General features: G+C 37.0%; 1 protein-coding gene across 1 annotated transcript; it reads left to right on the top strand.

The window, feature by feature from the left end:
- Nucleotides 1–6,879: 6,879 nt before the first annotated feature.
- On the top strand, nt 6,880–36,316 carry LOC112051025 (protein limb expression 1 homolog). The gene is made up of 4 exons (XM_052882545.1): nt 6,880–7,123; nt 34,272–34,465; nt 35,098–35,288; nt 35,896–36,316. The coding sequence occupies exons 1-4, from the start codon at nt 6,895–6,897 to the stop codon at nt 36,260–36,262; spliced, it is 981 nt and encodes a 326-aa protein (XP_052738505.1). The 5' UTR covers nt 6,880–6,894; the 3' UTR covers nt 36,263–36,316.
- The last annotated feature ends 35,773 nt before the right edge of the window (nt 36,317–72,089 follow it).

A 72,089-nucleotide genomic window follows, 5' to 3' on the forward strand; every position in this document is an offset into this window, starting at 1 on the left:
ATAAAACATAATATTTTATGTCATTACGTAAAATAATTAATTCTACTTCCTCTGTGAAGATGTAAATACGATCCAATTCATATATTTCTTAGGTACATACTTACCTATGTATCCAATAACATTTTCCCACACAGTTCTATTAAATTCTAAAATAGAACGGTAAGCAGATTCAAATTGAAGTCCAGTTAACAGAGATGCAAATACGACTGGTTATTAGTAAGATATCAGTCTGTCCGATGGTCGGAGCGAATGCAAAAACATTTCCGATGCGATTCAGGCTGAACTAGTTGGTGTAACGGTGCAGGCTTGTATCGCGGACCGTTTTGCCGGTTTATTGGGAAAAAGTGGATTGAATAACGATGTCAACGCGAACTAGGGAGTCGCCTAGTAAATGCTGATTGAAATGCTTATACAAGATACTTATTTTGTGCGCTTTATTGCACAAACTGGGAAATGAATTGCACTAAGTGTAACTAGCTACAATATTTAGTTACCAATAAAACAAAACACGATGTAAGTATATTTTTTAAATGTGAACTTAATCTGTTCGTAAGTTTATTCTACACATACCTCTGACGGTGTCTACACGCCATCGTGCTAGGACGATAAATCGCTTGGCGGTATGTCTTTGTCAGTAGGGTGGTAACTGAAGTACTTGTACCGAATCGTAAATCTATGCTGAAGACAATATAATAAAGGGTTGTGAAGTCAATGGTGTTACACCCGTTTCCCGCTGTCAATCTTCGTACACTATCATTAAATTCAGATATGAAAGAACTATTTTTCAATTATTACCAGCAGACGTCACGTGGTTTCACGCAAGATAAAATATAGCCGGGGATAGTGTGACTTCCCAATAGTGAAAAAAAATTTTAAATCGGTTTTTTAGTTTCAGAGCCTATTCAATGCAAACAAACAAACAATCAAATCTTTCCTCTTAAGTATATATAGACATTACAGTTGCCCAATTCCTCTCCAACCCAAATTTATCACCCTAACCTACCACCAACAATAGAATTTTGTATTGGGTGTGAACTTCAAACCCCCGTCTCCCTTTACAGAGAGGAGTCCTATGTTTTCATCGGGTATAGTGTAAATATTAATATTTGTATTGCAATGTAAAAATAACAGGTATTGAAACGGGATGTTGTTTTTATAAGCCTTAGTTCAGGTTGAACCGCTAGTATTTTTAAGCGAAACTATCTTTCTCGGCTAGTAAAGTAAAATAGAAGTCCATACCTTCAATGTTAGCATAGCTGAAAATACAACTAGAATAATGTGCGGTTTTGTGCTTTTACGTGAAAGCTTCTCTTGAAAGCTAAAGCTGATTTTACACAAATAGGGATTGGTCCTATTTTTTATGACATAATTCTAAATTTATTTAATTATAGTAGGTTTACTTTTAAGACTTCTACTTTGAGTCCGAGTTTTGAAGTTTATAAACGAATGCTATTAAAACGTCTGGTTTATTTGTAGTTGCTCTAATTGACTGGCCTATAAAATATACTCGACATCTATGTTCGACCGTGTGTTCTTTCTTACACTTTTGGTGTAAAAATACAAAGGTTAAAACAAATAAATAGGTGCCTTTCAGAGTACATTTAAATTTTCCATATTTACGGAATTTGAAAACTGTAATATTTGGCAACAAGAGAACTTTTTGAAACATATCTCATCCAAAGTAATACTATTTAACTTCTAGTTTTCACCAAAGATTTGCTGCTCTTTTTTTCAAAATCACTTTTTTTATTGAGAAATCCTAACAACTACAATAACTTCACTTACAAATTAAAATCAAATCAAGCGTAGTAAATCAAGTAAAACAGAAGACGTTCTTTTTAAAACATAATTTCTTTACATTATTTTAATGTCATGGTGAACTATCATGTTTCTAAACCACCATATCAAGCTTTTTGTTTGTTACGATTTAACGATTGGTTGCGTTGTCACTTGTCTATGGATTGCTGCCTTTACTGGGTCCGTCCATCTAGTAGGAGTTCTCCCTCTAGACCATTTTCCTTCCATCTAGCCGTGTACCACCAACTGCTCACTCGACCATTAATTTCTAGAGAAATATCTTTAAAGTAAACGTTGACGAAAATTTTTTCATGCAGGACGGAATTATTGGTTTCAGAGGCCGTCTAAAATAATAAAGCCTTAACTATTGTGTCCTGCAGTTTACTTAAGGCTCTACAGGTCGAACGGGTCACTTGACAAGTGCCCTGTGGGTGCGGGCTCTATGATTTATGTATGTTTCCTTACTGTGGGGCACGCGGAAGACTGCGCATTTACTGCCTATTGGCTGTGTTGCGGCAGACGAATACATATCTATTGTTATTTACGAATTGTGTTCCGTGCCTCAAAGAGTACGTCAAGCCAACGGTTTTGCGAATGATCTTTGTTCGGTCTTGGTTTTCCTCATTAGACTATGAGTTAGGAAGTACAGAGAATACCTACCTTTAATAATTATGGGCAAGTCTTTCAAACAGCTAAAGTTTTTTATAGAAAAATCCTATTATAGTACACAGGAACAAAATTGCAAAATTTTGGAAGTGGATTAGTAATTCACTTCCAATGATGATTTTTTTTTTGACAATTATACAACGGCATTTATTATGTATTCTGTGCTTGTGGTCCAAACTTCATAGTTGTCTTCTAGCATACTAGCTCATGGTAAGAGCTGACAAACTTAAAATGATGAAGCTCTTGGTGTCACCAGCTCTTAGACAATAATGTATCGTCAAGTCGCCTCGCCGTTGTTACGCGTTGATGTCTTTTGTATGCGCCTGCAGTGCCGTCTAACAATAAGGGCACTAGAAGCATGCCCAGCAGGCCAATACATTAACTTTGACGTATGTTAGTGGATTTACACAAAATTCACCAAAGATTGTTAGTAATTCTCAAGTTACGTGATTTCGTGTGCACTAATTTTTAAATGCTAACTGATAAAAATTGAGATTAGAGTTAAAACATTTCATTCGGTGCCTACTGACAGTCTTTCGTGTATATCATAAAGTAGGTAGATGACATTGCCCAATTGACATTGTGATTTTTGTTAATAATGGAAATACGAAAAATGCGGGAGTTATTTGATTTGTTTAAATAGTTGTTAATATTTGAGTTTTTAATAAAGACCAAATTAGTGAAGACCAGCAGGGCCCTTTTGATAATAATAATAATAATAATAATAAAAACATTTATTCAGCCAAAACAACATAACATAAATAAGAAAAAAATACATGAGAATTAATACTAACTTAATACTAAGGCTTCGGCTGAATGGGGCGCTGCCTCAGCTCTATGCTACGGCTAAGACGCTAACTGTAGCGCTGATTTTCAGGCATGACCCCAGGGTGAGCTCACGGACTGATCGGGAGAGCGTTGCGTCATTTATTGATTCCAAATTTAAAATAGATAAAATAATATACTTCTATGTATCCACATATCTATAGTAAGTAAAAAACATAAGTACATACAGACGAACGTAGAACCTCCTCCTTTTTGGAAGTCAGTTAAAAATTAGATTGGAGCGAAGGACAAACATTAATATTATATGCAAAAAATAAATAAAAAATAAAATAAGATTACTAAACAACTACAATAAAGACAAAAAAAAGAAAAAAAAAAGAAAAACAACTGTCCTGCAAAATATTTGGTTATTGTTTCTGTAGAACTAAGAGATGTTCTTTAATTAGTTTTTTTTGCCTTATGGGATACTGAAATGACGTTACATAAGTTACTCGGTATATAGAAACACTTTTTAAATAGTAATATTTCCATATTGAAGTATCGTGCCTTTAAAAGCACGGTAAGGTTCGGGCCATAATGGCAATAACATTTGATAATATATAATAAGAGTCGAACGTCTCCTAATGGCTGCCAATTTTAGAGAAGCATGGCAGGTCTAAGCTCCATATCAGAATTATGTGTTACATTTATAGCTCAGAAGTGCGTAGGGTAGCGTGTACGAACTTATTTTTTTTAAAGGCTCGTACTTGACTACAATTAAGCCTTATGAAAAGCATTAATGCCGTCTAAGTATATGCCTATACATAGCACATCTACCTTTTAAGGTGATGTTCTGTATAACAGGACAATATTGTAATAATGTAATCAGGGGCGTAGCTACCGCCGTATCAGCCGTATCAAAGATACGGGGTCGCCGGACTACAGGGGCCCCTTACGCGTGTATGCAAAAATTAGTAAAGTGTAGGTAATCCACAATTTTTTTTCTTAGGTTAAGCGTGTGCCCAAAAGTTGGAATCATACTACATAGATTAAGTCACTGTCATATTTATTTTAAGCGAGCATTTTGTTTCTTTTATGAGAAATTTTTACCCTTCATTTGGGCCCCCAACTAATTTTGATACAGGGCCCTTCCAAGGCACGCTACGCCATTGAATGTAATGTAATGTTCTGTTATACAGAACATCACCTTAAAAGGTAGATGTGCTAGCCAATGTTTTTCCACATAACATCAGGTAGAGCATCTGCTTGGTCCGTCATTAGTATATAAATATATTGCATCTGCATAACTTGAGACGCACCTTTATGCTTCCAATTATATTCTTGAATCGATAATAAGGATCATTTTGTTAATTAAAAAAATAATGGAACTTGAATTAAATATGAAACTTCAATGGAATACATTAAAGTCAAACTTTATTTATTTAGAAAAAAAAAACAAATTAGTTATTATTAACCATTAAATAATATTACAGTTAAAACGTAAGGTTCCTATGTTGACATTTATCCTCGACTGCGTAAAATACAATTTTGCCAACACTCAAACAAATTCATCCACACCCAACGATTCAATTCGAGCCCATGGGAGTCATGAAATAAATTTCCTCTCAACCCTTGAAACCGTATCATCCACTTAGGTTGGTAATTTCCAGAGCCTTTTAGTACGTTATAAAAGCACTCTGGTCATATTGAGTTTGATACTGTACGAATGTACAGCGCTTTAATATGCAATATCCATTTTTGGTCTTGTTTGCAGAACTGCATTTAAAGGCCTGAATAACGTACTCGAATATATGCGAACATTTTACATCTTGGATACCATCCGATATCTCTTCATCGTCATTATTATCTGCCTATTTTAACAGCCCATTACAGAGGCATGCCTCCGTTTTGTATGGACCCACCACGCTGGTCCAATGCGGATTGGCGGGCTTAAATAATGATAAATTTGTAATCACTCTCAGATATGAATGTAACAACAGCGACCACTTATCGTGTTTTCTTTACCTACATGTATGTATCACAATACCAAGTTTCGTAGATCAATTTCATGGTAGAAGAGAAAAGCTCAATATTACATGTCCCGACCCAAGACTCGAACCTAGATCCACGTAATTCGAAGCCACATAGCCTATTCTGGGCAAATAATCATTTTAGTGTCAATTCTAGGGTAGAAAGAAAACACTCCTTATTCACCTCTCAATTAATTGTTTTATGTCGTTGCGTGGCTATGTATATCCGTGGTCTCAGCTGGATCAGGGTAACAGTGCTATGTGGTCCAGCATTTGCTTGGTTCTTACAGCGAAACGCCGAGCTGGTAACTTTCTCAAGGTTGTACCAAGCACGACAGTGTGGTGTTTGATGCCTCTGCTACTTCAGTTTTGGTCATGCTTTGCTCAGGTAGTTGACGCATCGGGTGCTAAAATAGTACTTAGGCGTTGTAGTGTGTGATGGCACTATTTTAGAATAAACGTTTTTTCCTAATTTCTAATATTCCTTATTATCTGAATCGGAGGCAGATACCTCTGCCTCCAATTCCGGGTGGCATAGGTTCGAATCCGGTACGGGGCATGCACTTTCAACTTTTCAGTTGTGTGCATTTTAAGAAATTAAATACCACTTGTCTTAAACGGTGATGGAAAACCATCGTGAAGAAACCTGCATACCTGATAATTTTCTTAATTATCTAAGTGTGAGAAGTCTGCCAATCCGCATTGGGCTAGCATGCTAGACTATTGGCCTAACCGCTCTCATTCTAAGAGTAGACTCGTGTTCAGCAGTGAACCGAATATGGGTTCATAATGATGATAGCTTAAACCCAAAGCCGTCTCGACCAGTTCCGAAAAGCCCAGTCCATTTACACCCCACTTAACCGTCCGTCTGCGACATGACAGGAGGTGATATCGACGGGAGACAATAAATCCGGTTCTGCAGCGCTGCAATTAAACTAGTGTCGCGACGAGTTCGCGACCGTGCGAAAGTGAAGCGGGGAGCGGGGGCGGGGCAGGCGGGGGACGCGGGCTAAGACGGAGATCACACTGCAGACCGGAGGCTGCAGACACATCACACCATGCATGCACACTTAGCCATGCTATTTATCACATGATCATGTGAAGACGATCTCTAGATCATGATCACGTTAAGCCATGTTTTATTTAGGTCATTATCACGATCGAGACTATGTCTAAATCATGATCACTTGTTATGTTTTCTCACGTTATGCCATTATCATGTTAAAGAATGATTTCCTTAAATCAAGAACTCATACATGTCCATCGTTATATCCTTTTTACCGTCCCCGAGCAGCATTGAGGTATTTTGCAATGAAGGACATGGTTTTCACTGTCTACAGGCACATGAGGCTCAACACCTAAGTTGAAAGGGCAGCGCAATATGTATGATGTTCTTAGAATGTTCTGCTATGTTTTGCTCTTATGTAGGCGATAATTTTAAACTTTCAGTCCGCCTTTTTTAGTTCCGTCAACTATAATTATTAAAATAACTGTAAATCATAGCACTGCATGCTTATGTACTTTTATATTCCAAAAGTGCCCAACTTGCTAAACGTTTTCACTTCAAGAACATGCATTTTGGCAAGATTGCAGTTGCAAAAGCAGCGAAAAAGTTCCGAAACAAAAAGTCCTCAGTATGTCGGAGCTTATAAGCTCAACTCGTCGCGTATTGGTGCTTGCGCAGTTCCATACTCGTTCACAAGTTGCCGGTTTGCGCGGTGTCAGCAGTCAGTACGCGCGCAGCCGTCGGCGCGGACGCATGCGCCTCGCGAGCGTGCGATGCGTTAGCTCCATGGTGTACCCCGAGGCGGCCCGCTGGGGAGCGCCCGACACGCTCGCGCCCCTCTACGATGACGTCTACCGAGGTCAGCACTGCAAGTAGCGCGAATTGCATCCTTTGTTCTAAGCCTGTATAACTTGTCAATGTATTATATTTTATTTCGATGTTTATTGGTGTTTCTGGTTTTAATCTCAATACTCGTTTCATCGCTAACAATGGCTTCTGCAGTGATAATGACCAAATGTAAGGCAAATGGACACAATGTTTTGTCGTTTATGCAATCAGTATTACCTACTTATACCGGTTAGTAAATTGTAACGCAAAGTGTAATACTTCGTACGTTTTTAAAAGCTGTTGTTTATCGAACGCTTTTACAAAGTCTATCAAACCAAAATCGGTTCTAAAACAAAGATATCTTTGTTCGCATTATACCTTCATACTTTATCAAAATAATAGCACAACTTTCACAGTTTTGTATATTTACACACAATTTTATTAGATAGAGAACGTAATGGACTATTAGAATCTGTTTCATATAAATCCAATAAGAACTTGTTATATTTATGACTTCCGTTAGTATAATTAATGCTAAAAACACGTGAACAATTAGAGTAACAATAAAATTGGTTAACTGTTAGTGGATTCGCGCAAATTGACCGATTAGACGGGTTAAGTTACGTTAACTGAGGTCAGTTACTTGTGTGGTGACCGTTAGCACGGCCGATGGTTATTGATCGCGTCATATGTTCCGCCAGTTAGAAAGCTGTAATGTGAACCAGATTTAACTGGATTTACTTTTTTTTGTTTGTATGTGTGGGAAACTTGGTTATTTGATTTTGTAAGTTATCATCAAGAGATACTAGCATTTTTTAAATTAAAACTGGAGTGCGAGTTTAACTCGTTGAAAGGGTTCCGTATATTTTGTTTGTCATTCATATTACATAATATAATATTATGATATATACACATGATGATATAAAAGAAAGAGTACCTACAAATTTGTTGAATTATTGTTGCTAAAACAATCCCACAAACTGTATTTTATCTTTCTAGATCTAAATATTTTTGTCATTCCTTATTACGTTGTAAAACACAGCATCATAAAAAAAAGTATAAACAAAAGTGTACCAACAAGGGATGCATTATTACTAAAGCATCTCAAAAATTGTTCTTAATCTTTCTAGATTTAAAGTTTGATATTAATGAAGTTGGATAGAAGCAGGCGTTACTTTGCGGAAGTTCATCATGATTATATAATGATTTATTTATTTTGCTATCATCCGCGAAAAGTCGACGAACCCATGCGACAACGTCACCCAGGTCCGACAAAATACTCTCTACGTACGTTTCACCCCGAAACCGGAGCATCCTCAGGAGATGTTGACTCTACATCGTGCAATTGCACGTTGTAGAGTCAACATCTGACCTGGGTGACGTTGTCGCATGGGTTCGTCGGCTTTTCGCGGATGATAGCAAAATAAATAAATCATTATATAATAAATGAAGTTTGTTTTTCAACTTTATCATCATCATCAATCATCTTAAAGTAGTAACATTGATAGCTTTTTTTTCCTAGCCACCCAGTCTTGGACCTGGGATCTTCCCAGGTCTACAAATAAACCAATACCGAAAGCCTTCATCATTGTCAACCCATATTCGGCTCTCTGCTGAGCATGCGTCTCCTCTTAGGGTAAAGCCAATAGTCCACCACGCTGGCCCAATGCGGGTTGGCAGAGTTCACTCGTAGAGAACTAGGAAAATTCTCAGGTATGCAGGTGAGGTGATGTTTTTCCTTCACCGTTTGAGACACATATTTAATTTCTTAAAAATGCACATATCTGAAAAGTTGGAGGTGCATATGACCTGGGCCGGATTTGAACCTCAGCCCTCCAGAATCGGAAGCAGAGGTCATATCCACTGGGCTATCACGGCTCTAAACCTTTCTACCTTGTTAATTCAGTCAATGTAGCTTAGTATTAGGGTCTTGGATTTGACTATGATGTTTTCTTTCTTATAAGAAATTTTCAGTAAAATGTTTAGCCCGGAGTTATAAATTTGGTGGTATTGCCACTCCTGTTCATTCATTAAGATTAAAATCTGATAAAGATGGTTGAAGATTCCGACAATACACGCACACACCAACCCGCATGCATGGTATTATCTATCTTCGTTTTAAATTTCAGCCAAATCGGTTAAGTAGTTGCAGTGATATAGAGTAACAAACCACAGAGATTGTGGGATGAAACCACAGAGATTAATTATATCTCTTGAAATTAAATCACATAATGCATGAGGTTGATAAGTAATAAAAAGAAACAGCAATTAAAATAAATGTAGTTCTCACAATGAGTGAAATGAGCGCTAAACATTTCATTGGCGAATTCACCAGCCAATAGAATGCATTCACGTATTCTTTTAATAAATTCCATTTGTGAATAAATTTTGCACAGTTTTTAACTTCGCTTTTATACAAGTAGTTCAATTCATAAAAATTCTAATTATATTTACACGAAGTAAATCAAAATATTGTTCGTTTGAACCTTCATAACATATTTTATTTATTTAAAGTGTCAAATACCTACTGTTTCTATCTGAAAGCGACAAATTCAAAACTATTTTTGCTTCTAACACTGACTTAACGACTAATTTGAGAGGTTATTATGAGGTTATAGCCATTTTTAAAAAAATCTATTAATAAATGACAATTAAAAATAAGATTTCTTTTAACTCAGCAAAATATGACAATTGAAATAAATTCGTTTAGTAAATCTATAGTTTATTCACCTTTGACGTCGATTCTGAACTTTATTTACAGCTTTAATAGTAAAATAAAGACAAATTAAACAATTCAAATAGTAACTTTAAATATCGTATTGTCGCCGTAAATTGTAGTTAAAAGCAATTTATCTTGGGAGTTTCTTGTTTCCAATTTTAAAGTTTGCTGAGTAAGATTTTAATTGGAAATGCAACGGTTTCCTAGAAAAATGTTCTTCTTTTTTCCTATATAAAAGGTTAGTTTTTTCATCGATATAATTTACAGCCTATTACAGGTCTATTATAGGCCTATTACAGGGCCTCTCTCCTTGTAGCAGAGAGGACATGTCGCTAATACCCATTACGCTGCTACAATGCGGGTTGGCGAGTGATAGTATGGAACTCTTTATCAACCACAATCAGATAAAAATGTTAATGACCTACAACGCTCTGCGAAGCATGGGGATTGACACTGCCAATTTTATCAATTTCAGTCTAAGAATTTTTACAGAAAATTTCTCAGAAGAAAAGCTCAGTATTTCATAGCTCGACCCAGGTCTGGAACCCGAGACCAGATATCAGAAGACACATAGCCTAATCTCTGTATCTACTGAATCGATTGTCAAAATTTTTATACCACAAGAAAGCCACGTTATTTGTGAATGTCAAGGCTAAATTTTATCCCTGTAATCTCACGGGAACGGGAACTAATAATAATATTAAAAGTAATCACCCACTGATAGTAATTTTGGAAATATATTTCATGTGCAGATTTGACCTCTCTACAGATTTATTATAGATAAGTTAAAAAGAAAATGCTTATTTTCCACACGTTTAAAATTGTCTTCTTTTCGTAACTGTATAAAAATTAAATGTTGGTGAACTTACAACATTTTAAATTTTTAAAATAATAATATTCATAAAAAATATATGTTTATAATATTCATAAAAAAGCATATCTTTATGTAACCTGACAATACCCACAACCACGCCCGACAATGTCTTATATAGTATTAAAACGTAAAATTACATCTATTAATTTAAAATAATTGGCTAATTGGCAAAATTTATTACCCGTTCCCACGTCGACGCTTCCACAAAAAACCGTAGGTGCCTCTACATACAAATGTTGTATATGCATGTTGTAAAAAAGCTATTATATTCCGAGAGCTGGTCGATATTTTTGGGAAGATATTTGATGCAAGCTGAAAACTTGTTCTGTACCTAACTCTCCTATACTACTCGTAACACAGAACTAGCCTGACTATGGAGTTGCGGGGCTTTCTTTTTTAACCGACTTCAAAAAAAAGGAGGTTCTCAACTCGACGCGTACGGCGGAGCTTATACAGTGATGCACTAACTAAAGTCGATTTTTTTTGCAAAAAATATTCTTGAGGATTTTTTTTTATTAATAATATCCATGATAAGACTATCTGAAATTTATATTCAATTTTAAATATTTTAAAAATTAAGGAAACAACCGAGCCAGTCGAGTTTTTAATTTTTTTTGTAAATTAGTTTTACAAGCATCTGGCAAAGTCAAAAAGAATGACAACATACTCGTAGTAATCTGGCTTATTTATTTAACTTTTAAAATTAAAATTTCTATTGCCTCGAACTCGACACTCCCGGCCAAGTATTCAGGGTCCTTAGCCATGTGGCACGTCGATTCTCTTTCTAAAACGCTATCGCTTCGAAAACTAACAGAATGTATGGGAATGACAGATCCGATCGACAGCTTGATCACATGACCTGTAGATTGTGAATGTCTTGTGTTAGGGTATATAGTAGGGTATATATATATATATATATATATACGATTGTTACAGGAGAAGTTTTCAGCTTGCCTCAAATATCTACACAAAATGTTCGTCAGCTCTCGGACCATAACCTGTATTTCGTATGACAGAATGTCTGCTATAAAATTATTTTGTTTATGTAAATGTATCATTTTAGGGTACTAGCGGACGCCTCACGGTTATACCCGAGTTGTTTCCGTTTCCGTAATAACTAAGCATACGTGTATAAAATATAGCGTATGTAACCTTCTAATAATGTAGCTTTCCATAGGTGAAAGTTTTTTTAAAATTGTTGCAGTGGTTTAGCAGTAAACTTGCCTTCGCCTGCGTATGAGGGGATCATCTACAGCTTCTACCGTCGCTCTCTCTTCAGCCTCTTTGAGGCCCATGACATCCTTACAGAGACATAAGTGCCTCGTTAATCCACTGGCAGATAGTCTGTGCGTCCCCAAATCACGATGTCTTGGGTTCTATTAGGGACAATAAAATATTGAGATTTTTAATTTTTTATTAGAAATTCTGTTAAAAATTTGTTTTCTAATACCCTCAATGCCTTGAAGAGCATGAGCCGTCAATCCCTGTCATTGTCATTAATATCTGAAAGTGATGGTTAAAGAGTCAAAGATTATATATAAATCACGCAAACCCGCATTGGACCACTGTGGTTGTGGAAGATTGGCCATTAACAAGTCTACTTGATTCTGGCTGATTCTGTTTAAATAGACACATTACTCTCTAAGTCAGTATTCCCCACGAAATTGCCTAAAAAAGGAGCGAAACAGACAAGTCAGCCAAGTGCGTAGCGGGCCACGCACATTAGGGTTCCGCTGTTATATAATACCGACTTCCACCACCAAAAACCACCTAACAAAAACTGGTGTTTTTGTTAGGTGGACTTCAAGTCTTTAAATTTTAATTTCGAGTAGCCGTGAGAGTTTCCCTTTTAATTTCATAATATTCTGTGATTTTTTTTTACGTATCCATAAACAACAAGTGGCACTTTGATATTTAACAAACTTTAAAATATATTTTAAAATATATTTAATATATATTTTTTAAATACGAGATCCGGCATAAGAAATATAATAAACATCATCTGTTATTTAATCTACTTTCTTCATTAGTTAGGTTACAAAATGTACACTAGTTAACAGAATATACCCAAAAGAATTCAAAACTTAAAGTTTGCCTGCTTTCACATTGCAACTGAGATTACATTGATTACAGATATAATTGAGTATAATGTTATTTATATATCTTCATCGGTTATTTATTCGTCTAAGACTCGTATGTAAATGAAAGCATTTGTTATGCTTAATCTAACTATATTAAGTTTAATTTGATCCAGTTAATGGTTTTCTAGATTTTTTATGAAAAATGTGTTTGGTAAATATTATCTATCATTTATTTGTTATCACTAATAAATAACAGATGTAGGAATATAGTTCTAATGCCGGATCTTAGACCATATCCAAAGATATCTCTCACTACGGGATAAAGGGATAAAAAAAATTCATGCCCTCTACTTGTAAAATATTTTTTTTGTTACATAGTAAAAAAAATATTTTTTTAATTTAATTAACGATTTTGTCATTATTGAACATAATTATACTAAATTACAGCGTTCTAGTACCTACTAATTTCTAACTTAACCGCGGACGGACGGGCAGACGAACAGACGGCGAAACTACAAAAGTTTACTACGGAACCCTAAAAAGGGAGGGCTAAATTCGGCTATATTTTTTACGTATATTCGGGTAAAACTCGGTAATGTAAGACATCAGCCTTCCATTTCTAAGATTACAAGAAACGGTATAAAAAACTATTTCGTTACCTTCTAGCTAACGTCACTGATATATTTTCCCAATTTTCCGAATACCTTAGTCCTTATGTGTTCCATTAAGTTAAAACAAACTAATGTAGTGTAAGCGATTGAAAAATGTATTAATACATCATCATCATTACTCAAATATCTGAATATTTCTGACTAATAATGATGAAAAAAAAAATAGTGTCTCAAACGTCGAAGGAAAAACATCGTGAGGAAACCTGCGTAACAAGGATTTTTTTAATTCTCTGCGTGTGTGATGTCTGCCAATCCGCATTGGGCCAGCATGGTGGTCTATTGGCCTAACTCCTCTCATTCTGCGAGGAGACTCGAGTTCAACAGTGAGCCGAATATGGATTTGATAAAGATGATGATGGAATATCGGAGCCCGGGCCTGCATAATTTTGCATAGAAATGTAATTGCTTGCTTGCTAGAATTTGCTTTATAGGGTTACGTCATACTGGTATATCTCATAATAAACGGTTCATTCAGACAGTTTTGAGGTACCAGTAAGCGGTTACTGTATAGAATACAATAACAGTAGAGCACCTTAGTGAGAAATAGGAAAATATGGTTTGGCAAATCGTTTAAAAATGTGGAGCAATTACCAGAGCAATCTGGATTAACTTAAAAAAGCCGCTTTTATATGAATGTGAAAATATCCGGATTTTTTGATAAGAAATTTAATCGTCAATACATGTGCTACATGAAGCAACTTAGGTGTTTTCAGATATTGCAGTAATTTTTTCAAGTAGGTACTTAGTTCTGACGTCATGAGTAACCGATATTGGCTAGTTTATTAGATTTATTTTAAATACCCATTCATCTTTAGATAGATAGATTTAATATATTTTTTATTGACGCATCTACTGTTAGATATATTTTTAGACTCCTATAGATCACAGGTCGAGGATGCAGGTACATTCGTTTCAAACAAGCTTGTTTTTTTAGCCCTAAGAGGCGGTGACGCATGCAACACAAAGCGAATTGGCTTTTAGCTTTGAGGTTCTTGGCCTGCGAGTCGAAGGAAAATAAAGTAAGATTTTCAAGCTTAATTACTATTAGTTGTTGCCTCATTGGATCAGTGGTTAGTCATTGATGCATTAGATTATGAAATCCTAGGTTCTCTCCTGTGAACTGCATATATATATTTTTTAATATTAGTAACATCATATAGTTGGGAATTTGGTAGTGTTACGAGTACATCTTTTTTTATTTTTTTTTATTCTTGACAAGCCCTTGACTACAATCTCACCTGATGGAAAGTGATGATGCAGTCTAAGATGGAAGCGGGCTAACTTGTTAGGAGGCGGATGAAACTCGGAAACACTCCTTTTCGGTTTCTACACGAAAAGTCACGGTGAGAATTTTAAACCGATGATCATTATTAACATATTATACAGAGATCGTCTAATAATAAAGCTATCCTAAAGCACGTCAACTAGTATTGGAGAAGCGTGGTGGGTCTAAGCTCCAAGTTCCCAAGTAGAGGCCTGCTTCGGCAGGTAAAAAAGGCTTCGTTGCTAACTAGGATATGTAAACGGGGGATTTAGCAGGTGGTGATAAAATTGAGATATCGACTAAAATTCTTACATCATCATCATCATCATACTGCTCACTGCTGAGCTCGAATCTTTTTTTTTTATTCTTTAGTTAGCCCTTGACTACAATCTCACCTGAGTGATGATGCAGTCTAAGATGGAAGCGGGCTAACTTGTTAGGAGAAGGATGAAAATCGTGTAGAAACCAAAAAGGGATGTGCCTTTTCGGTTTCTACACGCTTCGTACCGGAACGCTAAATCGCTTGGCGGTACGACTTTGTTGGTAGGGTGGTAACAATCCACGGCCGAAGCCTCTCACCTGTCAGACCTGGACCAATTATGAAAATCTCAGCACAGCCGGGGATCGAACCCAGGACCTCCGTTTTGTAAATCCACCGCGCATACCACTGCGCCACGGAGGCCGTCAAAAATCCGTTTCCTCTCTGAATGAGAGGAAATAGGCCAATTGTCCACCACGCTGGCCCAATGCGGATTGGCAGACTTCACACACGCATAAAATTCGTACATAAAACACACAAATATTGTTAGCAAAATAAAAATAAGTGAAGAGAGAGACAAAACAGTAATTGATTTTTTCAATCACAAGTGCGATCTATTTTTACGGAACAGATGATATCAGTTTTGCGTCGTATGATGAAAATTTAATAACATGAGTCTACACGTGTTTAACTTCGGCGCCTGGCGACACAATATTAAAGGAATTTGTATGCTAATATTAGGCTGACGCAAATATTTTGTTAAATAAAATTCTTGGGTCTTGTTTTGCTATAAATATTGCGTTAAATTTAAAAATATTAAGGTGACGCTGGATTTATCAGGGTTAAGCCTCGATAGCTTAACTGTTGAGCCAGTGGCTGAAAATCCGAAAAGACCTAGATTCAATTAGAATTTTTGAATTCAAAATTCATTTATTTCAAGTAGGCTCAGTTTACAAGCACTTTTGACACGTCATTTGACTATTTCTAAAGATTCTACCACCGGTTCGGAAGGCAGGTTCTGCTGAAATGAAAAAGTCATACAGTATTAGTAGTAGTCATTTACAATTGATAACAATTACAATTTCTTATAGTTTTACTTTCTGTGTCAAGGTGGAAGCTGATCCAATGGCCTCCAAGCACCTGTAGTTACAGAATTATAAACTTACTTCTAGAGCTTTCTTTTCGCTACGACATAAAGTATAAGTTTAATTATATAGATTACTACTAGTATATGAAAGTACTACAGTGAAAACTATCTAGCAAGAGCGTTTATTGTGCCAAAGATTTTCTCGACATAAATATTAATCTTTTTGCCGATGAACGGAGTGATTTATGAGCAAGGTTTAGGTATATCCATTGAGGTTTTGCGTAAATTGACTGACTGATGAGGTTTCTGAAGAAATCATGTAAGCTAGGAGTTTTGCTGGCATTTTACTGTTATAGTATACTAGCCGACGACCTGCGATTTCACCCGCATAGTTCCTGTTCTCGTGAGAATATGGGGATAAAATATAGCTTGTGACACTCACAAATAACGTGGCTTTCCAGTGTTAAAAGAATTATCAAAAACGGTTCTCTACATCCAGAGATTACCCTCAACAACACCAAAAGCTTTACCTCATTATAGTATAGTATAATTAGTGATATATTTCAATTTTGTAAAATCGCAGTATTCCCCTACTATTGGCTTGAAACAGTGTATACTGTTAATGCATTTGACTCTGACTTTTTTTGAGTCTTTTAGAATTTATTTATATCTCGGTAAAATATGCACATGTCCATGTGCGAGGACCTCGTTTATGAGTGTTACCATAAAACACTGTAAAATAGTGTTATTGTTTTAGTGTCTGTAAGATTGACAGTGTTATGTCATAGCACGGAATTGTACTCTACTTTGTTTATAGAGTAGAAGAACTGATGAAAAAAACATCAGTTGTCTGTAAAGTCGGTTTACTGACGACAGTTGAACGTGACAACGTCATAAGAAAATACTGATGAAATGGTTGCATTTTCAAAAGAAAATGTTCGTTTTTCGAAAATACTGTTTAATAATCTTCATAGACCAGAATATACTTTATTTCTTGTAAAAAAAAGTTGGCAACTCTATAGCTAGGGAACGACGGATGACGACATCATTTTTCGACTGTGCAGCCGGCTCCATCGAGTTATAAGGCGTTGTCAAAATGTATGCCCTGCTAAATACGAATTCAGGGGATTGCTACATAAAACTCAATACTAGTCGTCTTCCGCAAAACGAGATATACTTTTACAAAGTTATATTCCAAACAATTCACAAAGACAATTGCGTCGGTCAGCTCCTTTTAGTCTTGTAGGCACAAATCCACAGCGTTGCCCGTTAACACAAATCCTCTAGTTAAGCTTCGGATTGTTAGGACAAGTCCCTGAGAGGGAAACTAACGGCAAAGCTATTGCGGTTTAAGTGTAGTGTGATTCATTTGAATACAACTCTGTAACCCGAGTCTCATAATGAACAACTCAGATCTTGACAACACTAAACCTATCCTAAAGTATTCTGTGGGATACATTGTATATACATTACAAGGATACATTGTAGATACACTGTGTAATATAATCAATATTTATATTACATTAGTTGGAATTTTACATCTTTGCTTGTCGTGAAGTCTTGTAATTTTTATTCACTTAAGGAATTTTTTTGTTACGCTCTAAGTAGATATTAGCTTAGCCTTCTATCCCCCTACTCATGAGCTTGTAACACATTCCATTTTAAAAATTTATTTGCACCATTCAAGCATAAACTACTCCATCAATCGTACCATTGAAAATATACAATAGCTACTCGAGAAAGCTTTATGTGAAAACTTAACATTTTATTCCAAGCTACTGGAGCTAAGCGTTTCAATTCATCCGACTCCCTTAGGGGTGATAAAGAGTCGAATTTATGTTAGTCTTAAAGTCTCCTAGTTCTAGTGTAACAATTTGAGATGAAAAAATGTTCTATTTTTAATATTACTGTTTTTAGGGTTCGTCAGAGTACAAAAACTGAACCCATATCTAAGATCAGTAAAATTTTACAAAATTTTATGTCCAGTAGTTTCGGAAAAAAAAATAGCTTTTTACTTATAGATTACAGAAAACCTTTATGAAGTTTAACTATTACAAAACTAACTGTTCGCTCAGAATACTTTACACTTAGTAGGTTATTTCAGATAACTTTTTAGCTACAATTGATCGCAATAAAAAAAAATTAATGTTCATTCAGGCTTAATTTTATCTACGTATGAGACAATCCAGGCAATAAAATCGAAACATAAAATCTCGGCCGTGAATAAGACGATCACTTTTCTAGAATTTAAACTATCGTTTAACCCCGTTCGCTTTGGCGTTTTCATATAAGTGATACTAGCGGACGCCCGCGACTTCGTCCTCGTGAAATTTGCTTTTTCACGAACCATGGCTTTTTCCGGGATCAAAAGCCTATGTGTTAATTCAGAGTAAAATCTATTTCCATTCCAAATTTCAGCCAAATCGATTAAGTAGTTGCGGTGTTAAAGAGTAACAAAACATCCAAATATACATCCATACAAACTTTGGCATTTATAATATTAGTAGGATTATTTAGGATTATTATGACGATGACGATGACGATGATGATGATGATGATTATTATTATTATGATGATGATGGTTAATCTCTTTATAGTAGGCGTCAGCTTTTTTTATTTTATTATATACAAGTTAGCCCTTGATGGCGAGTGATGATGCAATCTAAGATAGAAGCAGCCTTACAACAAGTAAGTTCGCCTAACAAGGAGTACGATGAAACTCTACACCCCTTTCGTTTTCTACACAACTTCGTACCGGAACGCTAAATTGCTCCGCGGTACGTCTCTGCCGGTAGGGTAGGATAACTAGCCACGGCCGAAGCCGAACCGGCCAGATCTGGATCATTTAAGAAAACCTCATTTGGCCCAAGGACTTCCGTCTTGTAAATCCACCGCGTCACGTAGGCCGTCAAATATAAAATTGCGTTTAAAACTTATATTAAACGTGCTTGCAATTTCAACGCCACTGTAATTACTAAGTATCTTTAATTATAAAGATAGGAATCAGTTCACAAGCGACGGTAGTTTTACAGGAATTAAGAGCGACATTTCCCAAGTTTTAAGACTCAATTAAAACTGAAGTTGATGCGATTGGAATGGTGATTTTATTACGTTAACCGATCTATTCCAGGAGTGTGGCTTGAGTACTAACGCGTTTTATATCTTGGATTACTTTATTAAGAATACCTTCGTTTTATGGGTGACTACGGGGAGGATATGAAGTTTGTAATTATGATTCTTTATATATCTATACTAATATTATAAAGAGTTTGCTTGTTTGTTTGGTTGAACGCGCTAATCTCAGGACTACTAGTCTGATTTTAAACATTCATATAAAATTAATATATATTGTAAACATTTATCAACATGGCGGTAATTTTTTTTTAACTGTTTACCCAAAAAGATATGGCATATAATGAATTCTAAAATTTGTGCAATTGTAAAAATCGACATTCTAAAAAATTCATGTCATAATTTTTAGAATGTCGATTATTTCTTTTTTTTTGTATTATTATTTTGTTTCTCTTTTGAAGCTTTTATAGTTATAATATTATTATTGCTTCTATTGACACAAACTTTTTACAATTTTCAATTTACCATTAAAACTATAATAACTCTCTATAGCTCGTTTAGGGTTGAAGCAGACTCATTTAATTTTGAGGTGAAATATTTTCATGCTCATAATTTCATGAATGTTAGATTCCGTTAGGACCCTTCAGTCGGCAGATGTGCTAAGAGTAACTGTAATTAGGTCAGCTTCCTAATTAATTACCAATTATGTGAAGTGCTGCTATGTAGTTAAATTTTACCCAAGTAGGTACTTATTGTACCTATTGTATGTACATTGCTAATTAATATTATTTATTTTGATTAGCAAACGGCTAGTTAATTTAAATACAGTTACTTCGTTAAAATAGTTGTATAATAAACTAGCCGAGGCTATGAGGCAATTTCTTAGATTTTTATGCGAAGTCTTATTCCTTTTTGCTGTTTTTGTTCTACGAAAAAAAAATCCAAGAGTTTATTTAAAAAAAATGTTCTCAGTTAAATTTGGTACTTCATAAAATTACGACCTATAAAAATAACTTGTCTTGAAAAACCAATAACTACTTTATTGAAACTCGAACTCTGGGCTTTATTTCTGCCACTAACCACCAGGCAAATAAGACGAAAATACATTTCAGAAGCATTTAAAAGTATCACGACTTCCAGATTAATAAATTACAAATGTTTCACAATCTGTGGATAACGCAATAGATTTATGGGACAGATATTCCGCTGGAGCTATAATAGCTAGCCTAGCCACTACCTAGTAACGAAGTAGAAATTAAGAGCTAAGCTGGATTTGCTAGACGGCTTGACTAATAAATAATTACAGAACAGGCCTTAATTGATTTCCTGCAACCATTTATTTTACTAGCGAACGCCCGGGGCTTCGTCTGCGTGAAAACCTATGATAAAAGACAACTTCAAAAGATAGACATCATGCTGTAGTAGACTTTTTTTTAGAAATTTTAAAAAGGGACATTAATTTTTATGCAACTTTAAGCGTTTACGCATACAACGGAAGCACTCAATAGAAATATTTTTTCCCATTTATGCACTTTTTTCATTGATGCTCTCAATCACTCCTACCTTTGACAAAACTTCAAAAGATAGACATTGTTATGCTGTAATAGACATTTTTAGGACTTTTAAAGGGGGACATTAATTTTATGCAACTTTAAGCGTTTACAACATACAACGGAAGCACTCAAAAGAAATCAATTCTATTTTTGCTACATTTTTCATTGATGCTCCACTCCTATTGGTCGTAGCGTGAGGTTTTGTAGCCTTTGTCTATAAATAGACTATTCTACGAAAATAATTTTTCATTTCAGTAGCTCCAGAGATTAGCGTGTTACAACAAACAAACACTATGCAAATTTATATTATAAAAAAAAGAATAAAGTTGCTTGGTTATCTGATCTTGGATATCTCAGGACGCGATACACCTTAATCTATCAGTTCTTATCAATGGACGGGAAGAAGAATTGAATGCTTTTTCCCCATCACCAATAATTATGTCTAATCTGCGTATAGATGTTTTAACTTCATAAAGTGAATTTTGATCATGTAAAATCGTAGGCATAGGTAGTAAATTAATCACTAGTCGTTAGACACAGGTCGCCTGTGGCCCAGCATAGTTAGGGTAATAGCACACTTATGTGAAAGGGATAGTCTACCATTACTTTTCACCGCGCCATCAACTGGCCTTTTTAGTAATTTGGTTTTAATTTACAACTTATTAAAATAAATATCAAATCAACTGAGAAATATCATCTAACAGCTGTATGATATTCACGAAGGGTTGTCAGTAGGCACCGGATGACATTTGTTATCTAAAATCGCAATTTCGTAAATGACAACTAACCTACGTAAAAGTTAGCCTGCAGGTATCAACCTAATCCCGGTCTACGCGGCTACGATAAATATGCGCAAATGGACTGCGCAGTATGTTTGTGGAGATTTTTGGAACGTGTGTCCGACAATTGGACACACTATTGACGTTTGTTGAACTGCACAGATTGTTTGTGCAGTTTTATCGTATCTGTGTGGATCCGGGCACAATATTTAACAGATCACCTTCCGGTACGTCGGATCGGCTACGATAAGGCGACGCTGTGCTTCGCAGACCGATGGCTAGCTTCTCCCGAAGCGAGGCGATTACGTTACGATTCCGCTTAATGAGTGCGTTGCAGTAAGGTTTAGTTAATACGATAAAATATTCCACTCCGAGTTAATATGTGTGTTTACCTGTATCAAGTACTTAGCATAGGATGTCAAGCCTCAATGAGCCATCGTCGCGAACCGTTAATTTCCTACAGGCATATAATTAAATTACGCTTAACCGACGTCGCTAATGGCAGAGTATTTGTTAACAGTCAACTGGTTACTCGCTACATGTTCCTATGTCTCTGAAGGCTATTTTTAGAGCCACTGTCTGACTCACTGTACGTACACCTTGCAGCTTATTTGCAAGCTCGCATAAGGATATCGAGCCTTTTTAACCTGCACACTATTATGGACTTTATTTATCTGTTTTTAAACTTTTAATTCGAATACTCTTGATAGAGCACCCGCGGGACGAGTGTAAACTCCTAATACAGGTACAAAAAATATGACTTATAGACGAGTATTAGGCCCATTATATTCTGTTAAAGGAAGGAGGTTTCAGTTCGATGGGTAAAATTACTTAGTATCTATATAAAGATTTTATATACTAAGCAAACTTTGTTCACGTCAAATAAAGTTCTTCCGCGGGAACTATGGATTTTCGGGATAAAAGTAGTCTATATGGTGTTCCAGTGAAAGTCCTGTTAAAATTGGTTCAGCCAAGAAGTTGTTTCAAGAAGTTGGTCCTGTTAAAATTGGTTCAGTTCCAAAGATTAGCCCCAACAAACAGGCAGACGGACAGACGGACAAACATTTAAAAAAAATCTTGTGTGTGGTTCACCATCGTGCAATCATCTTGAAATCACAGACATACTTCAAATTTATTTATATGTAAGTAGGATGGATAAAAATTGGACAACATTGGAAAATATATTCCACCAATTAAAATTAGTAAGTTATATACCAAAGGCTGAATTCTTTAAAAATAATGCGCTGTTTTATTAATTTCACAACATTTTCAGAGAAAACTACGGAAACTCTCACGATAATCTCATAATAATGAAAGAGTATCCTTTTAAGGAATGAAAACCTTGTCTTTAAAAAATGGTTAATATGTCCCTTTTTATTTCAACGAAATGCTAAGCTGTGTTTTTAATCTTTGAATTTTGTTTGAAATCGATACGACAATTGTCCAACGAGCGGGGATGGATCCCTTGACCTCTGGGATTGAAATCCTTTCGTAAACATTGCGCTATTAATGTTAAGTTTATTGTTTATGCTGTCAAGTATCTTTTACATAAACAAAGTATTTAACAAATATAACGAACAGCATTGAAATGGTTTTTTAATAAGTATGTGATATATTTTCCATTTTTATACTCATTATTATTTATGGGACATCCTGTATATCATAATTAATACGTATATTATCACATACTTCTTCGCTCATTGACTTGTCTCGATGGTTTTTTCTGTACTCTTTTTTTGTCACGCAATTTTTTCCTTGCGCAAAAAGTACAAATGTAAAATAAATAATTAAATCCGCTCGCTGTCATTAAATGATTAAGTACTTGTTTTATTAAAGCAAAAAAACCGTGTTATCGGTCATTCGCTACGTCCAGTCTGGAGGTTTCGAAAATGTGAATTTAAAAATGGAATTTTTGCATAATTAAAGCAGTAAAATCTATTTTCGGCTTTCGTTTGAACGTTTTTTAGCTTACTTAAAAAGTAAATTAAGAAACTTAATTGAATAGAAGTTTTAGAAGCAATTTTTCGGTTCTAATACAATCTCATTAATGATTAATTGATTATTTTAATAACTTTTTGATTATATGCTACATTTTTATTTATTTTATAGTTAATAATTTAATATTATATTCGCACAATAGTTAACATGTTCTACGGAACATGAAGTTTCGGGATCAACTCCTGGGTCAAGTTATGAAAATATAGGAATTTATTTATGGTTTTGCCGAGGGAGCGGTCTTAAAGACCATATAAACAATGAAACTTGTAATCAAATCATCGTTATTAAAGGATCATTTACGGAATCCTTTAATAGTTAACATCTGATAATACGCATTATCGCAACCCGCGTTGAATGAAGGGGGGTTGGTATACACATGAGCTTCGAATCCTATCTATTGTCTATCTGGCCATTAAAACCTGATGATGTATAGATACTTATTCACCCTGTTCTCTAACTAAACTCAAATATGAGTAAGTAAATTTTTCGTTCACGTAACTCTAACCCAAACTTGAGATAAGGCCCGTGTAAAATTTAAACTTTTCCTAAATTTCCCGATTTCTAAACTCCCCTTTTCTTCTTACTTTATTCAACAAAGTCACGATCTCTTTGATCGAGAAATATAAATATGTAAAAAGTGAAAATCAGTGCGAATTTTTTATTCGAGAGCTTTTTCCGTAGTTATCGAATTTTCTCCTTATCCCAATAGTCCCGAGGCGGAACGACGTGAGACATTTGCGTTATCGACTTGCATAAACTTGTCGAGTCGTGTAGCGGCAAGTGTGGGCGAGGTGAGGCTGTAACCTATAATGTGTTCTGTCGAGCTTATTCTGTGAGGACGTTTGTGTAACTCATTTTGTATTCGTCATCTATTTATCTGTGCAACTAGTGGTCGCCCGCGACTTCGTCCTCGTGGAATGCAGTTTTTTACAAATCCCGCGGGAACCACGGGGCTTTCCGGGATGAAAAGTAGCCTATGTATAATCCAGTGTAAAATCTATTTCCATTTCAAATTTCAAAACTGTGTTCATGACTTCAGTATCTGCAGCGTAAAAGAGGAACAAACATATTTACACACTTGCACACACATACTTTCGCCTTTATAATATTAGTGTGTTAAACGGTGCTTACAAGATCACTGCAAAAAGTAATCCAAATTTAGTTATACTGAGCGCACACATGCACAATTTTGTGTATATACCTATTGTCTATCCACTTGAACGTCAAGAACCGTCCAGGGTTTAAAAGTAAACTGCTCCACAAAAGACAGTAAACTGCTCATGACATGCAAAAAACTTACCCATTTCATTTCAAAAAATTAATGAACTTCGAACACAATATTAAAATATCTATGCACCATATTAAGGCACACGTTTTTTAGAAAAATTTAATATATTACAACTATAGAATTATCAATAAAACTATTAAAACTTTTAATAAACTTGCAAACGTTCGAAATTCAAATAACCTGTTTTTTGTATGTACGTTATAGATGTTACAATGGTTATATGTTTTACACTTCCTGAACACAAACGTCGACATTGTAGAACACTAGCTGACCTAAATATACACGAAGCTGTTAAAGCTTTCTATTTTTAGAAATACTCCTTTAAAAAATTGAAATAACTAGAACACTATTCTGTAAATCAATTTCAAATACTTTATATACAGAAATTTGCAAACGTATAAAGCGTTTGAACTGAATGGAATTCCAATCCGGGAAAATGCTTTACTCGCAGAGCTTCTATGAATATTTTCCAAGTGTTGTCCGTGACCGACCGACCAATGTTATTGGATTTCAGGACACATTCAGACTTCAAAAGTGCACTTCATAGAAACTCCTGTCACTTGAACACTTTTACTTAAATAGTTTAGAAAATTTCTTAAAAGGATTTCAAATTGTGAAAAAAGCATTAAGATTCGCCTTTGTAAATTATTCTAATGTGTCAACGTATATAAAAGTAGCCTTTCATAGATACATTTATAAGAGAATCGTCACAATACGAGTATATTTAAATTTTAATTCTTGTTAGTTTTATAATAGAGTAGCTGACGCCGCACGGTTTTACCCGTGTGGTGCCCGTTCCCGTAGGAAAACGGGAATAATATTAATTAATATTAATTATATAGCCTATAGCCTTACTCGATAAATGGGCTATCTAACACTGAAAGAAGTTTTTTAAATCGGACGAGTAGTTCCTGAGATTAGCGCGTTCAATCAAACAAACAAACAAACGCTTTAGCTTTATTTATTAATATAGATATTATATTACATACCAACTATAAATAGGTGTGGAATTTTACTTTGCTGACAACTTTAAGATTTGGTTTTTTTAGCAGAAAGCTTGACCTAGCTTTATTTCTACTGTCAAGCAACCTAACCTAACACTCTTGTGAATAAAGAATTTGAAGAATACTGGTGGAATTATAAAATTTTGAGATTTGAAGTTTTATCACTTCGGCTTATGATTTTGATGAACCATTGTTGGAGCTGGACCTTTCAAATAAAGAAAAACAGCATCCAAATCGGTTTATATAGTAATCCAAATAGTGGTCTAACTTTAAAATACCTCTTTTTGCGTCAGAGGTAAAATATAGTTAATACACAAAGAAAAAGTCAAGCTATCATAATATTTTTCTTGGTTATTTTTTTTTTATTTTTGGCTGTGCAATAAATTATAAATAGATAAATTGAACAAAAAATAACTTGTTTGTATAAGAATACCAACAAGTGAGTAAGATATATTTATACCTATACACCCAAACTTCTCGTCAGGTTTCCACAGGCGTTCAGTTACTCAATCCATTATTATATAAATCCACATAACAGGAGGCATATACGAACGGCTTCAGTTGAATATGAGCCCTGTTCGCATTGATAAGCCAAATTGTTAACAATACAACAACCGGCGCGCTACGTGATACAAATACTAAGCGGGATTATTTTGAGCCCTATACTATGTGTTCTCGTGGTCAGGAAATTACATTACAACGGAATTACTGATACGAGTAAATCCCTAAACTTACTGAGTTCGAATTTGATTAATAGAATTCAGAAAGTAGACATCAATGGAAATCAGGCTACCGGATCTGTTGTAAAAATGGGGGTTCCTCAAGGATCTATACTAGGACCATTTCTTTTTCTCATTTATATTAATGACCTTCCTTATGTTGACAAGGATAATCATGAGATTTGCAGATGACAAATCACAAATGTTTAAAATTATTAGACGAGAAATATGACGATGTAAACAACTCTTTGGTTTAGTAGTTATTGATTAGAAGCCAATAACTTAGTGTTCAATAAGAAGAAAACAAAATGCATAAAATTTCCATTGACTAACGTGCAGCAAGTAAAAGCCAATGTTAATCTTAAGGATGAATTGAGAATTTAAATCTTATTGATAAAACTATTTTTTTGGAATTACGTTAGATGTTGAGCTGCAGTGGGGCCCACATACAAATAATCTATCGAACAGACTCAGTTTAGCTGCATATGCGGTTAAAAAAATTTGTCATGTAACTGACATATTTAAAATTTTGAAAGGAACACAGATATTTAAAAACTAAAAAATATCCTTTTACGTCACAATGGTCATTTATGCTAGTGAAAAATTACCATTTTTAATAATATCACTGACTGCAACTTTCTTGTTGGTCTACAAGTCGGTAGCCCATGTAGTTTCGGCTCGTGAGGGCATTGGTTCTAGTACTGTTACTGACTACTGAGTACTAAGTATACTGAGTTTTTCTTTCTTCCTAAAAAAATCATTGTAAATTCTCTTTCTGCAGTTGGGAACTTGTTACACCCCTGTGTTTTGAAGATTAGTTTTACGCGTCGCTTCCAGTAATTATCATGAACATCTGATAATGATTGTTATATAAAATAATCTAAAATCGTCCTTAGGCAACCTGCATTGGTGCAGCGTAATGGGTTTAAGCTTCACATCCCTTCTCCTATAAGAAGGTCCGAGTGGCTCCCTTGTGAGATAAGTAAGACAAAATTTTATAAAACGAAGAAATGTCTTTAGAAAGTAGTTTCGCCCATGTCTTCTGCTTCCGCTGTCCAGCCCCATTGATACTTCTGCTCTCGCCCAAAATCCCCAGTGACGTCGCTGAGGCCTGCAGCACTATTAGAAAAAAATAACTATCATAGACTTATGTCACATGTGGACGAGTTCAAAGCGAGCAAAGCCAAGTGTAGATCCAGTAGATAGCGTCAATAGGTCACGAGGGTAAATACGCGGCCATCTCCATATTCCCCGCACGTCGCGGCGTGCGTGTGGAATCGATAGCGCGCCTCTGAATGGAGGCAATGGGGCTGGGAGCTAATCTTTACCGATTGTGAGCTTCGGCGCAGACTGCAGACTTATCTGTCTTCATAAACGATATTTTACTTCCCGCTAGTTACTAAGAAGATATTGATTTGATCTCGACGTTTTTAAAAAATCGAATTTTCGAATTCCTACGTTTTGAGGTCATGGGCTCATCATGATTATTATTACATGATGTCTGCCTGTCTTAAAATGTATGTGTGTATGTGTATTAGAGCCTCAATAGCTCAATGGTCTAGCGGTCGAACTTTTCACCGAGGGATGGTGATTCGATCCCCGCCACGTTGGTCTATTGTAGTACCCACTCCAAATACAGTCTTTCCCGACTAGTTGGAGGGGAATGGGAATATTGGTCATATTTAAAATATATAAAATATTATTTTTTGATAAATACGTGTATGTATCTACGTAAGCCTCTTACAACTTTTGAACAGCATAACCGATTTAAATGAAATAGGCAATATTTAAAAAGGCTTCATTAAACGTAGATTTGGAACATTTGAACCGATTCGAACCACTAGATTTTGGGGAAATTAAAAAATAAGTTATTTCAGTAGTATAACTGTCTGTTTAAGCGACATTTCAAATGCTATAAAATCAAAATTAGTGAGATGTTTTATTTGGAGGCGATTTCAGTCTCTACTTTCATTAGCCAAACTCTAACGGACCAAACGTATGGCTCACACAGATAGATAAATAAATAAATAAATTATACTAGAATAATTTTTGTCACGAATTATTCAAGGCAAGATTAGTCTTTAGATTATAATAAGTGTTAAATATTTTTGTGACCAGTAAAAAGTCTGTAGTCTGTGAGGACGAGGGGCGATATATTGTAATACCTACTAGTGGTTATTTATTATAATAGCCAGCAGTATTTATTTATATTATATTCATAATAATATGTTATTTATTATGACTATAAAATATTATCGGGGTAAAGTTTGTGGTATTGCAGGGGTAATCTGTGGATCTAGTAAACTGTTATTGAAAATTATTTTACCACTAGAAAGCCACATTATTTGCAAGTATTTTTTTTGTTATTCTCACTATCATAGGAACTACGCGGATAGAACCGCTGTTGGCTAGATTATTATATAGTAGTATTCAGGGGTATTAAAACATTTATCGTGTAAACGTGTAATCGTAAAAAAATAGAACTGTTTAGTGACAGTTTGCTTGCGGTAAACCTCAATATAAAAAGCACTATTAAGTTAGGTCCATCGAACCCTGGACTTCATGTTTGAGTCCGGCCTCTTACCCGTGGAGCTATTGAGACCCATATACATAATCACATGTTGATATTTTAGACAACATATTGTTTCGGAACTCAGGTCAATTAGCAATTAACTAATGCATTAATTATTACATTTGCATGAATACTCCTGATAATTATCACATGACAACAATTATAGGATTTCCATAAATGTAATGTTATTCAGGAACACACTTCTATTTTTACCGCGACTTTGCTTCATCATCATCATTATCAGCCGATGGATGTCCACTGCTGGACATAGACCTCTTGCATGGACTTCCAATCAAAACGGTCTCGAACCGCCAGCATCCAGCGGCTCCCTGTAACCCGCTTGATGTCTTCGGTCCACCTAAGGGGGCGTCGACCAACACTGCGCTTTCCGTTGCGGGGTCGCCATTCCAGCACCTTGGACCCCAACGCCCATCGGCTCTTCGAACGATGTGGCCTGCCCATTGCCACTTCAGCTTCGCGACTCGCTGAGCTATATCATTGACTTTAGTTCGTCTGCGGATCTCCTCATTTCTGATTCGATCACGCAGAGAAACCCCAAGCATAGCTCGCTCCATCGCCCGCTGAGTGGCATTGAGCCTTCTTCTTTGCTTGCTTATAGTTATTTACTTTTTCGCAAGGTCGATCTAAATATCGGCATTTTTGAAAATATCACTATTTCTGAAGCTATTTTAACCAACTTAAGTAAAATGAAAGTTCTATTTTGGTTGTACTTATGTATTTTCTAGTAGTCTATTAGAAAATATAAATATCCATTCGTTATTGCTTACCTAGAATAAGATTTCACTCGATATATAGGGAATAGAACTTTCTAGTTCACGGAACTTGAGAAGCTAGGAGGCAACGAAACTCGGGCCGGTATTATATAGGTTAAGAGCCCAGCGGAAGATTTCTTTGCGTAGAAACGCAAAAATAATTACAAGGTACAACAAAATTTAGTATTTTAGTCAGTAACGTAACTTGCCTTGCCTTGGTCCTATTTATACGAGCGGCATATCTAAAAAATCTCTTAGTTTTGGATTTAGCCCTCTTTCACCACAAAATAGGTAAAATTGGTACCAAAATGTGTAACTCACACACACACAAGATGTAATAGTTTTTATTTTGTTCGAGTGTAGGAACATTGAAACAAAGAAATCGCATAGATATCGGTATTAATAAAATATATTTTTTATTAATTTAATAAAAAGTGTAGGAAAAAAAAGATTGCCTTTTTGCCTTTTGTAATTTTTGACTTTAGAAAAGTCGTAAGTATCGATTTAGTCCATTTTCAAATCAAAATTTTCTCTTTATCAAAATTTATTAAAACCGTTCAACGTTGCAGATAAATAAATATTTAATTTTAATGTATATAGGAGACAAATAAATATTTATGTCTTCGTGCTGGCTGAAATCTTACAGCCATCTCATGGTCTACAGATATTTGTTACATCATACCGTCACTCGGATACATAGCTTTCGCTCGAGATGAAAAACATGACATTTTCCTCTTGGAAACTTTCTTGGAAAACGGAGAATCGGTTGCAGTGAAATTATTTACCTACCTGCAGAATATATCAGAATTAGTCTTCGTAGATCTTGTGTAGTGGATTAGCCTGTCTAGCCACAGGCTTTAGAGTTTAAATATTGACTTTTTGTATTTTTTGCTGTGTTTACGTTCCTATAGTTTACAAACACACATAAACGCGAATGTACTGTCACTTACAAGTCTTCCTACAAGTTAAAATAAAAAAATTGCTGAGCCCTCGAAGGTCACGAAATTAACTAGAATAACAACTTTTATCAAAGAAAATTATTTACTTTAATTATTTTTTTATTTTAATATAAAAATGCCTTTTATTTTTTATTCTTTGCAAGTTAGCCCTTGACTACAATCTCACCTGATGGTAAGTGATGATGTAATCGAAGATGGAAGCGGGCTAACTTGTTAGGAGGAGGAAGAAAATCCTCACTCCTTTCGGTTTCTACACGACATCGTACCGGAACGCTAAATCGCTTGGCGGTACGTCTTTGTCGGTAGGGTGGTTTCTAGCCACGGCCGAAGCCTCCCACCAGCTAATCTAGCTAGCCTTACATCATTTTGGAAAAGTGCTGATAGATACTGTTGCACCGCTGGGTCGATAATTACTAAACATAGCTAAGAACTACCGCAAGGAAACTGGCTTTCAAATGAAAAAAAACGCATCGAAATCGGTTCTACGATGCTACAGACAGACATATATAACACCCGTCGTTTGCGTCGGGGAATAAACCCAAACATCGAATAACTCGTGCGCAATAATTTGACACCTGGCTACAAAACACATCCATACAAACACAGTACGAACATCATTCGAGCCAGGTGTCAATTTAATCCGCACGAGCTGTATTTGTGGGTACATAAAAACAAAATCGGCTCAAAAATAACATTACTTAATAATGACTAGACACCATTCGATGACATCATAGTCAAACATGTCATTAAACAAAAAACTTAATTTCGCAAGTTGATGGTAAACTTTAATTGAATAATTATATTTTATTACGCCGTTATATCTGAGGTGACATGAAACTTCCAATAAATAATTTTATCGCGGTCTATTTTAATTGGAACTGTATGTAGGCGTACTGCTATATTAAATACATTTTAGTTTTTGTTATTTTTAGGGTTCCGTGTCCCAAAAAATGGAACCTGGCTTTTTCATTTTTTTTTATCCGCCTTTCTTACGTTTGACGACGTTTTATCTCGAGAACGCGGAGAAGTATTGAATTGAAATTAAAAATATTTACTCATGTCTGCAGTCCCCTGAAGCTGTGAAAAAACAAACTTTTAAACTAAAAAAAACGACCGTTTTTACTGTAAAAACATATATTTTGACACTCTGGGGGAATCAATATTTATTTATGGTACGCTAACCTAGAACTATGAAATTTGGCAAATAATTAAAAAGTAAAGATAAATAGTTTTGGTCTTTACCAGTTATTTAGGATTTGTAATTATCTAGGTAAGTTACAAAAAAACAAAGCCCTTATGCAAGGATTTGCGGACCAAAAATGTCATTGAGTTTTATTATGTCTAGTTTTCGATAGACGAATAATAATTTGTACGGAAATCCCGATAAGCGATTCAGACTCACACTTGTCCGATTTTTTTTATAAATACATGTATAGATTTTAGCTAGTTTATCTTTAGAACTTTTTTGTTCTATGTCCTATGCTTAATCTGCTAATGAAAAGTACATGAAAATTCAATTAGTAATTTCGCAGAAAAGCGTTCATTATGAATAATTGATTATTTTTCTATCCTCCCGATTTTCAAGAGAGCATCCTCAAGAGATGTTGACATTAAGTTCAATTGTAAAGTCAATTGAACATTGTAGAATCAACATCTGAGTATACTCCTGCTCAGAAATGTAGATAGAGAATTATTTGTTGAGTTTATCGATTCTTTGCGGAGAACAGCAAAATATTATTTTCTTTTATTTTATCAGTTACAGTAATTGTTCATCTTAATCATAAAATCCCTCTTTAACTTTATAGTATATGTATAGATGTATAGATTACGTATACATGATGTGTTTTGTTTTGTTATTTATTCTACTAATATTATAAACGCGAAAGTTTGTATGGAAGTTTGGATGTATGTTACTCTTTAACGCCGCTACTACTGAAGCGATTTGGCTGAAACTTGGAATGGACACATAGGCTACTTTTTATCTCGGAAAAATCCATGGTTTTCCGAGATTTGCGAAAACTGACGATTTTGAATGTTTGTTACTCTTTCACGCCTCGCCTACTGAACCGAATCAGCTGAAATTTTGTATTGATATACATATTTTGTATTGATATAGCCTGGATTAACACATAGGCTACTTTTTGTCCCGGAAAAATCCATGGTTCCCGAGGGATTTGTAAAAAACTAAATTCCACAAGAACAAAGTCGCGGGCGTCCGCTAGTTTGCTTGTAGCTACTACAAATGGTAGGAATCAGGATCTAATTATATCTCAGCTATAACCTTTTACAAACCTGCTTTCTAATGAATGATATTATTTGTTATTATTATTAATAAATTAATTAATTCAATCATATACAAATTAATGTAATTGAAAAATACATACAATTTGTTTACTTTCGTTCAAACGTTATACATATTATAATATTTATAATCTACTATCAACGTATACCTAATTCTAAATTCCGGATATAATATTCAAATCAGTCGATGTATCATGACATAAGAATTTCCGGTCAATAAATCATGCCAATGTAGCGTAAGGTAACTGCTATAATTTTATTCGTTGTATTAAGCCATCACTTCTTTTTTATAGTTCCTACTAATAATTTACGGTAGACATAAGATGTCTATTTGTTTTTAAGTGGAAATATCAGCGACTTCAGGACATGTTAGGAACTCATCGTATATCTATTATTTTTATATCTCCACTCTGATCCATTGAGTGGAAACCTTAGCTTTAGTAAACGGTTGGAACAGACCATTAAACTTATCAGTACAACTTTTTTTTTTTTTTATTATTGAGAAAGAATACAATAAGGAACTTAAGCTAAACTTATCCTAATAACTATACAAATCATGCCCCCTCAGTACAACTGTATTAAAATCATTGAAGTGTATACAATGGTTTGACGTAGGATATTAGAAGATAAAGGTTAACTTCAGTTTTCGTATTTAAAGTCCTCCACTAGTTTTGAGGATATTGTTTTTTTTTTGTACTTTAGATGACGAAGTACGAGATATAAATCAGTAATATTGTGATGCAGAATTAAGCATGACAGTTGTACATGATGAGAAAAAGAAGTACAACTATCGTATATTATACATAAGCTTGATAAAGCTTAGCTTCACCTACATAATAACGCGTTAGTGTATCAAATAGAATTAAAATTTGTGTATTATCAGACATTTCTTATCTTTCTGTATGCTGGATTTCTAAACTAAGTGTGGTAGATACTTTTTTAGATTTTAGTTTAATATTTTTTTCAGACATTTATTTTAAACGAGAAACAAGAAACTTAAGCTTACTTTTCCTAATAATTATACAAATCATGCCCACGTGGAATGGTGGCAAGAATACTGATTGCAACTCCGCACTGGACAGCCAGTTTACTAAAACGTTTTATGAAGTTCGTCTAAAAAAACGTTAAATTTAAATTGCTGACTGACCATAAATTGATTATTTTAACGTTACGTTTGTTTTTACATTACTTTTGTCTCGTTCTCAGCCGATGGAGTACTCTCAACGGTGAATGTAGTAGAAGCTCTCCAGGAGTTCTGGCAAGTGAAGGCGTCGAGGAACGGCGGCGCGGCGAGCGGCGGCAGCGGCGCGCTCGTCATATACGAGTCCGTGCCCGCCGCGCACCCGCCTTATGTATGCTATGTCACGCTGCCGGGAGGCGCCTGCTTCGGCAGCTTTCAGGTAACTGTGACAGTTGACAGGTAACAAGGTGAGGGCAACGCGAGTACGGCGAGTAACTGTGACAGTTGACAGATAACAAGGTGTGGGTGCAAGGTATTATAGCGTAGCAAATACTGACAGCAGCTCTTTACATCTGCCACGTTATGCTGTCATGAGGCGCTTGCTTCGGCAGCTTTCAGGTAACTGTGACAGTTGACAGGTAACAAGGTGAAGACTTTGGGCAGCGGTGCGCATCATATAGTTACCGAATCCATACCCGCTGTACATCCTGATACTCATACGTTGCTACGAGTCGCTGTTGACAGTTTCAGGTAACTATGACAGTTGAAAGGTAACAATGACATCACTTGGTGGGTAATACGACGTAACTCTTCGTTATATGACCATTTGGATAATAACGAAAGATTTTAGACTATAACCATTTAAACAAGAAGCCAATTGATTCGTCACAGTAGGTATTCGTCTATTATAATACATACAATCTAAACAACTCGATTTGGATAATTATTTTGGTCCATTAATAATTACATAACTGTACCGAACCCTTCATTTTAGTATCGTAACCAAAATGTCACTACAGATTCAACTTATTTTTCTCCTGACGATTGTTACCTTTGAATCTTGTTCAACAGAATTGTCCCACAAAAGCAGAGGCTCGTCGCAGTGCAGCGAAGATAGCGCTGATGAACAGCGTGTTCAACGAGCACGAGTCGCGGCGCATCTCGGAGCACTTTATCGAGAAGGCGGTGGCGGAGGCGCGCGCGTCCTTCGCTGGAGACGCAGCCGCGCACCAGGACCCCAGCGCTGGGATTGCGGCCTTTAGGTTGTTCTAAATAAAATTATTTTTATCCCATCATCATCATAATAGACCTCTAGTATATACTTCCCAACACCACGGCTACCAGCATCTAGCAACTCCCCCCGCTTGATGTTGCTTCACTTTGGTTGCTTTCCGGTGTGGGGTCGTCTTTCCACGTCATTTCACGTTGGGACCCCATCGACCATCGGTTCTTTGAATTATGTGCCTTGTCCATTGCCACTTCAGTATCGTGACTCGCTGAGCTATGTCGTTGATATTTTGCGGATATCCTCATTTCTGATAACGCAGAGAAACTCCAAACATAGCTACCTCCATCGACCGCAGAGTGACTCTGAGTCCTTTATACATAAACTGATCATAATATAATGCTATTGAAGCGTCTTACGTTATGTACCTACTTACACTGTGACTTACTGTGCACCCGTTTTAGTAATATTTTATTTTATTATACGAGTAATTATGTACCCTGTATTTATGTAACCTAATTCTACGTTGCAGCGATAACATCATAACAAAAGTACTATTGTGTCTTACCTATTACTAAAACGCCACTGTTTTATAATCCAGTTTGATGAGTCTTGATCTTGAAGTTTATTTTTTGTATTTGTAGGTTTATGCTAGAAGCAAATAAGGGGCGCACGATGCTGGAGTTCCAAGAGCTGATGACGGTGTTCCAGCTGCTGCACTGGAACGGTTCTCTACGGGCCATGCGAGAACGGCAGTGCTCGCGACAGGAGGTGGTCGCACACTACTCCGCGCGCGCGCTGGACGACGCCATGCGCGAGCAGATGGCGCGGGAATGGGCAGCGCGCGAGCGGGAAGCGGGGCCGCCCGGCGTGCTGAGAGCGGAGCTATCACGGGCAGAGAGGGAGCTGCGCGCTGCTCGGCTCGCCGCTCGCGAGCTGCGCTACCCCAAGGAGAAGCGCGACATCCTGCTGCTCGCCGCGCGGCTCGCCCCGCCGCAGCAGACACAGTGATCTCACCGCGCCACTACTTTTTGTTATTTAAGTATAGTTCTATAGTGTAAGAATGATGGTCGTTTTATTTGATACTACCCCACTTTTAGTTGATAAAAGATGGCACATCTGATGCCAAAATATTAGAACAGAGCAACGCTTTACATTGCGTAAAAGGAACATATATTTATTACAATTCGCTGCCAGTTATACATAAATCTGAGAAAAAGACGCCATTCGCTAGTAGAAAGCACGCGAATGGGCATCGCGCTATTAACAGCGCGTGAGCGGTAAGCGCTGAGAGCAGAGCTATCCCGGGTAAAGCGGGAGCTGCGCGCTGCTCGGCTAGCCGTAATAATATTGGTCGTTAGTAATATAGAGTAATATTGGTCGACAACTATTTTTAGTTGATAAAAGATGGTCCATGATTCCAAAATGGTAAACAGAGCAACACTTTGTGCATAAAAGTAAAGATCGAATACATTTGCTGCTCTTTGTCCGTGAACCTGAAATATTTTTAGTTGTTATAAGATGGCCCACCTGAATTTAAATGGAAAACTAGGCATAAATAACAGGATTCGTAATGAACCTTATTTTACGTAAACGAAGTCGCGGGCGTCCGCTTGTGGAAAATAAGTTAAAGAATAACAGAGCAACACATTTGCATTACGTGAAAGGATCATACATACATTATGTATGTTTTACATACAACATGCACGTGTGAGATATGAACGCCAAGAGCGAGCAGAAGATATTTAAGAAGGCAGCGGGAGATCCTAAGAGCGAGAGGTGTTAAGACTCGTGTGCCTGTGACTAGGCATAGGCAACCTCACCCTTCTTTTATATCGAAGTACAGTAATAGATTGCTTGGGTATAAAATAAACATGGCGGTAACGCTTCTAACGTAACCAAGTCTATCACAAAAATAGTTTACTGACACTGATCTCTTTTCAGAACTTTTTTTTTTTATTCTTTACAAGTTAGGCCTTGACTACAATCTCACCTGATGGTAAATGACTACAGTCTTGTCAGAACTAATGAACTTAAGCAAAACTTTCCATAAAGTAAGTATGACTTCATAATTATTATGTGTAGACCACTGTTTTTATTACAACTAGGTAAGTACTATGGATTACGATGTGGGACATGGATCAACTCCTATATAAAGAACTTACAGATAGGCATATTCAAAACTCCCAAAAATTGCAAAACTTTTCCGAAGGAACTATAATAATCATTGGTTTCGTAATTTCCTTATCGCAATAATCTCTCACGTCTATTTTATCAAGTTAATTTATTCCGCCACAAACAAAACAAATCCTGAACTGCTAAGTTCTCAGTAAGTTCGACGGATACGAGCATAGAAATCATAACAAATAGAATGGAAGTGGCTTGTTACAAACTACAGAATCCGAAATCCGAATACAGAGTGCAGAGTCGTCGACGGATATCTTTGATCTAGCAGTATTGAGAGTGGTAACATTACGCAGTGTAATAAATACATTTCCAGGTGCTCTTGAAATTACGGTAAAGACGGTTACAGGGCTTAAGTTTGTGAATTTTAGAGGTATATATGTCATCAGACTTGGTCGACAACTACGGGACTTCGTAAGAGGGCTTAAAGTCACTCAGCCGGTAACAAAGCGAGCCAAGCTCGCAGTATATTTAATCGAATCGAAAATGAGTAAATCCTCGGAAGAACTTATGTTACTGGCTTCTAGCGAGTCACAAAGTTGAAGTGACAATGGTTCGAACAGCCTATTATAGTTTATAGAAGTAAGTATTAAAATGGGCACCTCGAAAAGCGTTGGTTGGCTCAAGACCATGCTTGGAAGAATCTTTAAGTCCAATGCTATGTCCAGCAGTGGACGTCGATGATTGATGGATGATGGAGACGACGATATATTATGATGATTATGAAATATTACCTGTACGGTGACTCGTCATGTCTATTTTTGTTTTAAAGATTTCTATGGCTGCAGGGCTATCACTCGTGTTGTCATTGTGTTTGGAAGCATCCTTAAGTCCGGTGCTATGTCCAGCTGTGAACGTCGATGATGGATGGATGATGCAGACGACGATGTGATGATGATAAAATTTTACCTGTACGGTGACTCGCCATGTCTATTTTGTGGTTTTAAAGATTTCTATGGCTGCAGGGCTATCACTCGTGTTATCAGTAAATCTATTCTCTATTCTCTTAACTCCAACACGTCGGTCGGTGGAACAATAAATAGCTCGCGCACGCGAATTTATATACGAGCCTTCCTGGCTGCGCTCGAAGTTACGTTACTTTGTATCTAAAGGTTTCATATTAAAGCCAACTAGCTGACGCCGTGCGTTTCACCTGCGTGGTTCCCGTTCCCGTAGGAATACGGGGATAATATACCTATAGCCTTCCTCGATAAATGGGCTATCTAACACTGAAAGAATTTTTCAAATCGGACCAGAACAAACAAACTCTTCAGCCTTATAATAATATTAGTACGAGCATAGATTACGAGCATTATTGGCGTTAGCTATGCTAACGCCAAAATTGGCTTTTTTCTCTTGAGGAAAACAATTTTAAGGATGCTCCATTTGTTCTGTAACGAATCCTAGCTGATGCTGATGATAATGGCTGACATTGGCAGCTTATCGTTTTTTCCTAGACACGAGGCTGTAACTCCACCAACTATCTATATTATGATTCTTGTAAGAGATTGCTTGTGTGCCGCCTTTGCGTGCCAATTTTTAGTTTTGTTTTATACTTTAAATTTCTCATGTTTTTATTTGGTGTGAAATAAAGTGTTAAGTTAACTTCTACTTTCTAATTCTGGACTGCTACTGAAAATTTCTGGAAATGATAAAATTCCGAAGAAAATCATGTTTCCCATGGGATTTTTGATGTACTGAATTACACAAACTTTCGCGTTTATAATATTTCCTACTAATATTATAAACGCGAAAGTTTGTGTGGACATTTGGAGGTTGTGGACTCTTTAACGCCGCAATTACAAAACCGATGTGGCTGAAAGTGGAGATACTCTGGATTAACACTTTATCCCAAAAAAATCATAGTTTCCCGAGATTGAAACTTTAGCTGTTATTTGGAAAAAAAACATAGAAACCCTGATTTCACGCGGACGAAGTCGCAGGTATCAGCTAGTATTCCATAATTCCCAAAACACGTAACAAGGTTCTAACACAGACACATTAATACCACGATTTGACCCAATTTTGGTCGTGATGCCGCTCGATATTGCATTTCAATTGAGTTAGCGTGTTAATGGAATCCCCATTTCCATTCCTAATTGCGGAAATCCTAAGCAACCGAAGGATGAGCTTGCGGTTGCCCAGTAATAATAATATCATTATAGAGCCTGGAATGTATGTCAACGTGATGAGACCATACCTGTAAAAGGCTGTAAACCTTTAAAAAAATGTTTTTTCATTATAAAACCACCCAAAGACACTTCAGCTTCCAATGTCGGTGACTATGGTTCCGCAGATTCTGATTAATTTCTGATTTTTGACAACTTCCGTGGCGCAGTGATGTGACACGCAACAATATTAAAGTACATTCTTCACCTCGCTTTGCTGGCTCTGTTTTAAGGACAGCTATGCTAATATTATGCTAACTTATCGGTTTTGTTAAAATTGACTTTGAAACGGAAGTGTTATTCCAATAAATATTTTATTCTCTCATTTTATTCAGTATTTTTATTTTGATTAAAGATCCCTTCGGACTAAAAAAATTAATAGTTTTTGAACTATGCTTTACGTTGAAGCCTTCCAGGGCACTTACTTGTACATAATCAGAAAAAAGAATAGCTATAGAAAGTTTAGACTTTTTGAAATGACCGAAAGTCTTTAAGGTGAAGCATTTTTCATCCCCCGACTTCCCTCTACAACGACGGCACCACTGTGAATTTTCTCTGAATATATTCTTTATTTTACATTGTAACGATACAAGCCTTTGTTATAAAATGCGAACATTTTCCTCCTTGTTCGTTTACTGACGATGTTCCTGATTACTTTCATTTGGAACTTTACGTAGCTCTTGTGTTTTTCTGATGCCTCTTCGATTTCATACATTTTATACCTAAAGTAAATAAAAGTAAGTTTTATTAGAACTAACTTTTAAAACTTACAAACATAAGTACATTTATATAAAATTAATAATATTAAGAACTGAGCCAGGTTTGGATAAAACAATTTATTACTATAGTGGGTACATGTAGACGAAAGAGTTTTGAGCCTTAGCTGTAGAGGCTTTAAGTTACAAAAGCCTGTAAAACTTAAGTAGCAATTAGGATCCCATAGTTCTAGAATGGCGACCCTGCACTGGAAAGCGCAGTGTTGGTCGATCCCCTACTACGTAGATCGAAGACATAAAGCGGTTTGCAGGGAGCCGCTGGATGCTGACGGCTCGAGACCGTGGAGTTTGGAAGTCCATGCAAGAGATCAACGTCCAGCAATTAAACGCAACGTCCTTCGGATGTTAATGATGATGATAATAATGATGATGTGGGATGTCAGTTAGTTATTAGGTACCGATGTAACTTATGTATGTAAGGAAATATCAGTATTATATTACGTATATTGTATATTCCTTCAACTACTGATGATCGGAAAGCACGTAAGTAGGGCTGTGTCAACACAGATGCGAAATGCTTATTCTTAAACTGCTTACTTCGATAGTCCATTACGCGTCTAACGCTGTTTACTTTGTTGCAAGTACAGTGGACGTGGAAAATCGTGGCATTCATATCTTTTCTTTTTCTTTTCTTATATGTCTTAGAATAAAAGATTAATCGTCACACATGATCATTAGCCTTTTTTAAAGAAATTTTGGGAAGAATTCGGGTGACAATGCTTGTCTATGTAACGATTACTATCAGGTGTTATATATAATATACCACATTCTAGCAAATAAATGATTTGATTTGATTTGATTTGATTTAAGGCAGAAGATGCTCTCAAAGGCACAGGGATATATAACACTACCAATGTGCCAAGTTCTTTATGATTGCAAGCAGATGGCCCTCCTGAATGCAAATAGAAACTATCTTTATAAACAGAGTAACACTTATCAGTGCAAGGAACACGTCTTACAATGTACTGAGGCGCTGGTTACTTAAGCATATTGTGCCTGTAATTATACAAAGAAACATATTTTCGCTAATAACGCACCCAAATTCACCAACAAAATTATTTGTAATTTTTTGAGGGGGCCGAGGTAAACTCACACATCGAAAATATTTCACACCAATAAACTTAAAGCCTCTTTTTAAGCCTTGAGACCCCAATGTCCATCGCCTCTTCGAAGTATCATACCATTTCAGCTTCGCAACACGTTGAGCTATGTCGGTGACTTTGATTCTTCTGCGGATCTCCTCATTTCTGATTTGATCACGTAGAAATATTCCTAGCATAGCTCGTTCCATCGCCCACTTTATCATAAAAGCCCTAAAATAAAACACTACATACACAGAAAACTTATCGAGTGAAATTTATAGGCTGCAATTGTGGCTGCCTGTACCCGATCGCGGTGTCTTCCGATAAATTGCACTGATAAAGGTGCTGTAGATCCGTGCATATTTTAGCGCCGCCCGCGCTCCAAATGCGATGTTTCCCACTTTAAAGCTTCAGGAGCGAAGAGACCGCAATTCGCCTCGTTTCTCACCCCTGCCGATGGAGAATCTATACTAATATTATAAAGCGGAAAGTTATGTGAGTTTGCATGTGTGTATCTTTGTTTGTTGAAACTGTCTTATAATTACCAATCGGTTTGTAAAAAATATTTGATTGATTGATTTGATCAACCCAAAATCGGCTCACTGCTGAGCTCGAGTCTCCTCTCAGAATGAGAGGGGTTAGGCCAATAGTACACCATGCTGGCCCAACGCGGATTGGCAGACTTCACATAAGCTGAGAATTACGAAAACTCTTTGGTATGCAGGTTTCACGATGTTTTTCTTCACCGTTAGAGACGCGTGATATTTAATTTCTTAAAATGCACAGAACTCAAAAGTTGGAGGTGCATGCCCCGGACCGAATTCGAATCCACACCTTCCGGAATCGGAGGCAGAGGTGGCATCCACTGGGCTATCACGGCTATATGTAAAAAATATGACCAATCATAATACTCGAAGGCCTGTGCCATGCCATGTGGTACGTCGATTATCTTTAAACAAAACGCTTCGAAAATTACAAAATGTATGGGAATGACATTTGCTATCGACAGGTCACGTGATCTGTCATTACCATACACTATGTTGCTTTTCGAAGCGTTAGCGTTTGTAGCAACAGAATCGATATACCACGTGGCTACACGCCAAGGTTTTCCACGCGGAGTAGGTCTCTGCGTTCTGCTAGATGTTATGATAAAATCATAAAAACATGTTTGCAACAATATCGGTTTTACGTTTAGAAAAAAAGTGTATACTGTAAGATTTATGCAAAACCTTTTGTTTTATATAACAATTAAGACTAAATAGTTATGTATCAATATCAACTATTACATTTAACAGCAGAGACCATCCAAGCCTTTACCAAGTCGAAGCTGACCTTACACAATATTAGATTTTAAAAACAACTTGCGTCTTCTATCCGTTTAATTAGTATGCCGGTCACAAACATAGCTAGGCAGCTGATTAGAATGTTTATGTCTTAATCCACATTGTTATATAAAGGTCGTAGCTCATTAGACCCACCCGGGGCCCGACCTGCATCGCCTCGTCGCTAGGCGTCCACAACAGGTGGACCACGAGTGGACGCCTCGTTGTCCACTAGTGAACCTCGCGTGTTAAACGAATTTCCGAGAGTCGATAGGTAGACCACAGGTGGACTCCGCGTTGTCAACTCGCGGTTCACGCAGGGCAAGCATGTCAACAGCGAGGTATCATTGAGTTGTCCACTCGTGGACGGCGCGTGGACACCTCGCGAGTGGGGCGATTTGGTGATGGTACGGAGTTGATGTAGTGGGCGCGTGCCCATACAAATCCTTACGAAGAATACTAAGTACTCAAGGCGAGGCGGTGCGGGTCGATTCCCGGGTCTAATGAGCTAAGACCCTAATACTTGTACCTCAAGTTAGTCCGCTTCCATCTTAGACTGCATTATCACTTGACATCGGGTGACACCGCCATCAAGGCCTAATTTGTCATTTAAGACAAAATTAAAAATCACTAAGTAGAACTTGTGACGTCATGGTATGTAGCAAAAGATTTCATATCATTAAATGAATGAGCAGTGTCTAGTTAAACACAAGTCCGCGGAGTAGCCCTCAGCGATTCGACGCGGCGATGCGGTGCGGTGCAGTGGTGCGCGAACAGGTGAGTCAATATTAGCCTGCACGCGTCCGCACCTGATTACATACATTGACTTGCAAGTCACTACGCAACCTTACAATGTATAGACCCCGGCAACTAAGTTAAACCAAAATGGCGATCATCTGCGCAGGTACAATTACAAACCGTGTTTGACGCGTGATCCATAGTAGCCCAGTAAATTTGTTATCATCATTTTAACACCATTTTAGCAATCCACTACAGGGATAGATCTCCCTCCTTATAGGAGAGGGGGTATGGATCCCTGCCCCCCTAGCCAAGCGGCACGTTGATTATCTTTCTATAATCGCTAACGCTTCGAAAAGTAGAAAGATGTATGGGAATGACATTTGCTATCGGGAGGCTATACATTAAAGATATCAAATAATTGATAATTTCGTACGCGAATGTATTGACGTCAATGTGTTGCTATTTACTCGCCATTATTCGCTAACACCCCAATACTTGTTAGTGCGCATAGTTCTACTTATAGGCCGCGTACTATACTCACCTTGCAACTTGCAGGTTAGCATTGTATATGAGAAGACAGTATATATCTATACAGTAGACAATAGACATCATATTTTCATCATTGTCTCCTCATCCTCCTATTTTAACGTAATTTTTTTTATGAAAGAGCGAATGTAACAGAGGCGTAGGCGGTTACTAGGTAACCAAGGGCCCTGGTGTAAATGAAAAAGTGGGACCCCATAATAACTAGACTAATTAGGTTTTATCAAGTAAAAACATTAAATATATACAGATACATAAATATGCTAAGTTACTTTATCATTAGCTCTGTTTCGTTTTCATAGAAATCCTATGGTTTCATCTTTGTGGAAATAAGCTGTGTCAGATCTCAGCTCTGGAATCTTGGTTTAATCGTGCATCTTTGCGCTAGCTGTTAAGTCTTAGGTCTTTGTCAATTTTTCGGAAGCTATACTACTATTTACTAAGTCTAGACTGTAAGCCACATATTGAGTAATTTGCTGTGACACCTGGTACCTGCCCAGGTGTCACAGAGCAAGCAAAGACGCAGGTATTCGAAGCAAGTAAGTCTCGGCGTGATCTAGATTATGAAAATAATATGATTGTTAATCTTATTCGAAAATCTTTGACTCTAATTTGAAAATATGTAACTCTCAAGCCTAGGCATAATTTTAGCCGTCGGTCTTATAGTGATAGTGATATCTCCGTCAAATCACCGTCACTATAAGCTCATCCAAGTAAAGATGGTCCTAAAGTGTTTTTCAGATAGCATGGGTACGGTGACAGTTGTCTTATGACGTTCATAATACGTACTATTATCGTGAATCGCGGCAAACTTTCAAGAGGAAACGAACTGTCACCGTTCCCATACTATCTGAACAACACTATAATCTGCAATAACCCCCATGGCTGTTGTGATTTTTAAAGCTCTAAGAAAATTAATATTTTGTTCTATTAAACAGCTTTTTATTACAAAGCTTTACATTAGATAACGTAAAAAATGAAATACTACGTTTTCAGTTTCAAAGTCTTTAACGTAAAAGGCATCTTTTCTTACTCACTTAGATATAATTACAGGAAGCACGCAGGACTACAAAATAGGTACGTTGGAGCTCAAAGCTTTTCCACTGGAGTAAGCGATTTAGCGTCTTTTTGTTCGTAACGGTTTGCACTGAAGGTGAAAATGCTCAATTTTCACAAGTAGAAAAGGTATATTTTAGGGTTCCGTATATCCGTATTCCGTAAAGGAAAAGTCGAAATTCTTGTAGGATTACTTTGTTGTACATATCTCCTTATGTCTGTCTGTCTGACAAGATTGTTTATTTTTTTAAAGGAATATTAGCCAAATCTTTTCAAATATAGTCAATATTCTCATCCCCTTTAATTAGTCTGAAATCACCATCATCTCTGCCGATGGACGTCCACTGCAGGACATAGGCCTTTTGTAGGAACTTCCAAACATCACTATTCTGAGCATCCAGCGAATACCTGCGACTCGCTTGATGTCGTCAGTCCACAGTCCAGTTTTTAATTTAAAACTATTGAGACTTCAGAAGAAAAGATATCGAATAGAGGCAGGCGTTACTTTTTGTAGAGTTTTATTTTGCTTCTGCAATATATTTGGTTTCTGCTTATTCAATATACTTTCTAAGTACGGAGATATTGACGTTCAAAACTTTAATAGTTTAAAAACAGAAACTGTTTTAATAAAAACCATTATATTATCATAATATAATATAATGGTTTATAATGGCTTATTAAATTATATTTATCATAATAATAATTGACGCAGATCCAAGCAGATGTATACAATGCAGTACAGAACAGTACAAAACACAAAATAAAAAAAAAATACACATTACAGAGAAACCTAAAACTACGAATAGCATAGCAATAGCAAAGGCGGCCTAATCGCTAAAGTGATCTCTCCTAGTAGGAAGAAATGTTAAGTAGTTACTTAACCGAACATTTTGTTACTACAAAAACTCTACTTCAACATAAGTTTGTTCATTAAAAAAAATATATCATTCACACACAATTTTTCGTACTTCCACAAAGTTATATTCTGTCATTATGTCAGAGTAAGGCTCGTGAGACGGCGTGATGCTGTTCCAGATCTCTAGTCCCGAGATCAAAAGTTTCCGCTAAGTAGGTCACATGATAAAAGTTCGCTTGTGCCTCGTTTCGACTGTGACGGAGATAGTCAACTTTTGTTACTCGTAACTCAGCTGATATACTTATATATCACACGTCAATCCCGAGGTCGCCCCAAAAAGCGCTGACTTGACATCGTAATCGTCGACTTGAGAGCCAACAAACTTATGAAGTCTGACGTTCAAGATTGGGCAAAGTGGGCGACATTGTGCCGGAAACCCCACATAGTGCTGGGACCACGCTAGGAAAAAGAAGAAGAAGACTCACATGTCGCCCAAAATAATTATGGTATTCATCATTTTGAATTAAAACTCAAGAGTCTGTTTGTGATTTCATAACAACTTAAAAACTGTTTTTTTATGTTATGTTATCAACCCATATTCGGCTCTCTGCTGAATTCCTCTAGAATCAGTAGATATTAACGCGGGAAAAAACCGAATCTCTGCCCACTACACACACACACACACTATTTTTGTGTAATATGATAATTGATTATTTATTTTTATTAAAATAATATGTCAGTGGATCTGCCACACCGGGTCATTTGCTAGGACAGCTATTACTAAACTTTTATTAAACTTGCCTTGTTAGTATGGGCCTTATTAGGTCCATGGTATGGGCATATCATCGTTATCAGCCTAATTTGTATTTAACCCTCTGCAGACTAGGCTTCCCTGCTTAGGAGAGGGGGTTTTGAGGTTAGAAACAACGCCGCTCCGACTAATCTTTGACTCCAGATGTTAACGATAATTTCTAACCAGACCAACGACGAAGTTCGTATACCAGAAGAATATAACGTTTAAACAAGGTTTTAAGTTGCAAACAAAAGTTTTTGAGACATGTCCTCGGGCCCAATTAGGCTCTCCGCCTGTTGCCGCGTTCACCCACCAAAATGGCGGGCGGCAAAAACCACATCAGGCTCCTTAAATTGCAACTGCGATTTTCGAGTCAATTATCACTTTTTATCCGCCTTTGATGCGTTTTGTTGACGAAAAAAGTGGTCGCGCGGAAATTTGTTTTTTTTTTTCATTATTCTTTAATTTAAAAAATGTCCGACGTCGTTAGTCATGCATAGCACTGGAAACTGGAATTGAGGTTTTGCTGGAAAATTTGATTTTTACAGTAATTTTTTGACGACCAGTTGATAGTGTGTTTTTCGAAGGTCCCGGAATCCCACTTCGATTTCACCTGATATTAAGTGATGATGTAGTCTAAGATAGACGGTTTCTACAGATTTTTGGCTGTACGTTTATGCCAGTAGATGTTTGTGACGGCCTCCGTGGCGCAGATGTATGCGCAGTGGACTTACAAGACGGAGGTCCGGAGTTCGATCCCCGGCTGGACTGATTGAGGTTTACTTAATTGATCCAGGTCTGGTTGGTGGGAGGCTTTGGCCGTGGCTGCTTACCACCCTACCGACAAAGACGTACCCCCAAGCGAATTAGCGTTCCGGTACGACGTCGTGTAGAAACCGAAAGAAGTGTGGATTTCATCCTCCTCCTAACAAGTTAGCCCGATTCCATCTTAGATTGCATCATCACCTACCATCAGGTGATATTGTAGTCAAGGGCTAACTTGTAAAGAAAAAAGTAGGTCGTAAGTAACTAGACACAGTCGATGCCTACCACGTAGACTAGGGCCTTGTAGCCATGTGGCACGTCAATTCTCTTTCTACAAACGCTAACTCTTCGAAAACTAACATAATGTATGGGAATGACACATCCGATCGACAACTTGACCATGTGACCTGTCGATTTTTTCCATTTTCGAAGTGTTAGCGTTGGTAGAAAGAGAATCGACGTGCGTCATGGCTATAGGATCAGACCTATGCTAATTTAAAAGTTGTTGGTAAGTATCGAGCGACAGATTTTCCTTTCTGTGATCTGTGGTTCCGAAATTACGAAGAGGACCTATTTAATGATGCGAATATAAATTGCTTTATTTTGTGACTTTAACCCAGGATTTGAACCTAAATAGAAATGAAAATACTGAATTCACTTTTAAAATACTTTTCTTAATAAAGATACTTTATCTTCTAAGTGTTGAAAATAGTAAATTCCGTAACGCGCTGGAAAACTGTTAAAGAAAATGCATTAGGAAGCGCGAGTCTTCCATTGTCAATGAAGGGGAACCACACAGCGAATTGAAAATTAGATTTCACTAAAGATAATAATTACGTCCATATTTTATATAGTAACATTTACAGTAAATGAAACAAAATTATATAGGTAGGTAGGTTTATATATAATGCTGGCACGCCCCGTGGTTTTATCCTCGTAGGGGGGTTAAATATAGGTAACGTAGCCTTCTATTTTTAAAAATTAGAATTTCCAAAATCAATTAACTATATTCGAAAATTACTCCCTGCAACCTCACAAACTTTTCATTTTTCTATATAGTACTCTACTTTAATATTAGTACCTATAGATATTTTTTATTACATATTTTATTTACATATTTTTCGTATATGTTATACGTTGAGTGTGTGGTGTCGCACACCATCTAATCTTTCGAAATACTAGTCTAAATATATGTATAATAGCGCACTTATCAAGAAATCTCGAAAACCGTTTGACCTACAAAGTTTCATTTGGCAGGAAGTTAGTTTATAGTTAGTAGTCATCAGCTAACAAAGGTTTTTGCGAGAGGGCTAGATAAAGGAGGTCTAAGAGCGGGCGATTGCTATCTTTATACATAATTTCCGTCATTTCTGAATTAATCATTATTAGGCAAAATAAAAATAGTTAATAATATCCTTCTTCTAAGGTTGCAGTGAAGCCCTAATTTATCGATAACTTGAATCTACCACATGACCCGTCTTTGAACGTACTAAAAGAACTTTGCGATACTTACTATAGAAACATGCCTTACTTAGATAGCTACGTCAGATTATACTCCAGCCGCAGCATCAATAGAGTTTTGTTTACAAAAAACAAGTTCGCTCTACAGAGTCAGACGCGTCGTTATCACGTCGTCAATACTCGTCAAATTAGCATCAGCGCAGACGGGGTGAGTGGCCGCGTTCGGCACCGGCCGTGGGAGCGACGCGCGCGCACTTTTTGCGACTACCCGCTGCGACGCTGGCCGCAGGTAGCCGCCGCTCTAAGGGCAGGTACACAATATGCATATCAATATATTTTTTTTTAAATATTTGTCATATCTTTTAAATATGACCAATATTCCCAGTATTACCAGTTTGGATCGTGCCGCGATGCAAGAACCAGCTCATGGCTAAGAGCCCCATATGGGTTCGAAACTAGTCGGGCATACTCCGACCTAATATCACGTGAGTTTTAGCCGTGTTTCATAATCGATTAATAAGAATAACACTCAGGATAGTTTAAATTCTAAAATTCCCATTACCCTCTACGGAAATACTGTATTAGGAGTGGGCACGACAATAGTTAAATCAAATCAAAATCAAAAATCATTTATTTCAAGTAGGCTCAGTTTACAAGCACTTTTGACACGTCAGTTGACTATTTGTAAAGATTCTACCACCGGTTCGGAAGGCAGGTTCTGCTGAGAAGATACCGGCAAGAAACTCAACAGTTGCTCTTTTGAAAAGTCAGTCCAACGGGGCGGAGATCGAACCACCACCCTTTGATGATGTGTCCGACCGCTTTACCGTTAAGCTATTGAGGCTTTATATTGTTAACTGACTTTGGAAAAGAAGTCATGTATTTGAGTTGTGTTGATGTTTTTTTCAAACTACTAATCGTAATTGGATGGAGATTTTATTGCAGTTAAAATTTATTAAGCACGACGTCATTCTCAGACCAGAAATATGGACTATATATCAAAAGTAATATTTTCTCGACAAGTCAATAAATATATAAAATATAGGTGGTTCTTACTTTTCTTGAAAAATGAATACCTACACTACTACATATTTTGATAGATATGTAGTATAATAGAGGAAGGTTTGGTAATTTGCGGTTCTACTTTATTTTTTGAGTATTTTAAAAAATCTATTTTACTAATCAGTTATTCTCTAAAAATGTTGCAAAGCACTTTAAGGTCTTGAAAGTCTGTCGATTAATAAAACAAAGAAAGCTCTTTAAACCTATGCTTAAAAGGCTTTCTTTGTTTTATTAATAGCCAGACTAGAAGTAGCCTAAAATATATAAATGTTAAAAAGTCCAATTTAATATGAGAGCATTTCGTAATATGCGGATACTGAATCTATTAGTACGTTATTATGTAAAACAAAAATATGCATAGAACATAAATATAATATATACATTTCCTTTGAGCATCACATAATTTACGGTCTAAGATACTGTGATGGCTAGATCTTCATTATTTTATTAAAACTTACTAACTACCATAGATAGTTAAGTGCGGTAGACAATCACTATGTAGTTTGGTAATGGGGATGATGACTAGGTTTGAATATATTGATTTTTATGATACATTCAGGTAAATAAGGTCAATGTTAACTAATTTATACATAAAAAGCAAAGATTGTCTGGATATTTGGAAAATAAATAATATTAAAAAATTCAAAATCTATTCAAAATCTTTTATCGTAATTAGATGAAAATTCATACAGTTTTAGCTTCCTTACATTAAATGTGACATTTGAACTATAAACTTAAACGCACAAATAACAAAGATATCAGTAATTTTGTTTGACCGCCCATACAAATATAACGATCATTATAGACCTACGACGTCATTAATTCGTACCATTTTGTGTATCAAATGTAATCCTTTAAATCCCTTTAGCTCCGTAAGTAATGATCGAAGATACCCTGTTACTTTTACAAAATTGCTTTACTATTAGCGTACTCTTAATAAATATACAATTTAAAAACTGTTATCATCTCTATTGATTTTAGAGTTTCATACTTTCAATCATATCCTCAGTTGCAGACACAGGCGAAATGAACTTCTTCATTCTTCACCAGAGACTTAGTTTAATCTTTAACGGTGTTTTTCGAAGGGTTGCCATTGTTGACCTCTGAAACCTGCTACTTTCTAAAAACACTATTGTTCATAGTAAATTTTTTACCGTACTTACCTAAAGTAGGCGCACTGGCTGATAAAGTTACAACTTCCTTTTGACAAAGTTACAAGATTTTTTTCTGTAAAATTATTATGGTCTTTAGTTATTTTGCTTTCTTGTGCAATAAAATTGTATAAAAAAAACTTCTATATGACGAAGATATGGCCGAGACAGGCTCTCGTTATATTAAAGGCGCGATATATCTTTGGCACATTTAAAATATCGCAGGACTTAAAATAAAATATTAGGTAATATGATAAAATATTGTTTACATAAATAAAGCTAAAACGTCGGTCTGCATTCATTAATTTAAAAGTTTCAAACCGGTCAAACTCATGCATTGTTCAACATGTTAATACTAATTCATATAATTTTTGTATAACACCATTTTAGTATGCGAACGCAAGGCCGGTTTTTGACATATTAAGCCGTCGGGCCCAGACAGGTAACGATGAAGATAATAATATTACATTTATTCGCTTATCATTTTGTTTTCTCTTGATATTTGAATAGAAAACGTGTTTTATTTTATGTATCTAAGGGTGTCCATACACAGGCATTTTGGCTGGTAGAAGGCTTCGGCCGGGGCTAGTTACCGACAAAAACGAACCGCCAAGCGATTTAGCGTTTCGGTACGGTATGTAGAAACCGAAAGGCGTGTGGATTTTCATCCTCCTCCTTACAAGTTAGCCTCCTACCATCGATTGAATCATCACTTACCATCAAGTAAGAATGTAGTTAAGGGCTAACATGTGCTAAAAAAGACAATATTATTGACAATTAGGCATGGTTGCCTAAAGTTATACCATTGTCTACGTTATACCCTGGTAATGTCAGTATTACAACTTTACCCTACATATTATGTATTGTCAAAAATATTGACCATATTAAAGGCTGTGTGCTTTTCTTAATTAATTTTATTTGCCCTATGGAACTGTTTGCCTAAATAATCTATTTACGGTAGAGCAAGAAAAATAAGTAATAAACAGTTATAACCAAACAAAAATTAACGCAATTGATGTATTATACTTCTAAATCGAATCTATAAAGCACAAGGGGTTAAAGAGAGTATAGAGCCTTACCATCCAGAGGGTTGGGTAGGTACGGACTGTCGCTTATGGTTGAAAAATTAGATGGCGTATTTTTGTGAATAGTGTCATTTTCGTAAATATTCATCGGTAAATATTAAATTTAAATTGAAAATAAAATATATTATAAAGAAAACTGTTGAATGTTTACTTTGCAAATTCCACAGTGTGCACATAGCTTTACGTCCTTACAGTGCTATAGCTCAACGTATAATAGGTAGGTAATTGAACCAATTATACGACATTATATTTATACTAATGTGTGTATAAGTTTTTGTTGTTCAAAATCAACAAGTCTGGCCAATGTGTTCGTCCAAATAAAGTTGCAATTCTGCAACAAGATTTTGAAAACAAGTTCGAGGTTCGATCACTTGGGTTCATTATACTTGCGTTATAATAAGGTTAAGTCAGATTCTCGTGACTGTGATAGGTTCCGTACGCGATATTTTGAATTTTTAATGGTTTTTCTGACTGCTGAAGGAGGAATATGTTTTTGTACGTGTTTGAAGAAATTAACGTCTTTAAAGATCACTCCATGCATATCGAATTACAATATCATAAAATGAGATGTCATTGATTTGTCTCAACTATCAGTTATGGGAGTGAATTATTAGAGTATATTATTTCCCGGATTTACAATGTACCTACTTATCTAAGGGACAAAGAAAAATGCAGTTTCGGCCCAACACTTTGCTCCAATTGGCTTGGATTGGCGGACTTAGGTTGATAATATTTGAATTTTTGATAATCATTGTCAGATGTCAATAATAAAGACCGAGAAGGCTTACCCTGCTCTCCGAAGCACGGGGGTATAATAACGCTTTCCAACTCCAGGCTGAGAATTTTTTGAAAAAAAATGCTCAATATTTCATAGCACGGTGGGTTTCTGTGGTCCTCAGTAACACAAACAGAACTTGAACCCAGGTCCTCCAAAACCTGTTAACTGACGTGGCAATTAACAGCAAAATAACCAAATAAGTACCTATTCAGATGCTGTCAACTATTAAGTAAATTCCGCGGCAATATATCCTGATACAGTTTTCACGAATTTGATTACGGAACCCAAAAACTCGATCAATCTTGAAACTTATTTCTTATTTAATATAAAATGCAGTTTCGTTAATAAACTTTTTGCTACGTACTCTTCTCTTATTTTCAGCGCGTACGTTATTACTTGTTTAAAATATTGAACGAAAGGAAAATAATCATTTCAGATAACGCATAAAGTGATATATTGCTTTAGTTTTTTACTTTATTATTTGTCGATCTAGCACTATTATATATATAATTTAAAGAAAAACAAACAACCTTTATTATAATCTATCTGACCAGGCAAACGTAGTTCTGCCATATCAATTTCTTTGATACAAAAAAATTAAAATCGCGAAGGAAATGCACAAAAAATCATTAAATTCAGTTAAACCGTTTTGGAGGACGACCTTAAACACCTAATAATTATAATATTGACGAGACACCTGAAAAGATGCATTAAAAACGTTATCACATATAGGTAAATTGGAAAAAGTAAAATATCTGAAAACTGATTTTTTACGATTAGTAAACTAACCGCAATAGTAATAAGGAGACAAACGATTTCCAATTATAAAGTTAAGTTTTGAGTCAAACTTAACTTTATATTTTTTTTTATTGAGAAAGAATACAATAAGGAACTTAAGCTAACTTAACCTAATAACTATACAAATCATGCCCACGTGGAATGGTGGCAAGAATACTGGCTGCATTTCCGCGCTGGACAGCCAGGCTGATCCTTTGCACAAAAAATGAGCCAGCCCTTCTGTCACCAGTCGAGACAAAATATATAATTGGATATCGTTTGTCTTATCCATATATTTTTTTAGTTTACGATACTCTGTCATAGTTTTATTAACTTAGGTCATAATGCATCATCATTATCAGCCAATGGACGTCCACTGCTGGACACAGGCCTCTTGCATGGACTTCCAAGCACAACGGTCTCGAGCCGCGATGCATCCAGCGGCTCCCCGCAACTGGCATGATGTTCTCAGTCCACCTAGTGGGGGGTCGGCCAACACTGCGCTTTCCGGTGCGGGGTCGCCATTCCAGTACCTTGGGACCCCAACGTCCATCGGATCTTCGAACTATGTGACCTGCCCATTGCCATTTCAGCTTCGCGACAGGCTGAGCTATGTCAGTGACATTCGTTCGTTTGCAAATCTCCTCTTTATATTGTTCCTAATTGTACGGAATACTTGGAGAGTAAGCACGACTCACACTTTACTGGTTTATAGGTATACTCAACGTGTGTTATTTCTTGAAAGCTTTTGTAGCTTGCGTGCTTTGATAAAATGTCTTCAATAAGCAAACATTTTAGTAGATTGCCTCGAACGGTGCATCGCCTCGATTAGCGATAATGTTACAATCTAATATTAATTGGCTTTATAATATTTAACAAAATAATTATAAAGGTTTTAACAAATATAATTTATATTTAGCACTACGATAAAGACCACAGAGTACTTTTGTTTTGATACTAATAATTTGGTTAATGGTTTATTTTTCATGCAGTTTTCAACAATTCCTGGAGTGATTAATGGCGTATAGTTAAGGTGTATTCGTATCAAGGTTTTGTTTAAATTGTTTGAAATATGACGATAATTAAATGTTCGATGTGTCGGAAAAAGCTTTCATTAAAACGCTGCCTTATCCCTTTGAGATAAACAACACAATGGTGGAATATTTCTATATTATAAATTTAAAAAAGGGCTGATTAATATTTTAAGAAACGCTTAGATAGGTAGTAGGTAATATAAAAGCAAATGGATAAAAACAGACTACATTATTTTAAGGTCACTGAATACGCTCAGTGGCACTATTCTCTTTATATTTTCCAAGTATTTGCTCTCCTGAACTGAAAAGTGACGCGGTCCATGCAAGATGTAACTAACATACACACCGAAACGCAGACATGCACACATGAAGACAGACCGACGCCATAAATTTCTTATATCTGGCAATACACTTCACACTCACTCGGCGACATTATGGTGCTTCAGTTGTCTGGCTGCCTATTTTATAAGTCTATGATATAAACAGACTACATTATTTTCAGGTCACTGTATACGCCCGACAGGTAATATAGACTTATTATGCGCACGGTTAGAACAAAATTAAAACTAGGTATAGTCTTTAGTTAAGCCGCGGTGAATGGACGCCGAAGGTCGAACGGGTATCAAACGGGTCGAGTCGTCATCCTGTATAGGATTGCCAAATGGTGATTCATAATATTTATTTTACCAACTATTTTAGAACACTTCGGTCGTTATAAATCTAATTTCGTGACCTAAGGGCGTTTGTGGACTAATCACTATGTATTCGAATAAGTAATCGTAAGTTCCGAAACTCTTAAATAGTTAATATGCACAGATTAAAAAACAGTATTGACTACATTTACATACATTTGGTCTGGTAGGCTTCGGCCGTGGCTAGTTACCACCCTACCGGCAAAGCCTTATCAAGGGATTTAGCATTCCGTTACGATGCCGTGTAGAAAACTTCAAAGCTAAAGGTCGAATAAACTTGGACCTTTTCCAAGTTAGCCCGCTTCTTTCTTAGACTGCATCATCACTTACCATCAGGTGAGATCGCTGTCAAGGGCGAAGAAAATTTATTTACGATTAACAAAAATCAGCGCACAATCATTAGGTACATCACCTACATGAAGTATGAAGAAATGCATCAAGAGAATGAAGTGCATAAAACTGCTCATTGTTATTTTACCATAATCTATTTACGTAATACGCATGTGATTTTTTTTATAGAAACGTGAGCACAACAGAAACACTTTGTTCAATTTATTTTGAGTGATATATTGGAACATGAAAGCCCTTTAGCAGAATCCGTTGCTTAGCGCACACATGATACAGACATAGATGTAATTAAAAGTCTAGATGCTATCTCCTGAACTAGAAAGTGACGCAGTCCATGCAAGATGTATCTAAGTTCGCTTAGACATACTCATCGACACGCACACAAGCACACATAAAGACAGACCGACGCTATTAATATTTCTTATATCTGGCAATACAGTTCACACTCACTCGGCGACATAATGGTGCTTCAGTTGTAGACAGCGTTATACCGTCTGCCTATTTTATAAGTCTATGCATACAGAACATGTTTCTTCTTAGCTGACGCTCCTTCAGTTTTTTTTAAATAAACACGACATGGTTCTATTTTTACTACCCTCATACAACAAAAAGCTGTTAACAGATAAAAACAAAAATTATAATCCAATCAAGCGCAAATGTTGCCAGTTTCCAGATAGTCGACGGCACAATTAAACTTTAACGAGAATAAACTACGGTAACACTGTAAACTTGTTCTTTATAGCTGTTTTGCTCTTTCATTGAGTTCTAGAACTTGGCTCTCGGAATGGTGTTAGACTGCAATAAAAACAACATTGTATTTTTTTATTTAACGATAAGTAAGCTTTGCGATCTCACCTGATTTAAGTTACGATGTCTAAGATGGATTAACAAGTTCAAAAAAGAACAGGTTTATTCTTAAACCCTAGACTGATTTCGCGGCATCATAATCACAATAAAGGAGAATGTCCACCGGCCCATATGTCGGCCCAGGTAACCCAGGTATACCGCCGTATAAAAGTGTATGAAGATGATAATATGATGTATAATTTATAATAATCTGGTTAAATAATTGGCGTGGTTTTTAGCCTATTGTCTATATTGCGTCGTCACTTACCATCAGGTGAGATTGTAGTCAAGGTTTAACTTGTAATGAATAAAAACGGCCTCCGTGGCGCAGTGGTTTGCGCGATGGATTTTCAAAACGGAGGTCCTGGGTTCGATCCCCGGCTGGGCAGATTGAGATTTTCTTAATTTGTCCAGGTCTGGCTGGTGGGAGGCTTCGGCCGTGGCTAGTTACCATCCTACCGGCAAAGACGTACCGCCAAGCGATTTAGCGTTCCGGTACGATGTCGTGTAGAAACCGAAAGGGGTGTGGATTTTCATCCTCCTCCTAACAAGTTAGCCCGCTTCCATCTTAGACTGCATCATCACTTACCATCAGGTGAGAATGTAGTCAAGGGTTAACTTGTAAAGAATAAAAAAAAAAGTAAACTTCAACTTGTAGTTTAAGAGTATAGTGATCATCATCAGACCAGCTCCGTAGAACAAATTGCATGATAACCGCGCAAGTAGGTGTAATTTGAGTCCATTGACATGAAAATTTAAATTTATCTCCCAAGATTTGCCCCTCACTATCAACAGAACTTAAGTAAAATAAATTAAGCTTGTTTATTAAAGTTACGGAACCCTAAAAGAGCAAACAATACGCGCTGCAAAGTCAACGAGTTAAGAATCTTCGCTTAATTAATGTATTTGCAGGGCTGGTCGCTTTCCCGAACGGTTCGCTTTGATTTCATTCCGCAACACCCAATAAATGTGTGAGAGAAGTCCGAAACTGGTTGTGAAAAGTTCCAAATTTTGTTGTGGGTATAATAGTCCTCCCACGCGCGGCTTTGCCTGATTTGCGTTTCGGTTATTGCCCCGTTAATGAACGTATGATCTGAGGTTCTTATGTTAAAACATAAGCTCTTTGTCTATAGCTTTAAGCTCTTTGTCTTTTTACCCAAAGTCTAAACGAAAGTTGAGCGTACTATATGCATGTATGCATGTATGTTTCTATTTACCTATGTTCCTACGAATAACATCGTGAGGAAACCTGCATACCTGAGAGTTTTCTTAATTCTCTTCGTATGTGAAGTCTGCCAACCCGCATTGGGCCAGCGTCGTGGACTAACCTCTCATTCTGAGAGGGAACTCGTGCTCAGCAGTAAGACGAATATGGCTTGATAATGATGATGATGTTCCTACTGAACCTAAACTATTCAACTGATTTTAATGAATATAGTGTTTATCTATGCGTTAGTATAGTCCGGGATATAGCTACATTTTAAAAGACTCGGTCTTCATATTTTTAATCTTTTTTCATGTGGCTATTATGACTAGCCTACCGCCGTCACTTAACTTACATCAAAGCGAAATCGTTGTACCTAGTTTAGAACTAAAACGACATTATAATATCGTTCAAAAATACATATATTGTCTGCACTTGCAATATTTTGTATGCCTACTTTTTTAAAAGTTAATCTAATTCGGGATCTACGTCTGTATTTAGATGTGTCGTGTGTTTGGTGCTTAAGAATGGAAATTTGCACCGAAAAGTGTTGGTCGACCATTGGGTCGTCTGAGGACATCAAGCGGGTTGCAGGGAGCCGCTGGATACTGGCGGCTCGAGACCGTGGTGTTCTGAAGTCCATGCAAGAAGCATTTGTCCAGCAGATGTACATTAAAAGATATTATGCAATAGAAAATAAATATAAATGACTAGCGGACGCCCGCGACTTCGTCCGCGTAAATTTCGATGTCAACTTTACTACCACCCCTACCCTACCCTACCCCTACCCTACCACTACCCCAACCCTACCCTACCCGACCCCTACATCTACCCTACCCCTACCCCCACCCTATCCCTACCCTATCCCAGACCTACCCCTACCCTACCCCTACCTTACCTACACCCTACCCCCATCCTACCCCTACCCTTCCCGTACCCTATCCCTTTCCTACCCCTATCCCACCCGTACCCCTATCTCACGCCTATCCTACCCCTACCCTACCACTTCCCTATCCTACCCGTACCTCTACCCTACCACTACTCTACCTCTACTCCTACCCTACCACTACCCTACCTCTACTCCTACCCTACCACTACCCTAAACCCGGCCCTAAACCTACCCTACCCCTACGCTTCCCTACCCGTACCCTGCCCTACTCTGTAACTTCTCTATCTTACCCCTTAGCAAAATCGGTTCAGTCCTTCGAGAGCGGTGGTATGACCAAGAGAAATAGAGACTTCTATGTTAATAATATAAAGAGGTAAAGTTTGTGTGGTTGTAGGAAGTAATCTCTGGATCTAATGGACCGATTTGAAAAATTTTTTTACCAATAGAAAGCTACGTTATTTGCGAGTGTCATAGGCTATGTTTGATCCCCATATTCACACGGGAACGGGAACTACGAAAATGAAAGCGCCCGACGTCATACAGCGGAATTTCTGCGTCTTTTAGAAATTTTGTATTATCTCCGAAACTATTTAAGTAATTAACATACTGTAAAGGGCAAATCTTATCTCCATAATATCCTTGTGATTATTAAATAATTTATTTTAATAAGGATTAAAGTTTAGTTGTATGAATAATGACGTAAATCTAAGTATATAAAATTAATAATTTTTAAAACACAAAAGGTACTATATCTGCTAATATATAGAAGATAGATATATGGTGTCGCGGACTTTTTTGTAGAACTTTTAAAGATACATAAAGTCTCCATACATTAATTTCAATTTTACACAATAATTAAGGCAGCGCATGCGAATAAGTCTGTTTAAGGGGATTTTCAGTCCGACCTGTATGACAAAAACTGTGATAACTCGGCTAATATATATGATACCAATATAAAATATAGCCTATAGCACTCCCCGATAATGTAGCATTCTACTGGTGAAAGAATTTTTAAAATTGGACCAGTAGTTCCGAAAATTACCCCATTTAAAAAATGTGACAAACTTACAAACTTACAAACTTTACCTCTTTATAATATTAGTATAGAAAAATACCTGCCTTACCTACTGCTGAAACTAGTAAAAAATACCTACCACAGAGGAGCTCAGTCAATAAATCACACTCGAACTGCGCGGTGAAGATATTTTATACTCAATGAGTGGTATTGAATAAGTTCTGCATGTCATTCACATGATGAGGCTTTTTGCGATCCGATCTTTGGCTTAAGCTGTATTGTACGAAAGCGCCAGGGGAGATACATTGTTATTGTACTTGTATAAGGCGAATTGAGATAAATGGGTCGGAATTATTTAATCTAAATAATATGAATATACGAAGAGTTTGGGTAAATTGGAAAATAGAAAATGGATAAATTTTCCTGAAATGTTACATAATTTATTGATACATTGATGATATTTATATGTAAATCAAGAAATCGACTCCGCATACTATCTGTGTCAGGGAAGTTGCAAATTAAGCAAATGCGTTATTTTTGAGAAGGGATGTTAGGACCTCTAGGATTATAACTATACTATCATCATTACCAGGGCCAGGCCTCATTCCTTATAGCAGGGTTTCTCAAACTTTCAGCTTCACGTATCTCTGTTTCCAAATTTCCAAGTGACAGCGAACTAATGAAACCTTCCCTCCCATCGAAAAAAAACATTTGACTGTTGAAGAAAATAAGGTTTTTATTTGAATAAATGGTAGCACATAAAGTACCAAAAATGCCTTTGTAATAATAATGTGATGGGTGTGCTTGTTTCTTGTCGCAAATGGATTCAATGATAGGAGTAATTTCTTTTGGTATGAGTTATGAAGCCACCATTACGTAAATCTTGTCGCAAACCCCATGCCGTTGAATGGCGAACCCCTAGGGGTTCGCGAACCCCACTTTGACAAACCTTGCCTTATAGGAATGGCAATATGGAGCTGAGAACCACCACGTCACTCTAATGCGGGTTGGTAGGCTTAGGTCGAATGTTTTCAAATCCTTATAGCGATGACATCAGATGTTAAACGGGACTGAGACTTGGTAGGCTGATAACTGTCGCCCTCATAAGGCACAAAGTCACTTAGCGGGCGATAGAGCGAGCTATGCTTGAAATTTGTCTGAGAGGTTGAATCAGGAATGAGAAGATCCGCAGAAGAACCAAAGTCACTGACGTAGCTCCGCGAGTCGCGAAGCTGAAGTGGTAATGAGCAAGGCACATAGTTCGAAGAGCCGAGGGATGTTGGGGTCCCTAGGTGCTGGAATGGCGACCCCGGACTGGAAACCGTTGGTCGACCCCCTAGTAGGTGGACCGAGGGCATCACGCGGGTTGCAGGGAGCCGCTGTTTGCTAATGGCTCGAGAACGTATTGTTTGGAAGTCCATCCAAGAGGCATATGTCCAGCTGTGGACGTCGAATGATGATAATGATGATGAACCGAGTTTGATGAACATATAATGTGCTCTCTGAGGCAAAGAGGTGTAGCACAACCTTCCCAACTCCAGGCTGCTGAAATTTTTACTCAGAACTTCTTAGAAGAAAGAAATATTTGTGAAGACCTCCGTGGCGCAGTGGTTAATCCTCATCCTAGCAAGTCAGTCCGTTTCTATTTTAGATTACATCGTCACTTACCATCAAGTGAGATTGTAGTCACGCACTAACTTGTAAAGAATAAAAAAGCCCATCCGAGAGCACGATCCCAGAACCATGTAATCAGAAGCCTCAAAGACTAACCGTTGGACCATCGAGGTAGTATATTGACTATTCTTACATTACAAAAGATACAGACAAGTATGTTAAAAAAAATAATAAAGATTTTACTTGAAGCATGAATATAAAGATGTAACTTACGTAGATACGAGTACATCTTAAACAATATAGGAGCTAAGATAAAATACACAGTGTTCACAACTCGGCACTATTGTTTTATGAGAACCATAATATGTGCGCTACGTACAATTTGGACCGTCCCTCATTTTGAAAAGAGATAAAGATATTTAAAAGTAGGAATACCCAGATAATTTAGAATTCAGGATATGTCCATAATAGATAACAGAACAAAACCGAAATATTCATTTATGAAATAAGTAAGTTTACTTTACAAGCACTTTTAAAACGTGAAGTTGGACTATAGTTTCTACAAATACTCGAACTTCACTTACTGCATTATACGTAAAGGACGCATTGCATCAAACGGATTTTTAATTTTACGGTAAGTACTGACGGCCTCCGTGGCGCAGTGGTATGCGCGGTGGATTTACAAGAACAAAATATATATAACTACAAAGACTATTTTCAACTGAAATTTTGACTAATTGTAATAATTGACATTTTTTTTTTAAATTGACATAATTTTCTCTTATATTGTTTTTTTTTTGTTTTGTAATTTTGTAGCTTTTGTAATTTAGGTATTGTTCCATCGACACATTTCATAAATATTTTGCACGCCTATAGGCAAGACATGTTTGGATCGAATAATTAATTGTATATTTAATTTTATAACAAGTGTAACCCATGTTTAAAGCAAATAAATAAATTATTATTATTATTATTATTATTATTATAAGACGGAGGTCCTGGGTTCGATCCCCGGCTGGGCCGATTGAGATATTATTATTATTATTATTATTATTATTAACAGGTTAGCCAGCTTCCATTTTAGACCAATTTTGTGCAAACTTCATATAAATAATCTACTAAATAGTCCGAACAAAGCCTACACATTTGGTTTGGATAGGTGAGCCCGTTCTCGAGTTATATACAACGAAAAGTAAACGCATACGCGTAAAAACGCATTGATTTTAATATTTATAGATACGAGATATAGGAATAATATCAGATATACGAATAGTGTGACATATATAGACAACTGTAGGGCCAACGGCCTTACGTGCTCTCCAATTCACCTTTCCGAGGCGAAATACCCTTATTAAAGCTTCGGCCTTTCAGCGAAAAGTTTATGAACCATGCATGTTTCAGAGGTTGAAGGACAGGTAGGTTCATAAGGGTTTTGCAAATCAAATTAGAGGGAACTATATAGTATGGTCACCCTTATTACAGTGTGGAGTACGGCCGCCCAAGGGAAATCTGCGGCTGTCCTTTGTGTCTCGGATTTCGAAGTAAAAACTAACAGAAGTTTTAATAAAAATATCTGTTATATTTTTATACCGCCTCACTTGTAGCGAGCTGCATACTGGCATTATACTAACGCTCTGTCATTTCGTTTTGTTATATTATATAAAATTTTTCACTCAGAGGTGTGCACATGAGTTTTTTCTTTTTTTTAATGAGTTATTTTAGATATGCAGATGATGCTGTTATTTGAGTGTGTCTTCATTCGAAGGCGAGTTAAAAGTGGAATTCATAGACATTGTAGGGGCACTCCTAGGAGATCATTCACCCGCTGAGTGTCAAATTCTCAAACAAATAGAGGTTTAATTCGACACTCAGGGGCTGAATGATCCACTGGGGGGTGCCCCTACAACGTCTATGAATACCACTGTTAATAAGGTAATAGGATATTTCAGTCACGGGTTAGGCTAATGTCACTATTTTTTCATAGTAGAGAAGTAGAAAGCAAAATAGCCGAATTGGACGAATCTTTCTTGAGTTTAACACACTACACAATTGGCGATTTTTCCATAATTATGTAGACGAAATGGGATAAAAGTCATGGGCTGAAACTAGCTTTGCAAATAAGTTTGAAAATGAATTAAATTTTACATTTACCTAGTGGTAGAGAAATTGCTGGGCTAACGTGTTTATGCCTGACTCCGTTAGAGAAAGTTCGTTTCTATTTATAGATTCCATACATTCTAGACATGAAGTATTTAAGGTGCATTTCATGAGGTGTGTCTAATTAAAATACCTAATGTTTGTTTTAATTAGCCACTGAAGATCTTTATAAAAATAAAGAGTACAGTTTACATTAGTATTGTTTATAAATTGGAAGTGATTATTAACACGTAAACCGTACGAATTAATCAAACATTATATCTGGATTAATAAGTTATTCAATACGGGTTTCGTATGACTAGCATCAGCTTCCAATTCAGAAAGTTGAGTTGAAGAATTGTAGTTATAAAACTATTATCTACAGCCAAAAAGTGATTTAATTTAATAATATAGGATGGAAGAATGAATTAAACTGGTCAGAGCCAATGATTTTCAAAATAATTTGAAATTTGTAGAAATTTCCAAAATTCAAATTTCAAAAACGATGTTTTTCTACGCCATTTCACTGACATTATGATTTTTTTAAACTAGAACTTTAATATGTGTAGCTTGAGGCCATAAGTAACACACATAATGAGGAGGAGAGAGAAAATAGAAAATTCGAGAAGAGGAAATGTGCGAAAATGCGTAAGAACGCTGACAATATGAAGAAATATAATGCGGTTCCGTGTCTGCCTTGGAATCGAATAGGCTTAGCAAGCGTTAAAGACATTTCTCTTGAAAAAGATACAGGTGGTGTCGACCAATAGCGACGGAGTCAAAGTGAAAGTCAAAGTAGAAATTCTTTTATTTATTTCAATTAGGCTTCGTCTAAAGTATCGTTTGGATATGACCTCTGTCTCCAATTTCGGAGGATGTGGGTTCGAATCCGGTCCGGGGCATGCGCCTCCAACTTTTCTGTTGTGTGCATTTTAAGAAATTAAATATCACGTGTCTCAATCGGTGAAGGAAAACATCGTGAGGAAACCTGCACACCAGAGAATTTTCTGCGTGTGTGAAGTCTGCCAATCCGCATTGGACCAGCGTGGTGGACTATTGGAGTAACCCCTCTCATTCTGAGAGGAGACTCGAGCTCTGCATTGAGCCGTATATGGGTTGATAACGACGAAAGTATCGCTCTCAATGACAATGAGATGATTGGGACACCGATATTTTCTATGCCACCGCTATTGGTCGTTGTTATATCGTTTTCTTTTCACGAGATATATCTTGTTGCACATTCTTAGCCTATAAATGTCATTTTAGTCCGTGCAATTTTTGATGTAACCTGCCGACAGGTTTAAAGAGAAATTTTCCTCCACGAGGATAAAGCAAAAAGCTCCCCGGTCTGTCACAAAAAGCTGGGGTGATTATAGAGTTACCATTAAAATAAAGTTCCATTTGGATATTGTATATTAAAATAACTGTGAGTGCTTGTAAAGGTGTCGCGAGTGTTCCACACTTGTTACAATATTATCACACGGAATATTCAATTTTACCGGCACACGGCGGAAAAAGAATAATGCATGCTTGCTCCACACCTCAAGTTACGAGTGACAAGCGATTGATGCAGTTAGAGCTGTTTAAAAAAACTAAAGCGAAGCGAAGGAAAAAAGTTTAGTTGTTAAACTCGTACGTTTAAAAGATCTTATTGTGGTTAACGCCTTTTTAGCTACCAAAGAGCTTTGCTGTGTTTGTCTATAGGAAATGGTTGCCGTTAATTTGCAAGCACACTAAGCTTAACTAACTACGCCGCAGGTGGACGAGTATTGTTTTTGATCAATAAGTTATATAATAAGTCGTAAAGGGGACGAAAGAGTAGAAAGAGGAGTAGAGTAAAGGGAAACTTGGTGTCTGTCCTCTTCGGCTAATGGTATACATGATGCATGGGCTTGATTATAATGACGACGATAGATCATCCACGCAGACCACGCATCCACGGTCTCGGGGGGTTACCGGCTCGGCGATGGCCTCTTACGGCTACCTCTGCGTCTACAGGCGAGTGGGACCACTGTCGCGGTCCATGGTGTCAAAATGGATGTGTCGTATCCGGTGTTTTACGCCGCGCTGCAATCGACCCTGCGAAGGTCGCCGGCAATCTGCGGAGCTGCGGCGAGATGTTATTTTTCCCGTATGGGGCTTCTCTCACTGCTCGGCGAGGTCGAGCCCACCAGATGTTTTCTGGAGTGCGCCCGTCAGGCAGCAGTGAGGGAGCGGTCGTGTCTGGGGGTTCATGAGATCAGCCTCGTGCGCGATTATAACGCTTTCCGCTTGCAACTTAAATACTTCCCTTATAGTAGTTAGTTTATGCACACGTCCCCCGCATACCACCAGCCTCATTGTGCCCGTATCTGTCACTCCACACCACACAGCACAGCCGACGTGTTGTCCTGTCCAAACGTATGAACTTATTATTTTTTTATCTATACTACTCGTAATATTGTAAAGAGGTAGAGTTTTTAGTCTTGTACGGGGTAATTTCTTTAGCTACTTTAGAACCGATTTTGAAAATTCTTTTACCACTAGAAAACCACGTTATTTGTGAGCGTCATAGGCTATATTTTATCCCCGGATTCTCATGGGATCTACGCGGGTGAAACCGAGGGGCGTCAGCTAGTTTGAAATATATTGGTTATGTGCTATAAAATGTCTAAGACTTGAAGGAAGTGTAGCACCCCAGAGTATACGGCGTTTGACGTTTTTTTTTAAACAAAGAAAATACAGTGAAAGCATGTACTTTGTACATGAACTTAATTGTTTTTACGTAACGTACCTAAGTAGACGATTTTTCGTCATATTTGGGTGACGTTGTCGCTCAGATTCTTCAGGTTTAGCGGGTAAAAGCAAAACAAATCAATTATCCAATAAAAAAAAGTTAACACGATATTAAACCTGCGTCAAAGAGGTCGTCGAAATTGTCTCTTCCCTGTAGGGTATTTTGCTTGTGAGGCTATCACATTTCTGTAGCCACCCGAGCGACCAACCGTAACCGCAACTACAAACAACGCTTTGAAGCTAAGTAGCTATTTGTGTACCGACACGCCATGAAGGAATTCCTATTTATAATTTTCTATACAGATAAAGGGGATCCAGTGAGCTATAATTAAAACGATGGTTACCATCATGTATTTATCGGACATTCTTTTCGATTTAACATACATGATGTGTCATTAGACACCTCATTCCGACAGTCCGTCCGTCTGTGTGTCGATCTTTGTAATGCGTGGACATATCCAGGATAAGACTTAAGAAGGATTTAAAACCTTATGATTTTTAAGAAAATAACAACCTTTATGTCAGATTCTTTCCCCTCGAAAAAAGCCAATAGCTGATAAGCTTAGCAGATCTTCTGCACTAAAAAGTTAACTTACGGAGATTTGCGCGAACAGACAGACAGACAGACAAGCAGACAGATAGATCAGGCAGACAAACAGACAGCCCCAATTGGTAATTTTATTAAAAGTACGGTTTTCAACACACACGGTTTCTACTCTCTTATTAAACTACTACTACCACTAGGTACATACATACATTAGCAACCCATTTTCGGCTCACTGCTGACCTCGAGTCTCCTCTCAGAATGAGTGGTGTTAGGCCAATAGTCCACCACGCTGGCCCAATGAGAATTGGCAGACTTCACACACGCAGTGAATTAAGAAAATTCTCAGGTATGCAGATTTCCTCACGATGTTTATCCTTCACCGTTTGAGACACGTGATATTTAATTTCTTAGAAAATGCACATATCTAAAAACATGGAGGTGCATGACTGGATTTGAGCCTACTCCCTCCGAATCGAAGGGAGAACCGTGATAGCGCAGTGGACTACTACTATACTACTATGGTAGTAGCCGACGCACCCCGGTTTCACCCGCGTATGTCCCGTTCCCGTAGGAAATACGGGAATAAAAAGCATATGACACCCACAAAAAACATGGCTTTCTAGTGTTAAAATAACTTTCAAAATCAGTTCAGTAGATCCAGGGATTATTCCCTACAACCACACAAACTTTACCTCTTTTTAATATTAGTATAAATAGATTGAAAATATGTTTGTTTCTATGTGTATGTATCCCCACACCACAGTCGGTGTGCTGCGAGTGACAGTGCAGGCCGCCTCTGTTTACACTGGCCTGCAAACAACGAGAAACGCCGCCGACTAGAAGCCGTTCTCTACCTTTTTTTCAAAAGGTAAAAAAGCAACCCGGCCCAATCCACCGAGGGAGAGAAGACTCGTAAGCTATTCACTTTGAAAAATAATGAGACCACATAATGTACAATGCAAATAATAAGTAATTACAAACAATAAGTTCTAAGTAGCTTTAACTAACCTATACACGTTGCCTCGCCACAGACCTATGACTATTTATACCGCATTTTATAATTTTAGTTAGTTACAAATACCTACAGTAACAAAAAAGATAAATACAGAATCAGTATACTCGTACTACTTTGTTATAGTTTTCGATTCGTATTAATGTGCTATTTTAATCTGTAACACTTGAAGATGCCCTTTTTTGTATTAACCCTCCACACAGCAAAGAGTATTTACCACGTCTTTCATAAAAATTATTAAAAGGAAATCTGAACCAAAAGTCGCCATTTTAGTTATAGTGTACACTATAGTAATTTTGTCTTTCTACTAAGGAATAATGATAACAGACCGGCTGCTCTCCGAGTACAGAGGAGGTATGACTCCTCACACCACCAAACCAAATGAAAAAAAATATTATTTTCGTTGGAGAGCAGAGTCTTATCGCAGGCGTGCTGCTCGACGGGTCTTCACACTCAGTGCCGCAGCGAGCTGGCCTTACGCGTGTGGTCGGGTTAAGTATGTATTAGTTTTGGACATATTGTCGACTGGATATTCTAAGCAGTTTTTTATTTATTTATGTGTTATTACGCTTCATTTAAATGGTGCGGACAATTTAAAATAGAATAGAAGTAGGCGCCGGCAGTAAAGTGATCGTAACAGGCAGGCAAAAACAAAAAAAAAATATTTTTTTAATCAACCTACTATTGGACTACTGCGTTTAATGGACGAGCTTGACCAGGGATTTACCACCGCCGTTCTCCGCCGTTATGATCTAAAGGCCTAAGGCGCTTTTGGAATCCTCGTAATTTTGATTTTAAGTTTTTCTTTTTATTTATCACCATTATCTAATGACATAACCAGACCCATTTTATCAGTCCCTACAAGGCCTGGCCAGGCCTCTATCCTCACAGGATAAGGGTATAGAGTTAAGACCAATCACGCTGATCAAATGTGGTTCGAGCTACTCTATTACTAGCTGATTCCGCGCGGTTTCACCCGCGTAGTTCCCGTTCCCGTAGGAATACGGGGATAAAATATAGCCTGCCTCGATAAATGGGCTATCTAACACTGAAAGAATTTTTCAAATCAGACCAGTAATTTCTGAGATTAGCGCATTCAAACAAACAAACAAACCAACTCATCAGTTTCATAATTATAATATTGCCCACTTTATCACCACAGAAAATAGCAAAATCAACATCCTAAATAGGTACATATGTACTTCGAAAAAGTAACACGTACTTTATGAAATGAAAAAACATATGATACCTTAATATGCCTCAAGCCGACAACATACCAATCTTCTATAGGCCTGCATCAATTCAGACGCGACTAACATTCCTACAGTTGCTAATAGTTACAGCTTATTACATACAATAATTGCTTAATACGAGCTAGTTAGTGTACTAGCTCTTATTAAGCAATTAATGCTACGCTTCTTTATCTTTATTATTTAAAGAATGTAGTATTTATTACGACGATGTCGTAGACGTAGTAAGAAACAATATTATGCGATGTGATCATTATTAACAAACAAGTGGCAAAAACGATTTTTTTTTGACCGAATATGATCAAACTTCCAGTTTTGTTCTGCTCTTTCATTTGATATACCAGTAGGGTATATTTGAAAATATTCGATTATTCACGCGAACCGATTTTGATAGAACTAGCATTCGAATGAAGCCGCATTCAAATCGATGCACCCGTTTAAGTGACACACACAACACCCCTTCTTCTGCTCTTTCATTTGATATACCAGTAGGGTATATTTGAAAATATTCAATTATTCACGCAAACCGATTTTGATAGAACTAGCATTCGAATGAAGCCGCATTCAAATCGATGCACCCGTTTAAGTGACACACACAACACCCCTTCTTCTGCTCTTTCATTTGATATACCAGTAGGGTATATTTGAAAATATTCAATTATTCACGCAAACCGATTTTGATAGAACTAGCATTCGAATAAAACCGCATTCAAATCGATGCACCCGTTTAAGTGACACACACAACACCCCTTCTTCTGCTCTTTCATTTGATATACCAGTAGGGTATATTTGAAAATATTCAATTATTCACGCAAACCGATTTTGATAGAACTAGCATTCGAATAAAACCGCATTCAAATCGGTGCACCCGTTTAAGTGACACACACAACACCCCTTCTTTGTGTAGGGGTTATAACCATTTTTTTTCATATTGTAGGTTTGGGTTTGCGCTAGACTACGATCATGCCTGATGGAAAGCAATAATGAGGTTTAATATGAAGCGTGCTTGCCTAGAAGATGAAGATTCATTCTTGCCTTGGAGGTGTTCAACGCCGGAAAGGCATTCCGCAAGTTAGCAGTAAACGTCGATGCAAGACGTTTCGTACGAGTCGGCTGGATGTCAACAACAAAGGGATGCTCTTGTGTACAGCGTCTCACTGTTCTGTGGTAGAATGGAGATGGAGGTACTGTAAAGTTCCTGTGCACACTCCCCTAAGTATATCCGGCAAAACACCGATAGACAGGCAACATGGCGTCGGTGTTGGAAGGGTTATTACCAATGATACGTCTAGCGCGACGATCAACGGAGTCTAATATTTGGAATACCAGCTCGCTGGTAAGTTCAAATTTGACTGCAGACCAGTACTCCATGCTGCTTCGAACCTGTGCCAGATGTAATGTTACAAGATGTTCTGATGTGAAATACCACATAACCATAATTCGGATGCCTCATTTTTTAGCTGTCTTGGAGTTATGCTCGATGCTTTTCCCGAAGTTGACGTTGAAGGATATCGTTATCATCATTAACAACCCATACTCGGCTCACTGTTGAGCACGAGTCTCCTCTGAGAATGAGAGGGGTTAGGTCCACCAAGCTGGCCCAATGCGGATTGGCAGACGTCACACACATAGCTCAATTCACAGATGGGAATAATTTTATTAAGGATATAATTTTGTAATTAAAAATATTTACTTCCATCATTTAATTCCTTGCGAAAGTACTTGAGTATTTGTACAACACATGCAATGTATATTAATAACTGCATTCCGTGCTTTCGTATACTTTGTAAAATATTTTATTATCCTGCCCTTTAGACATATTGTAAAAACGGCAAAGCCTTGTGTTTATTAATACCTTATGTCGTAGTTTAGATGGTGCTGTTAACGCCTTGCAGTACAAAGCCTTGGAGGCAGTGGCGGAGCGTGCCTTCGGCGGCGGCGGCAGCTGTATCAAAATTGATTGAAGGGCTCAAATAAAGGGTAAAAATTTGTAACATCAGTAGCTTCAGTATACCTGCTACAGTTTTATTAATTACTAGCGGACGCCCGCGACTTCATCCGCATGGAAATCAATGTAAACTTTCAACCCCTATTTCACCCCTTCTCATTTTATTTTCGTAATAAAAAGTATCCTATAACCTTTTCCGTATTATGGCTTTAAACCGTGTTAAGTTTTATTTGAATTCATTCAGTAGTTTCAGCGTGATGCCCGAATAATAAAAAAACACGGACAGACAGACAGACAAAAAATCGAAAAAATATATTTTTAGCTTCAGTATCGATTATATAATACCCCCAACAAAAATTTTCAAAATATCATCAATCTACAGAATTGGACCTGCTAGTGTTATTAGTATAGACATAGAAGTATACATGTAGATTCTAAGGTTTTTGGTCCTTGTTCAAGTCTACTTTGTTGTTACGCCGCGAGTCATGTGGTATTCACAAAGAACAGACAACGCTAAAAGCTAACGCTTTTAGCAATAGAAGTAGCAAGGGGGCGTGGCCCGCGTACACCCGGGTGTGCGGAACATCGCAAGCGTGTCCGCGCATGCGTGCCTGGCAGTCTTGTTTTTTTTCTGTGACAAAAGAAATAAATAATATTCAACTCTAAAGTAAGGGTGACATATTTCATTTTTCACTAAATATTAAACAGCCATTTAGCCCACACCCCTGGGTACGCTTTCAATACAAAGAATTGACACTTTATAAATCTAGTTACCTCTTATATCTGTGGGTATCAATCATAATTGGTTGGTTTTTGCGTGTCGCAGTTGGATGCGTCCTGCGTACTGCGTGCACGCACGTCGCACGTCGCACGCGGGCGCGCGGGGGTGTCACTGTGCAAATGCACTCGTAAACCCGCCGGGGTCAAC

Source organism: Bicyclus anynana, chromosome 1 (genome assembly GCF_947172395.1).
Source record: "Bicyclus anynana chromosome 1, ilBicAnyn1.1, whole genome shotgun sequence".
Lineage (NCBI taxonomy): Eukaryota > Metazoa > Arthropoda > Insecta > Lepidoptera > Nymphalidae > Bicyclus > Bicyclus anynana.

Coding starts and splice junctions, on each gene's coding strand:
- LOC112051025 (XM_052882545.1), top strand. CDS start 6,895: ATGTCGGAGCTTATAAGCTCAACTCGTCGCGTATTGGTGCTTGCGCAG. Junction 34,466..35,097: donor CCTGCTTCGGCAGCTTTCAG/GTAACTGTGACA, acceptor CTTGTTCAACAG/AATTGTCCCACAAAAGCAGA. Junction 35,289..35,895: donor GCTGGGATTGCGGCCTTTAG/GTTGTTCTAAAT, acceptor TTGTATTTGTAG/GTTTATGCTAGAAGCAAATA.